Genomic DNA, 57686 nt, shown 5'->3' on the forward strand with positions numbered 1-57686 from the left:
TATTTTAAAGTGATAAAATGAAAGTGCTAAAACTATGTTTATATCTGTGTATATTTGAATTGGTGTTTATTAAAATCGTTTTGAATATTTATAGGTTGTGTGTATTTTTCAGTATGGTAATTCTTCTCGATAATTAAAATTTATTGGTTTCCAAGAAAATATTAAATAAACCTCATTCAAAAATATTAAGATACATAAAGCGGTTTCGTGGGTCCGGTATACATAATCGCCGACAAGAACGCTTCTTTTGTCACAATAGCTCCCAAAGTATTGCCGGTTCTTGTCGGTGATTATTAAGGAGGGTTCATCAAAACTACATCGATCATTCATGCAGAATCACCGAAGCACGTCAAAGGGTTCCCTTCCCCATTAAATGCACCTAATAATTTCTATTTATTTTTCATTACTTCGATTTAATCTGTGTATCATGCTCATTTTCTAATGAATTATTTTTAAAAAGTCAACAAAAGAAATGACAAAAAAGTAGTTGTTGTGTAATGCATTTTTATATAAAATCGCTCCGTTTGAAAGTATGATGGTCTTGCCTGGCTGATGAACCCCATGTAACAGCATAAGTTTGAAAGTGTGAAGCCTTTCCAATAATACTCCTCTGTAATTTAGACAAACGAGACTAATTTTTATGTTTGTTTGTGATATTTGACTGATACAAATATTGACAGATCTTGATAAGGGAAAATCCATCGCTTTAATCCGCTGTATTTGGTGAGATGTGGGTCTATTATTAGAACCCCTCTCTCACATCTGTGATGACAGATAATAGAGTAATCAGTCAGGTTCAAAGTTCAATTATTAAATATGTTTTAATCACCTGTTCTATAGATATAAATCAAGCAGTATGGCCGTCTTACCTGTAATATTTATACTTTTACTGGTTTCTCTTAGGTAAGTTTTAACACGAACACAAACCTCACAACATTATACCCAAGGGGTGGGTTAATTTTAAGTTGACGAGTCTAACTGGTATATTCAGATTTTGTTGTGCTGTGCACGAGAAAGTGTATGCTTACACATGGGTAATACTAAAAGGCGTCACATTTCCACGATGCTGCCTAATTTATGGGTTACCTTTGTATAAAATGATTTTTCTCGAAAACTAATGAACGATAGGTTTATAGCTTATTTAATTTTTTTTAAAATTGGGTATAAACAAATATTGCAATAAACCGAAAAATGTTGATGATAAAACCACCCAGCAAGAACTAATTCATGCCTTTATGTAAGGATTGCGAATAAATCTGAATTTCAGCATACGGAAAACATGTTGTTATTTTCTGAAAACGTCTAATGGGTGCAATATTTCCTAAATTATCTAGATTCCCCCTTAATCAACCTCCATCCCCAAATAGAAATAGCACGTTATCTTTAATAGAATTGAAAAGTTTGGAATAGCCCACATTCGTTTGAAACTGTCTTTGTTTTTATGCAGTCGTCATGTAGTCTTGTGATAACATCTTTTAAGGGGAGATAGTTACCGCTAAGTGTGGAACATCTATCCAGTGACTTCGGAATATAATTAAAGTCTCTAAATTCCATTAAAGGGATTGTTAATACAATATTGTAAAACTTGATTCTGTAAACGGAATATCAGTCCAAAATGGTTCAGTTCTGTTCAGTATTTACCAAGATAATGATGAATTGAAAATTAGTCAACTTCGGAACTGACTTCAGACGATAATTAATTATAGTTAGCGCATGCCAGATCCATTTACTAAATCGCTGAAAACTTTTGATCGGTTCCTTTTAATCCGATTGGACCCAAGCTGGTCTATCATCTATCGTTCATATTTTGATTTGATTTTCAAAATTATGTATATATATCCGACAAATTGCATACTATCATATGAGTTAATTTCATATTTTGATGGATAAGACAATCCACAGACTAAACCATAAATAGCCCTTTGGTGCCAGGGAGTTGATAGTATTCTGGAACGCCCTCATTAAATGTACACTAGATGAATTTAAAATGATCATCCTGACTATCCGGGTGCGTGGCTTATGTTAAAACTATTTGGTTAAAATTATAAGGGATTTATTGGTTTTCTAGTACAATGTAAAACTTCTTACTAGCCCCCACAATCATGTCTTATATCTATGATCCCCAGAAATGGAATGTGATTTAACGTCCTACTGTTCTGCTTCTACTGGGCTAATGAAGACGGGCATACGCCATTCAGTATGTTATAGGGCTAATTTTGCCCGGACAGCGGCGCTACGGCCTACTCTTATTTCGAATACCATCTGTCAACGGTTCTATTACGTGCACGCCAATCAAATGTATACACGGGACCTCGGTGTTTCGTGTCCCATCCGAACGACTATACGTTGTCCCATGCCAGGCCCTCCGTCCTACACCACTGACAAGGGGGAACTACGCCGGAAAATTCCGATGAACTTTCTCGGCCAACGCAGGGATCGAACACGGGAACTACAGGTTAGGGAGCCAACGTCCTACTCACTGACGGTGGAAATTCGAAAAGGGACAGAGACGAAACAGATTTGCCATATGTTACAGTTACTCCAAAGATGATCAAAGTAAAATCTTGAGGAGACGTTAAAGTCTACGATATCATATCAATTAAAGACAATGCAAATAAATTTGAAATATGTTTTATATATTCTTAAAGTAATGGAGAATATCCTACAACTGACGATGAAGTTCAAGAGATGTTCAGGTAAGATTTAACGAAATTCATTTTGTGAAAATTTAAATTTGGTGAATGCCATGAACTAAAGAAATACACAGTTAAAACAAATGTGCGATTCCTAAAATATCGGAAAATATCAAATCGTGCCAACTATCAAAGGGGATACTTTCAGTGGCATCTTTAATAGCGGTTCTTGTCTCGTTTTTATTTTTTCTGTAGATTTTGGATGATAGAACATGATAAAATTTACCCCAATGAACAAGAAGAGAACAAGAGTTATCGAACTTTTAAAGACAATATCCAGTATATTAATCAACTAAATACATTATACCGGTAAGATATCGAACTTTTCTGTAGACGCGTAAATTGTCAACATATGTATTAAAAGAATAAATATACATACCGTCTAAAATTAATAATAATTCTATATAAATTGCAAAGGATTACCAGAAAACACAGTGTCTAAGCGGACTTTCACCGGGCTCTATTTCTATTTGTATACTACTGACATTTAGATGAAATATTATGTTCTTAAATGTCTTGGTTTGGGTAACATTGGGATAGATTATTGCAATTCATATTTCTTTGAAAATGTGTGCTCCTGGTCACAATGATTAAGTGTGTATATTCAATAACAATTTACAACAGTTTATAGTCGTCACCCAATTACATGTCATTTATGTATGGACCTAATATGTCCAAGTTTCAAAACGTTCTTTGAAGATTTGACGAAAATACAGATATTAATATTTTGGGGGGATTAAAATCATTTCTTTATGGTACACCACAAAGAAGCCCCTGTCCAAGTATTACATGGTTCTATGCCGATTTGATTCGGTTATTGAAGGTTGATGAGGACTTAAATAAATATCAGGTTCAAAAGCCCCACAAAACACAGAAATTTAATTTGCTCAGGAAAGTATAGCTTTTGTATATCTCGCTTTCAGAGAAAACAGATCTAACAAGTGTTCACTTATCTTTTTGTTGTTTTAAATATAAATTTAGTGGAAGAACTGGTTTTGGAATAAATCAATTTGCTGACCTATCTCCAAAAGAATTTCAGAAAAAGATTTTGATGCCGAAAAGACAAGCACCCGTATTCGATTCTAAAAAGTAGGTAAATCAGTGCATCTTATAAACGACTATAGAATTATTTTTTTAAAAAAAAGATATTATAAATGTAAATACAAACAATTCATCTTACTCTATATTGGGTTTGCTAGTCATAAATCAGAGAATCTTATACACATGTAATTCACAAATGAATTCATACATTTATTTATTTAGTTTCTTTTCCTTGAAATTAGATATGTTAACATTAAAGCCAGTGCCCCTCTACCTGATTCATATGACTGGAGAGATAAAAATATGGTGACCAGCGTGAAAGATCAAGGTTAGAAAGCTGATAATACTTTTGTTATATTTAGACTTCTTAGCGATTTCAGAAACAAGCAATGTATATAAGCAATGTATTCTCTTCATTGTTATAATGATGTACTTAATTTAGTAAATTATGTATAGTATCTTTATATTATAGGAAGTGTTGGAACCTGCTGGGCTTTTAGGCAAGTCAAATATCATCATTAATTATTTATCTTAGAAAATCCTGTTTTAAAAATAAGCATATTTGTTTTTTTTTTGACGACCCCGTTTGGACTTCCGGATTCTCCCAACCCCTTCCAAACGATCATGAACACACCATTGTAACAACTTTTTATAACCGTGAATCAGTATATTTAATATTTATTATTGACTCATTAATGATAGTGACTATTGTCCATTGTATCATTTCAGTACTGTGGGTAATATTGAAAGTCAGTGGGCTTTACAGGGAAAGAGTTTGTCAAACTTTTCAGTTGAACAAGTTGTTGATTGCGACGGCACCGAAGATGTTAAACTGTAAGTATGTTATATGCACATAGATAATTAATAAGTATTTCCCAAGGATTCAGGCGTGACCTGAATGGTTATTGTATTTTGTCGGATTTTGTAGTTCAAAATTGGTATACAAATATACAAAACAATGTTTATATTTTATTACAGAAATAAGGCAGATTGTGGTGTATTTGGTGGTTGGCCTTTTCTAGCCTATGAATATGTAAAAAGACAGGTAATCTAACATATTAAGCAGCTTCTCGCCAAGAACTACATATATGTTTCTCTCTCAGTGTGGCGATTATTGCTAACACTAATCTTAAGAACTCTTTCACGCATGACCGGCTGCAAAAATTAATATTGACTGTTCTATATCAGCAAAAGATGATTCTAAGAAAATGGGGTTCAAGTTTCAGGACTACAAAACTTTTCTGTATTCAACTGACACCAAAAAGAACTATTATTGGTCCTAGAAAAATGATAAGAATGAGTATCAACGATCTTGGAACCAGACGGTTTTATATCTATAAACAGCTGGAGGCAGATCTGGGTGTTTAATCTCCAAAACATCCGTAACTCAATTTTTCCCAAAATTGGAGACTGTTCTCGTGTAACGCATTAATGAATTTAACATTCGGAGGTTTGTCAACATTCCATAAGATTCATAGAAAAATAATAACAAAATCAATAACAATCATGCTGCTTTCCGGCGAGATAACGGTCGGCGAACAACTATATAGGCGATATGATCTATGTTTTTGAATACACTTATGCATTTCATTACGTCATTGTTTGACAGTTATTGTGGGTGGGACTGTGAATGGCGCCCTAGATTTGGACCCCGCCCCACCCTCTCACCCCCCCCCCCCCCCCCATGTACAGCCTCTGGATCCGCTACTGGTTGTTTATATTATGTTATGTGCATCTTTTTAGGGAGGTTTAGAGAGTTGGAATGATTATGCCTATTGCTCGGGTACAGGTAAATGTTTCACCTGTCCTGCTCAGGGTTACAATAAGACATTGTGTGGTCCACCTGTTGAATATTGTCAGAAAAACGAAAGTTGTGACGCTAAACTAGACAAGTCTAAATTTGTTCCTGGATTAAAAGTTGATGATTGGCAAGCCGTTGATCAGGTAACAATTTTGTTGGTTTGCTCTGCATCGAAACAGAACTGTATAAAATTACGGATGATTTCAATTAACTCAATAAGGGCGAGCGCTACAAAACGTAGCCAGGGAACCATATTATAAAGCCATTTCAAAGCACAATAGATTATTTGAATTAAAATGTGTACGTTTTGCCTAAACAACGATTTACCAGTCAAATCTATAAAAGTTAAAGATACATTATGTAAGATTTAGATAAAGAGCTAGCCATTCCTGCTATAATAGTTCGAAAATAGATAATGTAAAATGAATAATTTGAAAATTTAATTCAAATTAATCTATTGCAAGGAGATATTAGCCTTTGAAGGTTTGACTAGACGTGTGCACTAATTTCAAAATATGGCTGAACTGTTCTAATCTATTTAATATCAGTGAAATCCGATGCCATTGAGAGTTGATTATGGCTTGGATAAGTTAATTAATGTCTAATTAATAATTTAGAATACATTTCAGGTCTAAAGAAAGACCTGCAATAGGCAGATTTTGCTCTTGCATAATGTATGTTTAATAATGTATTTATTTATTTTTGGCTTTTGTTTTATTTTCAAGGATGAAACAACAATAGCTCATGGTTTAATGTTACTAGGGCCACTGTCGGTAGCTCTAGATGCTTCACTTCTACAGTTTTATAAGTTTGGAGTTTTTAGTCCTATTACATGTAATCCTAAACTTCTTGACCATGGTAAAATTTATTTTTTTATCTGATCAAATCTCAGGTCTGGGAATCTGGTGTGTTGCTTGGTCCCTTTGTGTACATAGGTTTTCACCTGTGCTCAAGATGTGCTTATTGTTGATTTTTGTACAGTTAATGTGTGCTAATGCAGCTATAACATGAAGTATGGTGTTGTCTTTTCCAAATTGCTCCAATTTGTCACTGTATTAAGCAGTTGCATCATTCTCATATCAAGTGGGCCAGAAGAAACGAGTATTCCATTTAAATAATCGGGTGGTCCAGAAAAAATGTGTACTCATTTTTTTCTAGGCCACAAGACATACCAATGCACATTTGTTAGGATTTCATAAACACTGACTACATTACTTATATCTTTTCAGCTGTATTAATGGTTGGATTTGGAGTGGAGAAAACCTTATTTGGATCCAAACCTTATTGGATGATCAAAAATTCATGGGGTGAGAAGTGGGGTGAAAAGGGTTACTTTAAGATCAAACGAGGATCTGGAACCTGTGGTATTAACACACAAGTTACAACAGCCATTTTAGCCAAATAATCTTTTTGCATGTAGATATAAGCTTACAACATAAATCATTTTATACTATGTATTTGCATATTTTTGGACAATACTAAATTTTTGCATGGCATAATACATGCTAAAATGTATTGACGGTATAGCCTATGCAGAGAATGCTGAATATTGGGATATTTTTAATTCATCACATCTTTGTACCTACTAAACCACAATTTATTTTAGAGATTCAACTTTCACAATTTTGTAGTTTGCAAAGGATACAATATCCTTCAAATGACAGTAAGCAGCTTTAGTCCAAACATAACAGGCTATATATTAATATTTTAACAAATAATAAAAAAGGCCTGAGATGTATTTTTGATATGATTTATGTAAATTATGTTTATTTTATATATATATGTATGTATATAAATCAACAATCCAGATAATGAGAATGACTTACAATAGTCTGTACAATAGAATGAACTGTGAACAAATCTGACAATTGAATAGATATACTATATCATAGACAACAAATTAAATTTAAAATAAAAAGATTAGCAATAAACTATATATATTTTTTTCTTTTTAAGACTGGTATATTAATTATAAAACTGATATACAGGTACATTACATTACATATACATGGCCCAATTATTTCTTCTGCCAAGTTGTGTCTCCTGTAATACCAACCTATATTCCACAGCCCACCCACATTAAAAAAATTTCTTTATCCATTCTTACAAATAATGTTTCAACAGTAGGGTGCCCCAAACAGTCAGAATCTGCTCTATTAAAAGTTGAACTCACCCCACCGAATGTTCACACTCAAATGACAAGTTCCCAAGTGATTACAGGGTAGACATGCAGCACGAGTATAATCCGGTGTATGTTCTATGAGCCTATAAATAGCTATCGCTTGTGATATTTTCTATACATCTATCAACTATTAAAGCCGTAAAAATCTATTGTTAACAATTTTGAACAGTAAAATTTAGCTTTTTATTTGTTACAGCAGCTTTAGAAAATTATGTTCGCTTTGTTTTTTAATTTGCTTTATCATTAACTATATCGTTAGCAGCGGCATCTTTTGTTGGTTTAGTACAATTAATATCTACAAAGCTGCTTCATTAGGCATGAATAGAATACTAGTAGTATTTTCCTTTTACACGTTTCTCAAAATAATTGTTGAGTTGCCTAACTAGCAAGTTACTAAATTAGATTTCTTGATCTAGCTTTCTGTAATAGAAAATAGTCTTGAATATCCAGGCCTGTCAACCAGCCAGACAACGGTCAGTAGACTAGTTTAGCACAAAGAATTTCACGCAAGCCATTTTTCACCAAAAATGCATGCATGTAATGGCCACTTGTTGTTTACCTTTTCAGTTAAGGCTTGTTATATATATAAATATGTTATAATTGTCACAAATATTTGGAGATATTTATTTCTGGTGGGGCACCCTATCAACAGGCCAATTATAAGCCCACCAATAGCACTCATCTTCTGTGCAAGTTCTAATCTCAACTTCATCAAGGGCCTTATTCATCAAAACTTAAACTGAATTATCTTAAAGTAGCTAAGTCTCTAACTCAATATCATCCATAATCTTCAACATTGAAAACTCGATTTATTTGTCAAATTAAATCAACTTTCATGTTGTGATCTTACCGGAAAAAGATGGGGTTTTGACATCCAATATTTAAGACAAAATAAACATTTTACCATTGGTACACGAATCATGTACCATAATGCACCAAATCAAACGGCATATGTAGACAGGAATAACCAGATGCTAGAAATTTGCACTCGCTTGAGACTGCTGGCTTATTTCGCCGAACATAAATGATTTGAAATTGGAGTAAAAACGGAAACATTGAATGTAAATCAGTTTATATACATTCATATTACAGTATTATATGCGCTGCGACCCACTTTTGCCAATTTCTAGGTCCCAAATGTTAGCGATTTAGCTCCTTTAAGGATACAGTCTTTTCATTGGTTGAGGGTTAAAATCTTTGCACATTTGATGACGATATACTGGGCATATCCTGATAAATGGGGTAAATTTTTTTTTTTGATTTTGCTAGCTGCCAACAATAAACACACTATAAGATTTATAGATTTATATCTATGCCATAAAAAATGACTAAAAGTCAATGATCCCCAGTCTCCACAATGATTAAGACAATCTTAAAATGGAAGATATCTCTGATAATGTGAAGCAATATGTTATGGATTAAATGAATCAGATATGGTGAAAGTGAAAAATGAATATGCTGTGATCAATTAATTCTAATAATAATGACCAAAATATTGTGTATGGTGTTGCTTTGAATATCTACAGATGACTTTTGAATTTTTCATGACATACAAAATATTTTTAGTGCTTTTGCCATAAAACAATTATTGTACGATAACAATAAACCTGACTTAAAAATATAATATACAGGAAATAATTATCTGAATAAATGTTATGTAAAAATATTGTACATGTACCTATTGTTTTTTTACAATATAAATTATGAATTTAAACTTAAAATGTAAATATCTAAGAAAAGCCAGATCAAAAACAAAATCTTATTCTACAGAAGCTCAATTTGAAATACTCAGTGAAAAGTGAAGAGTTTTGATATTTTTAAATGTATGTAACATGATATTTTTTTGCATGGTAATTTAATTTCAGGCTTTTTCACATACCCAGGCAAAAGAATTCATTTAATAGTAGTTTATGATGTCTGGCCTTACAATAATTAGTAAACTACTGACCAAAAACAAACAAATTACAAGTCTAAGAACTTATAAGTACATTATTTAAGACAAAATTCTTAGAATTATGATGTTGAACAAAGAAAGTTTAACATTATGACAATAAGTACTTAAAAGTACTTTTAAAAAAAAAGGATTATCATTAACAAGCTTCCTTGTTTCTTTATCTGAGAGCACTGTATACATAACATATTATCAGTTAAAATAAACTTTTAAATTTGCATACTAAATCTAAAATCCATAATGTTAAACTTTTAACCCAGGAATTAAAAAAAAAAGATCATATAAAATATCCATGAACCAAATTATTGTCGTCGTCAATATAAAAGCACTAAGAAAATCTAGAGAAAGTATAAAATTCACATCAATAACATTCTACAGTAAAATAATAATAAACAACATATTTATACAAACAAATCTATTTAAATCTATCGGAGATATTAAACAAATAATTAATACCATTCTGAAGCTATCAACAAAATTGTGCTACTTTATTCTTCAATTTTCAATTACATCTCAACCGGAAATATGAAAACATTAGCAACTACTTATCCCTTTTCTCAACTCCCAGAAACAACACCAAACAATTATACAATCATTTTAATATCTTTACTAGAATATTTTACTTTGTTCTCAAGGTTTTTGTTTCCATCTTACTTCCCTTATCATAGGGCATTCTCTCACTATTAACCTGCTAACATCTCTTAATCATTTCTGTAATATGATTTACACCAGCTTTTACCATAAGCAGACAGCTTTTTCTCCTTGAAATGTCCTTTTAAAATTTTGACAAACACGACTAGAAGGAACAGAATGTTAACAAAGTTAGGATTTTAAAAATGTATTTTCCATGCAAGAGACAGCCATCATCCAAAGATAATGAGCAATTTCATTCTGAAAACCATATCTGTCAGAAATGAATCCAATATCTCGCCACATTCAGCTCTTATTAATAATATTCAGAATTATGTATAATAATAACAAATGTAATTCTTTTTAGAACTATTCAATATGAACATCTCTATCTACTTCTTGCTGGTTTTTGCATTTTTTTATTTCTAGAAAATCCTTTGGCTTCTTTTACGAGACCTGTAACATCTTCGCTTTCTGGATCATAATCTGAGTCTTCATCTGCTGGATCAAAAGTTTCCTCCTCAGATGATTCCATAGAGTTGTCTAAAAACGAGTCATTATAATTGTATGTGTTGACTTCACCATCATCATCTTCATCATTTTCTAATAAACTCTTCTTACCTGAAATGAGATGAAATGAGGTTTAAATTCCTATTTTTCTGTACCAACCGGGCTAATGAAGACAGGCATATAAAGAGATAGCCAACGAGATAAATGGGGTTTAACATCCACTCGACATAAACTTGGTCATCTCAGGACTAACATATGGTACAATCTTATTTCAGTAATTTGCTAGCGCGTAAGGGACTTTAGGAAACCGAAGAGCCCGGAGAAAACCCATGAGGTTAGACAGGCGACCCTACTCCTTGTCCTTGACTATTCAGCTACCCAACCCCACAGACAGACATCGATGTGTACACGGATAGACTTGGGGGTTTTGCAGCATTTGAACAGCTTATCACTTTTCTTTGCCAGGCCCTCTGTCGTGACTAGAACATCAGCGAAGATTAGGATCAAACATATCACGAAGATATTAAAAGTTTGTCTCTAGTAAAATTATCCCACTAACGGCTTCACCAGTACAATGAAAATATGTGCTTTCCCATTTAGAAGAGTGAAAGATGTCAACTAGAATAAACTTTTATGGAAGGGAGGGGGTTGAGGGGTGGACAATGTCAATGAAGTAACAAAACTTTCCCACGTTGCAGGAGACTCATACTCCTCGCTGTGTTTCGTTTGATTAGAGCTAATCCAACTTAACACTGCTGTAAAGGAAGCAAATTTCTGTTCCAAATTATGACTCATCAATAGTTCGATTAACAACTAATAGCTAACAATCTAACAATATCATTACGCTTTAAACAAAGCTCCAAATTATACCAAATACATAACGTTACGTCATGACTCATGATTTTATTATGTCCAATTAACCAGTGCATAGCAGAATATTGCAGAAAAACTAATTTGGTGACAAACGAGGCTATCAACACGGATACAATGTAAACAATACTGTTTGGAGACGAATAATACTGTCACCGTTTTTAATATCTTAAATCAGACCCCAGATTAAATGAAGGACTGTCATGTTGTTGTACTTGGGATAGATTTGATTGAAGGGGAAGAATAGACACACTCCCTCAAAGGCTCAAGTATCAGAAGCCAATCCAGCAATGGCCAGAGAGCGATTTCTCAGGCCATTCCTTCAGGAATATGAAGGAGACTGTAAGAAAGATTTTTGAAAATATGGATTAAGATTAAGGACTTTAGAAGAATGACACATGATGAATGTTTCCACGGAGATCAATACTAACCAGCTGTGTCTCGTTTAGGTCTTACTGTGGCTGATGGTTTACTAGAGTGAGAATATTCTTCTTTATGCTTTGCGTTTGTTCTACAAAAAATATAAAACTACTAAATAAAATGAAATGGGGTTTAGTGTCCTACTCCGACAGATAAAACAAAAAACTAAACATGAATCATAATACAAGCTAGAATAGATACCTCTAATCTGGATGTGGTGTAGACGTTTGGCGCTATATACTATATAGTTCTATCTAGCATAAGATAATGTCAATCACTCCAACATTATCTTAGCAAAAACTATCACATTTTTCTTAAAAACATTGAATGATAAATGTTATTTATTCAATTTCCTAAACACCCAATTAGGCATATAATGTGGACGTATAAAAATGGATAATCGAGACTATGTTTTTTATCGTACCAACTTTAGTAATGATGATCGAGGTTAGGCCTAAAATTCAAAAGCTAATATCTCAGTTACGAGTAGATCAATTCTGATGTATTTAAACTATACACAAATTTAAACCACTTTCACTCAATTAGAATCAAAATTATCGAGCTCCAAAGTCTTGACCAATCAAATTGCTCATTGCTCTGCTTACCTTGAGCAGAAAATGCTCATTATCGAACTTAGTCAAGGTATTTATATAATGAAACTATATACAAAGTTTCATCACTCTCATTTAAGTTATCGTGTCCCAAAGCATCAACCAATCAAATTGCTTATCTCTGCTTTGCTTAAGCAGAAATTGCTCATCTTCGAACTCCATCAAGGCATTCACCCCATAAACACCTACACCAAGTTTGAACACTCTAGCTCAAATAGTTCTAAGGAGAGTTATTGTGTCCTAAAAAGTGTGACAGGCAGCTAGACAGACAGATAGACAGATAGGCACGCAGGCGGATGGGCAGACAGGCAGACGGGCAGTGGGGCAGAAGGGTGGGCGGACAGGCAGGCAGACAAACAGACTAAATAGAAATAAGAAAGAAAAAATTCAACGATAGATAACCTTTCAGCATGGATCCAAATGCACTGAAATTGCCCATTAAAAGATTTTAACTAAACTTACATGTTGCGCTGATTTATCGATATGGTTATAAATTTTAGGCAAAAAAGCCATAGATTGCCCATAAAAAATCAAAATGACCAATTAAATTATGAATCCATTGATATACTATTTGACCAAGAGAACTCGGATGGTGGTCTTAATAACTAAATGTGGCAATTATTAGTCAACAAATCTTGGCTTTAACTTACCTATAACAATCTTGACCATATGTACATTCAGGTAGTTCATCATCTTCTTCTTCATATGTATCATCACCAGGATGACAAAATTCTTTAAAATGACCTGGATTTTTCCTAAATAATAAAAAAAAAGAATTAAAAAATTAGGAAATTTGGGGACAAACTATATTTCATAAACATAGTGTTTCCAAGCGGCATTCGGAAGTGGGACTTTCAAGAGCAATAACCATGAAAAAACACTGAATGGCAAGTTTGAATTTTAAAAGGGTTACTCCTTATGATTAGTGAAGCAATCACAACAAATTGAAGAGTTTTTCCATGTTTACGGTGAGGGGGACAGTAACTCTGCAAAATAAACTGTGTGCAGCTCTTCAGAACTAGCAAAACAATCCCAGATAGTTTGAAAAAAAAAAATCTCAAAAATTTGTATAGTGTGGACGTGTAGATGCACAGACAAATGAACAGTGAACATAAAAAAAAAATTAATTGTCTTTACTTAATTGCATTTTATGTTAAATAGCCATTAACATAGAGGATGACTTGTCAGATTTTTATTAATTCCAAGTTTTATGGGGGGATCACGGGTGAAGATGATCATTTCTTTATCTATTGATTTATTGACTTGGTTCAATATAAAATATTACTTGAAAAGTTGAATATCGTAGGTAAAGTGTCAAAAGGGTGTATCTAAGAATTTCTAAAGATTAAGAAACAGAACCTTTTGCATTTCAAAATTTCCACAAATCAAGATACAACTGCAAGAAACATAGGAGCCATCTTTGACTCACATTTTACAATGGAAAATCATGTTAATAATATTTGTAAGAATGGCTATTATAATCTGTGCAATATCAGCAGAATACGTAAATATTTATCTGTTGATGCTACTAGAACTTTAATTCAATCTCTTGTGATTTCACTTCTTGATTGTTTGAACTCCCTGTTAACTGGTCTACCGGATAAGCTACTTTCAAAACTACAAAAACTGCAAAATTTTGCAGCACGTCTGGTTACTGGTGTGGATTATCATGAGCACATAACTCCAATTCTTTACACCCTTCATTGGCTTCCTGTATCATTCAGAATTGATTTTAAAATATTGTTAATCACATACAAATGTCTCCATGGTTTCGCACCTCCATACTTATCTGAATTGATACAAATCCGCACGTCGGTGAGAAACACAAGGTCCTCTAGTGACGATTTACTGTTAGTACAACCTCGAGCCAGACTAGCATCCTATGGCGAGAGGGCCTTTTCAATTACCTTATTTTATTCGGAAATCACCTTCCATCATTACATTCAAATCGCACTTGAAAACTCATTTTTTTCAAACACGCTTTTTAGTGATTTTACACATTTGACTGTTTTATGGGTAGTTTTAAAAAAAATTTATATCATTCTTACATTGTCTCTCTCTTCTTACTTTTTTATTTTTAGGAACCGTTTTTTAGGAACTTCTTTTTATTATAAATTGAATTTATAGGAACTTCTTTTTTATTATAAATTGTATTTTACTTTGTTATTGTTAAGCGCATCTGAACACTTCGGTGAAAGATGCGCTATATAAATGTATTAAATAATAATAATAATATAATAACATGATACCCAGAACAGTTCTAATTGGCGTAAAGATACACAGCTTAGACAGAAATGTGCATATTAATTGGGAAAGTTTAAAAATGCAAAAAAGTGTAATTGACTAATTTCCCCGAGATACACCCTACCCTGTCACAGTCTCACTATCCTGCTCTGCTTTTTGTAAAGTGCTGACCCCAGGGTCCATCCCTGGCAGTACTCCTAATAAATCAGTCAGGAAAATAAATCTTTTTTGTAAGTTCTACCACAGAACTCTGTTTATTTTTTTTAGATATTTGTTGAAGTTGCTGGTAATGGTAGTATAATTTTATTAAATATGAACAATTACCTATAGCATTTTTTGCCAAATTCACATCTTTTACGTTTTTTGGCTTTAGTTTTATGCGTGGAAATTTCTTCTTCACTCTCACTTTTAGCTGCTTTTTTGGGGCGTGGGCGAGATTTTGTTTTAGGGGGAGGTGAGTAACTCTCCTCTTCTTCATCACTATCGTCTCTTGATGCCTTGCTGGCACGTCCTCGTGTTTTACTAGGTCTAGGAACATATTCATCTAAATACTCATCAGAATCTACATCAGATCTTGACTTTCGTGGACGACCTCGCGACCTTGGTGTTCTTACGCTTGCTGCCTTTCCTTTACCCTGAAACATATAATGCTTGAGACTTTTAATCAGACTTTAACTTCCATGTATGGAAACAGACTCTTGATTTCATAGCTTCTTACAGGTGCCATGTATAAGGTAGAATATGCTTACAATATGGCGATATGATTTGTCTTTGGTCGTTTTCCTGTATTTTTCGGTAGATTTTATAAACAGAACATTTACAGTCACATACCTTTCCCTTTGGTGTTTTGGTTGTTTTTTTACTGCCCCAATCACTTCCTGAATCATCTTCTTCTGCGATGAAATCACTGTCTTCATCATCTTTCTTTTTAGAAAATCCTAATTCTTCTAAGTCATCTGACAATTCATCCTCTAAAATATAATCATCGACTGAAAACAAAGTTAAACCCCAACACTACTCTACTACTACTACCAATAGATACATGCATAAAATATATTAATTACTAATAGTTACATGCAAAAAATATATATTACAAATTAACTATGGAAAGAGACATGAAATATCTATAGAGAAACACTACCACAACTGACATATACTATTCAAAAAAAGTAGGGGATATTTGATTTTTAAGTGTTATTAAAGTCACCTAATGAAACTGACGAAGAAACAAATGACAAAATGAAATGAAGTTCAGATTAATTGATTTATTCCAAATGATCGTTAGACTAAGTAAGGCACAGACTGACCATTATAAGGGTAAAATGATACCCGGGGTCAAACAGCAAAGTTACCACAGCATCACAACCAAGTCAGTAACGTGTAAATCCTCCTCTGTTTGCCAAACAAGCATTGATCCGACGTGGCATACTCCTAATGAGACGTCTAAGGTCATTTTGGTCCAGATTGTCCCATTCCTGTTGCAACGCAGCAGCAAGTTCTTGGACATTGGCAGGACGTTGTTGACGTTGAAGTAACCTCTGTCCAAGCATGTCCCAGACATGCTCGATGGGGGAGAGGTCAGGACTCAGTGCTGGCCAAGGTAATGTGGTGATGTTCTGTTGTTGGAGGTAACCTGTAACGATCCTGGCCCTGTGACATCTTGCGTTGTCATCCTGGAAGATGAAACGGCGGCCATGACGTCGTACGAACGGCACAACATGGACTGCCAAGATGTTGTCCCGGTAGTACTGGCCTGTAACACGCCCTGCAACAACATGTAAAGCCGTTCTTCCAGCAACAGTGATGCCTCCCCAGACCATAACAGAACCACCCCCAAATCGATCATGTCTGATGACGTTAACGTCTTGGAAGCGCTCGCTTCGACGACGCCACACCCTCCTACGTCTGTCCAAAAAATCAACAGTGAACCTTGACTCATCTGAAAACATCACATTGCTCCAGCGTCGATTATCCCAGTGTTGACGATCCTTACACCAACGACGTCTTGCCTGAATGTGATGATCTCTCAAACAAGGGATCACGCGAGGATGTCGGGCGCGAAGGTGACCCCTATGCAGTCGATTCCGAATCGTCTGGCCACTCACTCTCACACCAGTGTCTGTTTGAAGACGAGCGCTGATCTGATTTGCTGTGATGACACGATTTCTCAAGGCCAAGGTACGGATAAATCGATCCTGGGCTTGAGTTGTCGCCCTTGGTCGACCTGAGCGTGGTCTGTCCTGTACAGATTGTGTATCACGGTATCTGGACCATAGCCTGCTTATGACAGACTGAGAAACATTCATCATCCGCGCCACAACCGCCTGTGTTGTGCCGATCTGTAGCATGCCAAGGGCACGTAACCTTTCATTTTGGGTAAGCCGACGCATATCAAAATTTGTTTTCTGGTCACTAAAACAATTAAACTGATGTTTCCACCCTGGAATTCAATGCCACAATGACTGTAACATTCAAAGTCAGAGTCGTGCAAATCTTGGGTTGGACCCCCATGATGATCCCAAGCATCACCTGCATTCCATGCGGTAGCTATTGGTGCGTTTGGGCGTCACATGTAACTGGAAATGTTTCTTCTGTTAGGTTCTATAGTGACTTTTTTTGTAGTCATTTGCATATTTTAGTATTATGCCCCCAAAATCAAATATCCCCTACTTTTTTTGAATAGTATATAAGTGCATGTGCAAGATAATTCAACTTGTGAAAAAATACATGCATGAAATATATTTAAAAAGATAGGTTGCCAGGCAATGAAACATACACCCACACCAGCTAAGTCGTTAGGGTATTCAACCATGATTGTAACATTTTTTTTTCTTGTATAGGTAATAGAAACATTTACAACACACTAAAATCTGATTATGAGTAACAACCCATTAAGTAATTATCAGAAATCATTAGAATTTGTTTCGATTGTGTATGTCATGAGCTTAAATACTGTGTATAAATTGATATTGACCTCAGCCTCTAGAACAGCCACAAGATTTCTCAAGCGATCAAGGGCCATAACTCTGGTAGTAATTATCGAAAATTGTTTAAAACCAATAGGCTTCTTCGTCTCATGACCTTAAACACTGTGTATAAATTTAAAGTCAATCAGATATTAACTTTAGCCTCTAGAGCGTCCACAATTGCTTGTGAACGCCAGAGAGACCGACTGAGGGGCCCCACGACAATATACAACCACATTTCAATATGTGCGTATAAAAACGGTGGGTTTGTTTTGCCCAATTGCCCAAACCACCAAAGGAATGTATGCTCTGATTTACTAGAACGAAGCATCTAGACTATTAGATGGCCAACCCTGTTTTTTAATTGCAAACAAAAATTATAGTCTCTTTCCATCAGTTGCATGCAACATTCAATCATTATGTAAAAATCTGTTTCAGATCTGATTTCTGCTTCTTCAGTCTAGTCTTAGAAAACAAAAGACAAAAATCTATCAAGTTAGTATATTATGTGGGGAGATAACTGGCATTTTCTTTCGACTGAAGGTTAGTTAAGATCGGTACATATGTAAAATATATTAACTACCAACAGACACGTGCATAGCAACAAGCTTATCTCCTTACCCAACATCCTCAACCAATTATTATAATACACATGTGACATACAGGTTACAGACAGACAAAAAATGTACATTGTTGTTAAGTTCTGTTATGTAAAAGCATAAATTATAAGCATTTATGTATGCAGGATTAGAAAAACATGTGCAGACATATGAGTTTATATCTTAGAGATGTGTTATGTCAGATTTAGATAAAGAGCTGTCAGTTCTTGCTATAATAGTAAAAAATAGATAATAAAAAATAGATATATTGAAAATTTCAGTCAAAATACTTCATTCTGATCAATGTTATGAATGTTTGAATTGTGCAGTCTTGATTTTCATTGCTACCCTTGTTAATATAATAAACAAAGTTTCAGTTATCCATCGTTTAATTAGGTTATTAAATGGTGATCAGTTTTTTAATCCCTTCAAAATCACAACCATCAATGATTATGTAATTTATATAACATTTAAGACCCGCAATAGCTCATACATAATGTATCTTTAAGAAAAGGAAATAAGTAACTTTAACTGTCTACTGCTAAGATGTGAAAGTGCATAATAATTATATGGTCACATGACAAGCTTTGTAAATGATTTAATTTGGTCTTCTAGCAATTCAAAAGAAATTATCATATCTGAAACAAACTTAGATTTATTGAAAATAGTAAGTGAATTGGCAATGAAATTTCGATGTTATGGTGCCCCTCGCTGTCAAAATCTGTTCTATTAAAAGTTGAGCTCACCACAGCAACTGTTCACAAGCTATAATGTCAAGTTGCCAAGTGATTACAGAGCAGACAAGGACCACGTGCGTAACCCAGAGTAGATTCTATTAGGCTATAAATAGCCACTGCATGTGACATTTTCTACACATCTATCAACTATTAAAGCCGTAAAAAATCTATTGTTAACGATTCTGAATAACACTAATATTTAGCTTTTTGGTCGCTACAGCAGCTTTAAAAAACTATGTTCATTTAATTTTTTAATTTGCTTTATCATTAACTATAACGTTAGGAGCGGCATCTTTTGGTTTAGTACAATTAATATCTACAAAGCTCCTTCATTAGGCATGAATAAAATACTATTAGTATTTTCCTTTTGTTTTCAAAATAATTGTTGAGTTGCCTAACGAATGAGTTAAGAAATTAGATTTATTGATCTAGCTTTCTGTAATGTTTCGTAAAAAGTCTTGATTATCCCGGCCTGTCAATCAAACAGAGAACGGTCAGTAGACTGGTTTAGCGAGACTAATTTCAAATCCTTGGCACATAACCTATTTTGCAGTCAAAAATGTCCAGATGTAGTTTACCTTTTCATTCTATTTTTTTTATTGATGTTTAAATGGTTATAACTTATTAAATACAACACGACCGATTAATTAGTTACTATAAATGTGAGAAACTAAGTTAAGAGTTGTTATATATATATATATATAAATATTGTGGTATAATTGTCATAACAGTTGGAGATTTTTATTTATAGTGACACACGCTATCTGTGTGTTAATGTGAGTATAGAGCTCTATTCTTTTGAACCTTAAAATGGATGAAAATGGGTCTAAAAGCACATATTAATGTAACATGAGTGTATATAAAGTGATATACACCCTTTTTTAAAACATTTTATTGTATTTTCTAACTGTCGTTTGTGATTCAGCCATTTTCAATTACTTCCATTTTGTCTTTGATATGCTCGAAACAATTATATACATAGAATACACAACTCATGTAGTGATTTTAAATAGTGGATATTTGGATCCCATATTTTCACGATAAGATAACAACATCAATATTGATTAAAATTGAGCAAACTTGGATTCCTATTCGCGTTTTTAATTTCAAATATTATGGAAAATATTGAGTTAGAGGTTTAGCTCCTTTAAACTAAAATTGTGTAGTCCAGAGAATCGAAAAAAAAATGTGGGAATAAATATATGAATGTGAAGCAAAATATCTGACAGAAATTACCAGGTTTTTCTTAACCATTTCATTTCAATCAGACTGAACATCAAAGTATTACCTACCGTAACTACCACGGGCATATTTGGCAGCTCGTACTGGGCGCTTCACAGGAGTGAATGACTCTGGAGTTGGAGGACGAGCAGTTCGACGTGGAATTGCTTTTGGTTTCCTTCTACTTGGCATATCATCATCTTCTTCATCGTCATCATCATCATCGTCATCGTCAGCATATCTATCTTTTCGTCTAGGTGTCCGTGTTCCTGGTGTTAGTGTGCGGACAGCTTTACCTTTTGATGTCTTCTGGATTGGCTTTTCATCTTCTTCTTCACTAACAGAATCTTCAATAGGTTTTTTTCTTGGTGCTGGTCGTCCTCCTGTAAATAAATAAAATAGGGAAATGTACGGTCATTCTTAGATATATATGGCACAAATTTTGAGAAAATATCCAGTCAAAGACCTGGTTGTTGCAAGTACTTCCAGAGGAAGATTTTCACATTAAATTTTAAAATTACTTTTCCAAGATAATGCAGGTCATAGTTCTAACCAAGGGTGGTAAATCATTTTATAAACAGTGATACAAAACAATAATAAATGCTGTCTACTTTTTGTAAACCAAAATGAGTCCGTAGTTTGGTTATAACCTTTGAGCATTTCACCTCAAAAATAATTTTTCTAGATACTAATCGCCGTTCATTTTCTCCATTTCTCACCAAAAAGGGGAAAAATTGGCTTAAAAAAATGGGAGAGGTAAATCACTTCTTGAACATTGTCACATAGAAAACATAAAAAACCTACTCTTTTTCTTAACTGGCATAATCTCCTCATCATCCTCTTCAGTAATAGACTCTTCCTGTTTAATGGAGGCAATAACTGCTGCTGTTCTTGGCTCTGAAACATATAACAAAATCTGGAATATATAACAATATGAGTTTGGATCGCTTGATGATTTTGCCATGGTATTCAGCAAGATCACAGCATACTCAAGTTAATGAAGCTAACAACTGACCATCACCTGCAAGAAAAGAGGAGGATTCTGGTATATTATTATTATTATTATTATTTATAGTGCGCCCTTTCATATAACATGTTCAGGGGCACTTTACAAAGTGACAATGTAATCATACATGAACAACAAGATTATGTGTCAACAGAGATTAAGTGGAGATGAACACCTTTTAACCCTTTCATTGCGTCTACCCGGTACTACCGGGTATAATAAAATGTCGTTAAAATGCGCGTACCCGGTATTACCGGGTACTCAGTATGGCCCTCGCTAAAATTAGCACCGTAGATGCAAGTGCCATCTATTGTATTTTCTATGCACTAGAACATATTTCCACGTGTTTCAAAGCGGCAAACCGTAAAATGGCAGAGTGCATAGTTACAACGCAGACGATGCAATCTCGGCGAAGTCATGAATGGCATCTTCGCTGACCAAGACAGTGTGGACAATTTCGAGGCGGGTACTGATACACATAATTCGTTTCCAGTTAGTTGATAATAATAGTAGTCAGGACAGTGATTGGTAGTATGAAGTGCGTGATTTCTTGCGCGATCTTCCGCCTATGGCTATGTCTCCCGTGCATGATGAACAAGCCCAGTGTGAACATAATAGCCCTACATGTATGTAGTATGTCTTTAGTAGATTCTGAGGATAATTCTGATGTTGATAATAATGCTGGCCTGCTGGATCATATAAAACGAAGGAAATTCCTGAGTCCCGAACATGTAGATCTATTGACTGACTATAGTGATAATGATATGGGACTTGAGGATGAAAGTGAAAGTAAAAACAAGGTATTGCAATCCGCACGTGGTCATGGCAGCGGGAGACGTGTTGTGCGTGTTCGTGGTGGCATTGCTCATGGCTGCTATTATATATCTTTATCAAAATCGTGTGGAAAAAACAATATCCCATAAGTATTTCATGGAGAAAAATTCGTTTTCGGGTTAGCTTTAGTGAGAAATGAAAAATCCAAAATGGCCGCCATGACGTCACGTGACTACATGATTATGCAAATTTCCAAAATTCTATTTTTTTCTTCTCTTAGCCCAACATTATGCCCATCCAAACACACAAAAATAATTTTCATAAAAGCTTCCATAAGTACTGTTTGGCATTTAGTTCCAAACTCACTTTTTTCCTCAAAAAAGGGTCTAGCACAGGCAGTGGATTTACGTCTAGCATTGAAAGGGTTAAAGTTCCTGAAAGTCATATAATGCTCATCTAATATCTGATAAAAATAGGTATTGTGAAATGAATTATTGATAAAAAAAAAAAGAGTAATAAATTACTTCTCCAGGCTACTAAAATTGCTCTTTAAAATCTATCTCCTAAAATAATTATTATCAAATTTTAAATATTTTTATATTTTAGGAAACAATTCACAATTAGCAATCGATCGTAGGGATTAGCATTTTAATATTTGACCTAGATTTTTGTTAAAGTGACGTCAGAAAAGAACAAAACTTTGAAATCAGGTAAATTTGTGATGCCACATGATTAAATGGGTCATTTTCTGTTTCTTTTGAAAGTTCCATCAAAATCTGTTTGTAAACAACGGTTTTGTGCAACTTTATAAAAAAATCTTAATAAATGTGACATAGCAAGGCACAACACCTTTAATATTAGACATGACAATAATAGGTCAAAACAAATAATATCTGTTACTGTAACAAAAAACATCAAACATAATCAAGGTATTGATGGAATGAAACAATACACCAAGTTTCATCACTCTCTGATTGTAAGGTGCCAGGCATATAAAAATTAACTAACCTCTTTTATTATTAGCTGTAACTTTTGGTGCAGGTTTCTTTTTTCCAGGGGTGGGGGCCGAGTTAGCCGTTTGAACCAACCAATCAGGTAGTTTACGTTTTCTATCAACAGGTAATGCCATCTCTTTCTGACCAGGTGGGGTAACTGTGGATGGTCCTGCTGGTGACTTTAAACACAAGAACAAACATAGCATTGCCAATCAACGAATTTTCAAGGGTGGCTTACAAGATCTCAGGGATAATAACTATGAAAAAAGTCCATAGGCAAGTCTCAATTTCCATTGAGTTTCTCTTTATGATAAATTTTTAAAAAATCTGACTGAATTACGATATAATTAACCACACAAAAGACCTGCAGGACTTTTACAAAAATTGTGGATGGATGAAGAGACAGATACACTGGGGAAGGGGGGGGGGGGCTAAAATTAAATTGGTCATAAGGTAAACACTTCTGGTCAATTGAAATGTTGAGTATTACATAATATATTTCAGTATGTAAATTATATTCCATAGTAAAACTCACAGTTTCTCTAGATGAGGTGGTTGTTTTTGTTTGTTGTGGTTCTTCCTTCTTCATTTCTCTTTTAGTATCATCTTTTTTATTATTGGCTTGAATTTTTGGCTTTTCATCTGTTTTAGGTTTTTCCTCGATCATCGGTGTCTCTTCAATTGTAAGTTTTTCATCTCCGCTACTTTTATCCCAATCTTCGTCAACATCTTCATTTACTGTCAAAACAAAATAAATTGAGGATCTACTGTAAACGTTATTTACAAATAAACTAGAATTTAATAAAATTGGCCCAAGAGTACCCCCAAACGTCACCAGTACCAAGTTACTATTGATAAGGATAGCATAATTTCCAAGTTGGCTTCTAGTATCCCAGCACAAACATACTACATCCTGTTGTAATCTGTTTATATTTATATTATCTAGAATAAACAGGGATTTTTTGAACAAAGAATGAATTGGCTAAATATTTTAACAAAAATTATGCAAGAGCTAAATCTGCCTATTACATGTTTTCTTTAGGCCTGATATGTTACCTAAATTATTAATTAGACATTAATTAACTTATCCAGACCATAATCAACTCTCGATGCCATCGCTAGTCTGCAATATTTAGCGGATTGGAATACATTTTGTGAAGGATAATTAAACGTAGAAATGAATATTTGACACTTTCTTTTTTATCGTACCGACTTTAGTAAGGATGATCAGGCTAGCCTAAAATTCAAAAGCTAATATCTTGGTTCAGAGTGGAGCAATTTGACTGAAGTTTTCAGCATATTCTATTTACATTATCTATTTTTTAAATATTAAAGCGAGAACTGTCAACTCTTTATCTAATCTTACTTAATGCCTTTTTAATCTAGTGGAAAACGAGAATCGTGTTCACAAAAGTTGTCCATGACAAATTCCAAAATGTTTTACTGGTGATATATGTTTTTACCGTTTTACGGTTTCCAATTAAATCATTCAAACAGCATGCTGTTCAATTGGTGAAAACTAATGCATGTCTTACCTATTTTTTTAACTGGTGTAGAGGTTGTTCCATTAGTTTGACTAGTTAATTCATCCTTCTTAACATCACTATAATAAGTAAATTAATAATTTCTTTAATTAATAGCAACAAACAACTAACACATGCTGCATTCAATAAAAGTAGTCCTGAACAGAATTGAATCATTTTCAGACTGATATCCCTTTTATAGATTCAACTTTAATTCGGATGATTAATGTTTCCCTATATATATCAAATTTTGTTATAAATTTACTCACCCATTAACTGGTTTTATTCTGTATAAAACTTGAAAGAAAAGTTGATCTGGTAAAAGACTGAACACATCACCTTCTTCTAAACAATAAACTTCGTCTTTATGTAAAATTTTCTGTATGCCATCTCCACCAGCTTTTTTATAAAAACATGGATTCACATGAATCTGTAAAATACAAAAACATAAAATATAACGAATTAGAACATTCACCCAACTAACACAATTACCTCAATCTTTAATCATAATAATGGTATTGGATCCATGGTCAATAACTGTCTTTAAATAACTAATGTTCTACTAAACACAACTTCTTACCGATGTTAAATATAATTTTCCTTCTTTTACTTCTAAATTAGCATGATTTCTAGATACTCTTCTATCTTTTATCTGAAACAACAGAAGAACAACATCAATAGTTTTTGTGTATGTGCTTGAATCTGGTAATAAACAATAAAGTTTAATAAAGTTTGAAATATACCTTTGACGTCAGAGGCATTGTGTAGCTCCTGCAATATCAATTATGTAAATAATTAAAGCTCAATGTATTTACCTCTAAAAATGGTCCTCTTCCAACTACAGTAATACCAGTGTCAGGAACATCAGTTACATTCCCACCATCCATACATTTTAACTGAACTACTGACATAATGGCAACCTCTTTAGTTCAGATTCATTTAGTACTGATTTCAAGTATTACAGGGAGACAACCCAATCAGTGGCACACTGTGTAGGATTGTAGACAGCTATAATATATAAGAATTTTAATGTTACTCTAAAAAATGTTACTGATTTCAAGTATTACAGGGAGACAACTCAATCAGTGGCACACTATGTAGGACTGTAGACAGCTATAATATATAAGAATTTTAATGTTACTCTAAAAAAAAGAACCTATATTGACTGGATGATTGAAATTTAATCAGTTCCCCATATTTTCCAATTATTTAAAGTGAGAAAACTGGAGGCATCGTGTTACATGTACCTGGGTTTTCAAAATAAAATAATTAATACCTGTACAATAAGTTTCAGACTACAAGTACAATTCTAAAAAAACCCCACATTTACACCAGATGGTGATTGAAACTTCAGTAAATATCTAAACCCTTCCTATTATACTTGTAATTCACTTAGCTTTTGGTACACATCTATACACAAAGACTGTCTTTTTCCCTATTTCACAGTACCACTCGTTTGCTTTTGAAGTGACTGTATGTGCAGCCCAAGACACAAGACCCATACAGTGTGCTATATGGGAAATTTTGCCTGGACCGCGGCACTAACAGCCTACTCTTATATCAAATTCCAACAGCCAAGGGTTGTTTTTTTATATGCACGCTAATGTGTACATGGAACCTTTGTTTTAGTCCTATTCCAACGACTATATACGCCATCCCTTGCCAGGCCCTCTGTCCTAATGCACCACTAACAAGGGGGAACCATGCTGGAAAATCCAGATAAACCTTTTCAACCTACAACAGCTTCAAACATGGGACCTCCAGGTTAGCGAGCCAACATCTTACCCACTGAGTCACCACAGCTTCCCTACTGCAAAGAGATAGCCAGTTGTTAACTTACCACCACCAATATCAAAGGTCTTTGACTAATGAAAACAAAACAAGAACAATCCAATGATTAGGGCTTAATAGATGATTCTTTACAATTTCTCCCACCCGTGCTTAGTAACTTCTGCTAACAAAAAAAAGACTAAATTTATTAAAAAAAAAGTAAACAAAATGACCTATTTTTTTTACATCTGCCTTTCACATTAAATCTGCAGTTTGCAAATAATCCCTGGGGTCAGAAAGTTACAGATGGTGGAGATTTTTCAAAAAATATGTTGCATTAAGATTGCAGTCTTATCTTTTCTGCATAATCATGAAAAAATATCACTTTCAATAAATTTGTTGTTAAAATTACAACTCCACCATTTTAGCTCCTCCTTACAATGAGATGTATGCAAGGGGCATAACTCTGCGCATCGCGGAAGAAATAATACTTTCTCGAAGTGTCTTTAAAAATAGATATATTTAATAAATTAGATGACAACACTTCTGTTAAGATATCTGTTAAATGTTTAAGAATTCTGTGTATAAAACATTCATAATGTTTCTATTTTTAGTTCCTGATTCAACGATGTAAAACTCCTTTTAGATTCATCCTTTTCGAAGTCCAAAACCAATCCGTATTTAGCGACAGCAATCAGCTGTGCCCATGCGTATTATTAGCTTGTCAAAACATGGCTGCGTTCTGAAAACAGACGATTTTATTTTAAAATTGGATTGAATAGAAACAAAACAAAAATGTCTAAATCTATAACAGTAAGGGTTCAGTCTGCAGAACATGGGACACGAAGATTTGAAACAAAGACTTCTGAAACTGTTGCCGATTTTCTGAATAAAATCCAGCACGATTTTGAGTTGGGCGATTTGGGATGGAATCTCTACCAACAACGAAATAAAACAGGCGTCATCAGAACTTCAAGATCTAAAAAAATGGATAGTTACAAAGTAAAACATGGTGATATGCTTTATTTGATGATTGATGACAAAAATAGTAAAAGTCGAGACGACCTCTCACAGAAAATGGAAACCGAAAATGGAAGTGTGATGTCAGAATTGAAAATAGGAAATGCTTCGTCATCTAACGATGTTTTGGATGAGGTGGATATAATATTGGAAAAAACGGATGGAAAAATTTACAGAAAAAGAAATGAACAGCTGTGTCGTCATGGTCCCCAGGGAAAGTGCCTTCACTGTGTGCCGTTAGAGCCCTATGATGAAGAATTTCTTAAGAGTTGTGATCCACCAATCAAATTTCTGTCCTTTCATTCATACATTCGTAAACTAACAGGCGGCATTGATAAAGGAAAGTTTGTAAACCTAGAGAACATCAGTTGTAAGATAAAATCTGGATGTAAAGAACACCCTCCATGGCCAGGCGGAATATGCACAAAATGTCAACCAAATGCTGTCACTTTAAAACGTCAGACATATCGCCATGTTGATAACATAATGTTTGAAAATGCCTCCATTGCCGATCGCTTTTTAAATTTTTGGAGAAGTACAGGAAACCAGCACTGTGGCATACTTTATGGAAGATATGAACCGTTCAAAGATACCCCACTTGGGATTAAGGCGACTATTACTGCCATCTATGAACCACCACAAAAATCGTCTAGGAACAAAATTGAATTATTGGAAGATAACAATGATACTGTCAATGCTGTAGCTGAGAAATTAGGATTAAAAGCAATTGGTTGGATTTTTACAGATTTAGTAGCCGAATGCTTGCAACAAGGCACAGTGAAAAATTTTCGCGGAAAAGTAGACTCTCATTTTTTAAGTGCGGAAGAATGCATAATGGCTGGTCATTTTCAAAATCGCTACCCTAATCCTTGTCCTACCAATCTGTCATCTGATGGACATTTTGGTTCTAAATTTGTGACTGTAATTGTTACCGGTGATAGTAATAATCAGATCCATTTTGAAGGTTATCAAGTATCTAATCAGTGCATGGCTTTAGTACGAGATGATTGCTTGATCCCTACAAAAGATGTCCCAGAACTTGGATATGTTAAAGAATCCAGCAACGAGCAGTACGTCCCAGATGTTTTCTTCAAGGATAAGGATAATTATGGTAATGAAGTGACACAATTGGCCAGGCCTCTCCCTGTAGAATATCTTCTAGTCGAAATTCCTGCAGCTTTCCCTGTTGAACCTCAATTTACATTTCGCGTTACTGAAGACATCAAACCATTTGTGATTGAGAACCGAGAGGAGGTTGGAGATGTTCAGGATTTCAACGCTTTAGTTCAGCATTTACGACAGTTTGCACCAGATAAATTCTTAGATGCAATGTCAGATTTCCACCTGCTGATTTACCTCGCTAAGACAGAAATGTTGCCACTGCGCGAAAAAATGGGGATGCTGCTGGAAGCTGTAAAAAACAAGGATGAAGATATGGCACATCATTTTATGAAAACAGAAGAATGGGCGACGGTGGAACAAATGATGTCAGCACATAGTCCTTCAGTCCCATCCTTACAACAGCAATCTTACAATGGATCTGGTGCTATGGCAGCTCAACCACAAGGTGGCACCTCAGAACCATGGACATGTGCACATTGTACATTCATCAACCAAGCGGGATTTTCTACATGTGACATGTGCTCATTGCCTAGACAATAATCATAAAATGAATAAATGAAAATAAATCTCTTTTGTAAATTTTTCCAGATGTACGAAAGTTAAAAGGGACTGGTTTTTCAAGACTTTTGAATAAGAGGACAATTTTGTAGACTCAAAACAATCTGCTGTCAGTAAACTCCAATTACTTTTGAATTGAGAGTTGTTGGTCAGTTATAAATTTGAAGTAGATAATGTTTTATGTCACATAGTTTCATGCCATATTCCTCAATATTGTTTATCTCTTTTTCCAGTTATGTAGTATTTTGTTGGTAATATTTACCAGTCTTAATTGGCAGTGAAATTGACCAGCTGGAAAAACCTGTCAAGTAATAGAAATTTCCAAGAATTTGATCTAAAAACATAATAAATACAGATAAATTTAAAGTTTTCTTTTATTCTGAAAACACTTAAGAATTGATTTCTAAATTAAGATAATGCTAAAACTGGTAGCCTCTCAAATTTCCAAGATAGAAACCTGGATAAAACACTTATTTGTCCAGATTTTGCAACCTTAATCCTTATGCAAAACACCATACAATCTGACTGGTTATTACTCATGCCAATTTGAAAGTTGCCAAAAAATAGATGATAGAAGTATTTTGAAAATACAGAATGGTATGGATTAGTCCTTGTAGTAAACTGTCAGGAGTGGTTCATCACATTGAACAGTTGTTCTAATGAAAATATAACAAAAAATATATAGAGGATATTTGTTGTTTTAGAGTGAATAACATATTTTATTTCATCGAGAAGCAAGAAAACGTATATTTTCACGAATGCTACGCATTCGTGAAAATATAAACGTTTTCTTGCTTAGAGATGAAATAAAATATGTTATTCACGACAAAACGACAAATGTTCTATTTATTTTATGATTTTTCAATCATTTTAGCTAAAAACAACATGGACTACTTTGTCCGCTTCTAGCCAGTGGAATAACACTTTTATTTCACTGATAAAACACGGTATTCCACTACTGATCATAAAATAAATTATCATATCCTAAGGTGACCTGTAACAGATATCATTTCTTCTATGTGAATTAGAGAAATGGGAAGAATTTGATTAAACAATTGAACGAATTGTTATTAATATTATTTATAAAATTTTTGATTAAAATTAATGCTTCTGTTGACGACTTTGCTAAGTTTTATCACTGAAACAAATGGTTTGTATGTATTTATTTTTCAATGAATGTATAAAATGATATTATGTGTACATGTACAGCTAATTCATTTTTAAGCAATACACAGTGTGAGAAAATGCTTTATTAAAAGATTGCTTATTATTATTATTATTCAGTTCTACCACTGATAACTGTTGAAATCAATTTTTTAGGACTTTTCTGCCAGACAACCTTATTTCAACAAACAATTTGTCAGAGATACCAATAATCTGACATACAAAGAATTCAGCAGTCAATTATTAATTTAGTTGTACACTATCATAACATTTCTGTGATGTTTTAGCACCAGAATGGAGAGAAAACTGGAAATTTATTTAAATGTCCATTTAACACAATCTAGGTTATCCACACTAACATCCTTATTTCAATAATTCGCTTGTGCATAGGGGTCTTTTTAGCTATATGAGGTTAGTCAAGTAACCCTACTCCTTGTAATGTGTAAGACTGTGGTCAAACCAAGCTACATGTACTTGACTCAATGTCAGAAATGAAATGGGGTTTCACATCCAACTGTTCTGCTCCGACTGGGCTAATGAAGACAGACATACACCATGCAGTGTACTATGAGGGAAATTTTGCCTGGACAGCGGCGCTACAGCCTACTCTTATATCAAATTCCAACTGCCAAGGGATCTTTTATGTGCACACTAATGTGTACACAGGGACCTCGTTTTATTGTCCCATCCAAATGACTAGATAGCTGTCCTTGTCGGGCCTTCCATCGTGAACCACTGACTGACAAGGGGAAACCAGACTGGAAAATCCCAATTAACTTTCTCAGCCAACCCACGACCTCCAAACTAGCGAGCCAGTGTTTACCCACCGTGGCTCCCTACTCAATGTCAGACTTTATGATCTAACGTATATCAGCCAGAGTACATGTATTATATGTTGCATGGGTTTAAATCATTTGCAAGTATCATATAAACCAAAATATCTCCTGTCCTAATTTTTTTTACACTGGCTCCCTATTCCTGCTCACATTAACGTTAAGATCCTGTGCCTCACATACCAGTAACCATGAAATCTGGCACCCTGCTATATATGGAACTACTAAATCGATCCTTGAGATTTTTTAACAAGAACACTTGTCGTTCCACAATTGAGATTGAAACATTATGGAGACGGAAATTGTAGAATAATTTACCTCCGAAGATCTGAGATTTTAGGCTCGCATAATTTGTGAATGCTACAAGATTTAGGCTTTTTACACACTGTGTACATCTATTTTCTCATTGTGCTTGCGGCATGCTTTTCGGTGAGTTTGGTTTTGGATCTCTACAAATTTATCTAAATTCAGATAGTTCAAGAGTATAGATATCTCACAAAGTGATTGCTCAACTCTTAATTGGCCCCCACTTGTTTGGTCTTTGAATAGTTGCTGTGACTTAATGATTCTGAAATGTGGAAACTGTCTTTAAATGTCTACATAATAAATCATAATAAATGCCCCCTATTTTGACACTCTTAAAGGGTGTTTTCTCTGTTCTTTGAAACATTAACATGTAATGTAATATGAATCTAACTAAACTGAGTTGCATTCTATTTTTATACATCCACATTCATAATGTGGACGTATATTGCCATCGTCCCTGTCTGTGTGTCGCCTACAGGTCACAATTCTTAAGTGATCATCTTGAAACTTTACATACTTATTCCTTATATCCTAAGGATAATTCCAATTGTTTTTGGTGCATACCCGACCCCAGCCCATTTCTTGTATTGGTTTGTTTGTCGTCTACAGGCTGCATTTCTTAACATATCATCTTGGAGCTTTCCATACTTATTGTTTGTACCCTAAGGAACATCCCTAGGGAGATGAATTAATATAAGCCTTTGGCTTGTTTTTGAATCCTTACCTTTTGACAGTGTATGTATACAATATCTATTGTTTAAATCAACATCCCTATCATTTGGGGTGTATGCCCAATCCCCAGGGGCAGAGCAACGCCCATTTTCTTTCTGTGTGTCACCTACAGGCCACAATTCTTAATCGATCGTCTTGAAAATTTTCCTTGTTGTTTGTGGTGAATGCCCAACTCCTGGGGGCAGAGACCCGCCTATTTTCTTTTTGTGTGTCATTTCCAGCCCGCAATTCTTAGTGGATTGTCTTGAAAACTTTTTTATTCGCCCACATTTTCATGTGGACGTATTATGCCGTCGCCCCCGTCCGTCCGTCTGTCCGTCCACAATTTGTTTGTGGACACTCTAGAGGTCACAATTCTTATCCGATTTTGACGAAACTTGAAATATAGGTTTATCTCCAAAAGATCTCGGCTGCTTTCGATATTGGCATGTATCGGATTGAAACTTCATGGATTATGGCCCCTGTTTGTACGAAAAATCACGTTTTTAGCTTGTGGACCCTATAGAGGTCACAATTTTTATCCAATTTTGTTGAAACTTGAAGTGTAAGTTTATAACCCAAAGATCTCGGTTCCTTTTGATATTCGCGCATATCGGACCATAACTTCCTGAATTATGGCCCCTGATTGTACGAAAAATCGCGTTTTTAGCTTGTGGACCCTATAGAAGTCATAATTTTTATCCGATTTAAAAACCTGTATTATTATATCACTGTTACACCCTAAGAACGACTGAGTTCGAATTTAGTGAAAATCGGCCCAAAATTGACAGACAAAATGGTAAGAATATGGTAAATCAAGGTTGTGGACCCTATAGAGATCACAATTTTTATCCGATTTTGTTGAAACTTGAAATGTAAGTTTATAACCCAAAGATTTCGGTTCCTTTCGATATTCGCGCATATCAGACCATAACTTCCTGAATTATGGCCCCTGATTGTACGAAAAATGGCATTTTTAGCTTGTGGACCCTATAGAAATCATAATTTTTATCCGATTTAAAAAACTGTATTATTATATCACTGTTACAGACAATGACAGACAAAATGGCCACCATTCGTTCTCAAATAACGTAAAATTAAAGTATATCAAGGTTGTGGACCCTATAGACGTCACAATTTTTATCCGATTTTGTTGAAACTTAAAATGTAAGTATATAACACAAAGATCTTAGTTCCTTTCAATATTCTCGCATATTGAATTGTAATTTCCTGAATTATGGCCCTTGATAGTAGGAAAAATCACTTTCTTGTTAGCTTGTTCTCTATCCATCTCTCGAAAATGTGGGCGTATCCTGCCTGGCAGCCGCTGGTTATACTTATTCTTTATACCCTAAGGCTTACCTCTATTATTTTTGGTGCATGCCCCACCCCCTGGGACAGAGCCATGCCCAATGTTTGTGTGTCTTGTGTTTCGCCTACAAGCCGCAATTCTTAACAGATCCTTTTGAAACTTTGTATACCTATTCCTTATACCCTAAGGATGACCCCTATTGTTTTTTGGTGATTGCCCAACCCCCAGGGGCAGAGCCACACCCATTTTTTCTTTGTGTCTCTGTGTGTTGCCTACATGCCACGATCCTTAATAGATCATCTTTGAACTTGGGATATGTATTCCTTATAGCCTAAGGACCACAACTGCATGTCCCGAACCCCAGTGGCAGAGGCACGCCCAACTTTTGTGTTTATCGTTTACAGGCCGCAATTCTGAATGGATCAACTTGGTACTTGGCATACATGTATGTATTCCTTATAGCCTAAGGGTGTCAACCATTGATTTTGGTGTATGCCCTGACCCCCAGGGGCAGAGTCATGCCCAATTTTTGCCTTTAGCGCCCGAAGGCCATAATTCTGAATGGATTATCTTGGAACTTGGTATACTTATTCCTTATACCCTAAGGGCGACAACTATTGATGTTGGTGCACGACCCCCTCCTCCACTCCACCCCACCTCCTGCCCTTTCGTCGGGGCACACCCACTTTTTGTTGACATTTTGTCTGCAAATGATATACAGGTTGCAATTATTAACAGATTTGGATCCAATTCGGAATGATCTGTACCTATATTGGTCCATGCCTAACCCCCAGGAGCAGAGCCACGCCCAATTTTTGTATTTAGCTGGAATTCTAAATGGATCATATTGGAACTTGGCATATTTATTCGTTATACTGTAAGGATAGCAACTATTTATTTTGGTGATTGCCCAACCCTCAGGGGCAGAGCCACACCCATTTTTTCTTTGTGTCTCTGTGTGTTGCCTACATGCCACGATTCTTAATAGATCGTCTTTGAACTTGGGATATGTAATCCCTATAGCCTAAGGACCACAACTGCATGTCCTGAACCCCAGTGGCAGAGGCACGCCCAACTTTTGTGTTTATCATTACAGGCTGCAATTCTGAATGGATCAACTTGGTACTTGGCATACATGTATGTATTCCTTATAGCCTAAGGGCGTCAACCATTGATATTGGTGTATGCCCTGACCCCCAGGGGCAGAGTCATGCCCAATTTTTGCCTTTAGCGCCCGAAGGCCAAAATTCTGAATGGATTATCTTGGAACTTGGTATACTTATTCCTTATACCCTAAGGACGGCAACTATTGATGTTGGTGCACGACCCCCTCCTCCACTCCACCCCACCTCCTGCCCTTTCGTTGGTGCCACACCCTCTTTTTGTTGATATTTTGTCTGCAAATTATATACAGGTTGCAATCATTAACAGATTTGGATCCAATTCGGAATGATCCGTACCTATATTGGTTCATGTCGAACCCCCAGGAGCAGAGCCGCGCCCAATTTTTGTATTTAGCTGGAATTCTAAATGGATCATATTGGAACTTGGCATATCTATTCCTTATACTGTAAGGATAGCAACTATTTATTTTGGTGCATGTCCCGACCCCCAGGGGAGTGGTACCACACTCACTTTTTTGTTAGTTTTTATCGGTAAATACTTTACAGGTTGCAATAATTAACAGATTTTTTACAAATTCAGCTTATCGATCATTTCAATACAAGGGTGGTACCTATTTATATTGTTCCATATCCAACCCCCAGGGGCAGAACCCCGTCCAATTTTTGTATTTATCGTCTACAGGCTGCAATTCTGAATGGATCATCTTGGAACTTTGCATATTTATTCCTTATACTGTAAAGACAGCAACTATTTATTTTGGTGCATGCCCCGACCCCCCAAGGCAGTGTCACATCAACTTTTTTGTTAATATTTTGTCTGTAAATTTGGCAAAACAAACACAACACCTAGCCTTCTTTGCCTCTTATCATATTACAGCCATTTCATATTAATTCATTCTCTTCATTTTAAAAAGTACCATATCAATCAAAACAGGAATGTGGACGTATATTGCAGCGTTAACGATGCTCTTTTTAAATTTTTATTGTCCCAGCCATTTTGAGACCTGCTCTGGAGTTGCACCCCCCCCCCCCACCTCCAAATTTCCAAAAACATTGTTTATTTTTTCGAGACAAAACTGATGTGTGGGTGTATTTGCATGGCTATGTTTTAATTTTGTGTGGCATTTCAAAGGAGGCATCTTGAAAGTTTAAGAAAACATTAAGACAAGTATGAGTTTGTACAAATCTTTATTTTTTCTTCTTTGTACATGTGGTAGCCATGTCCCTTTCATTTTTTCTTTTGCCGACGACATCCGTCTTTGTTTTGTCTTCCATCACAATGTCATGGTACCATGACTGAATTGTTTCTGTTGACTTTTGAACTGTATCTTCAAGAACAATACCCTTTCCTTCAAGACTATGTGCAGCCCCTTTAATCCACAGAAAATCTTTCTTTTCAAGATTTGATACAGTTTTAATCAAAAGTTCTTGTTCGCACATTTCATCCTCTAATCCGCCGATGAATAAAATGGGCAATTTTAATTCCTTCAAAGGTACATCTCTTAGTTTATCTTTTTGTTTTGGTTGGTAAAGAGGATACGAAATGCAGACTACTCCTTTTACAAATGTGTGGAATTCAGTATCAGTAATTTGATTAGCAACATCTACTGCAGATCTTGATCCCATTGAGCGACCTGTGAAGAAAACAAAATTTCAAAAATTTTCTAGATACAAATTGTCCAAATCAGATGAAAAAAAAGAATTTGGGTTTAAAGAAAATCAAGCCTTACCTGCAAGAATACAGTGCTGTAAACCATAGTCTGATTCATGTAGATATTTCTGGAGGAAAACAAATATAATATGAATAAACCTACATTAATTATTAATAATATAAAAGTCGAGCCACAGCATGCCAGAATAAAGATTAATAATAGCGGCCACAGGATTTCCCAGATTAAACTAAATTAAAATTTTCAGTTTGCTAATACTGTAAATAATTTTTTTTTAATCTATAATATAATGTAGCAAAATAAACCAAGTTATGTATCTCATATAAGCCTTCGGATTTCATCAATTTTGTTTTGTTTGTTGGCTGCTGATGATATTTTGAACTCACAGATTTTAGTTCCTTCCAACTTATAAAGTTAAATCCCCTTTTGATGGTCCCCATTAAGACAAAGATATTTCCCCATATATATAACAGCAATAATAATTCATACCAAGACTCCTAAATAAACTTTGTTTCTGTATGTTAAATTTAGTCCTTTACAAGTAAATCTTAATACCAGGAAACCATGCTTTGCCAGATGATCACTAAATAATATCAATTGTTTAGTGTTCATATCTCCACCAGCACCATGTGTTAAAATAAAACCGCAATTAGGTTTTACAGTGTTACATACAGTAACTATTGCTGGGTATGATCTTTTATTAATGTCTATCTCCACTTCCCTGTAGAAGAGATTAAGAAATAAATTTAACATTACTGATTATTGTCATTATATACTCACTATGATAATATCTACCAGGAACTACGAGCATTAGACAGGATGACAGGGCCCGGTTAAGCTGAAAATGTAACAGTTAGGGCCCTTGCATCATGATCAACAGTGAAAAGGGGCATATGGCTATTCTGGTCATTGTTCATCACGGGGTAGATAGATTTATTTGGCACAAATAACATACACATCTTTATTTATGGTACCTAATTAGTTTTTGAAACTAATTTGGGGCCCCTTTAATCTGGGCCTGCAGGATAATTTGTCAGTGGAAATGAAATGAAATGGGGTTTAACATCCTACTGTTCTGCTCATAACCTGGGCTAATGAAGATGGGCATATGAGGGAAATTATGCCCGGGCAGCGGCGCTACGGCCTATTCTCGAATTCCAACTGCCAAGGGATCTTTTACGTGCATGCCAATGTGTACACGGGACCTCGGTTTTTCGTTCTTGTCATGCCCTCCATCCTGCATCACTGACATTTGTCAGTGGAAATCAATTCTAATATTAAAGGCAGAAGTTAGTGCTGGTTCTATAAAGGTATTTTTAAACTGAAAATCCTACTCATTCTTGGTATCCATTGATGTCGGCCGCCGATATATTTTCCCGCGCTTTTCTATTTCTTCAATTTCTGAGCTAAAGAAACATCGACGAAGGGAGATGATCGATTACAGAGAAAAAAGTGGTTATAATGTGATGAAACTGTTTGATATGACAATTAGGAGGAATGTTTCATTCGAAATAACCTATTATTCCGTATGTTCGATGACGTTTGTTCTCCAATAGTATCTAGCTTTTTTTTTTCTTATTTTCAATAGGCCTCTGTCAATGACAATGTGACTATATAAGTACCGTAGTTATAACACGCATGTAGCCATAGTTCATTGTTATTCCAATTTTTAAAAACATATCGTGCGAGTAGGCCTACATCATCATCTGATCAAATCAATCAGATCATTTGTTATCGGCGCCCTTTGTTATCAGCGGCACAAGGTATTATTTTTATTCTGTGTCAGCGGTCGAGATAAATAGCGGTCAGTCTTGGTTCAACTTTGAACTCCATGACCTTAGACCTTTCTCTTATATTGGCCACTACGCTAAGAAAATAGGACCGCTGCTTATCCAGTTTTTGCAGGACTATTGCTAAGGGACTGAAAGAAATTAAGCAAACTTAAATAATTATATAAATATGTACAACGGTTTACTAACATTTACTAAATTCCATAATCAAGAACATAAGCAAGAAATTCAGTTGATGGCGTAGGCGTAGTGATTCGTTAGAGAATATTGTAAATAAAGACTTGGTCACGTGCAGAAATTACCAGATCATAATCAGGGAAACCAAACTAAACGTCAAACGTGATCATGTGTCTTAGAATTATTGTCTGCTTAAGTCTTCTGGCTGTGACTGCCTATAGTTTTAATGACAACAATTTTGTAGAATTCTTCGAACAGAAACCAAATGATGAGGGTAAACATTGGGCTCTTCTGGTTGCAGGGTCATCTGGTTTTTACAACTACAGACATCAGGTACGGTATTTACGCGAATTTCAACCATTGGATCTATATTAGTTCTTTTATTTAATATTCGATAAATTAGATCCAGTGATCCACGGTTACTTACAACCCGTGCACATTCATATTTTTATGATTCTAATCTATCCAAATGGTGGAAATAAGTTGTAAATGTTTTTAAATCTCAAGATACATGTAGCATTACATGTAGCATTTCTTAAAATTTGGGGCACTCCTCCCCCTATGGCCACTTTGACTTAGTACTATTAGTAGTGACTATGGGAGCAGCTTCGTTTCATCCGAAAACTGTTTCGCAACTTTCACCCAAATTTACATGGGTTGTTTCATCCCTCTGAAATAGAACTGTTTCATACCACAAATTAATTGAAAGATCATGTATAAAATTTTAATATTTTCTTATCAAAAACATATTTATCCATATCATATAATAATAGTAGGTGAGAGAGGCGCACAGTATGCCTGATAATGACTCACATGATTGACACCACAACTTGATTGATGGGCAGGGCTCTATAAAAGTTGAGTGTGCCTGCGCACACACTTGAAAATGTGCCTGCAGGGTCATACTGAAACACAGGGATGTAGCCATGATTTGGTGAGTGGTGTATAAATATATCTGGCGAGCGAAGCGAGTCCCAAAATTTTTTGGGAGGGGGGCGTGGTCTTTTATGAAAATTAAACCCTTCTTGGTGTATTTTCAGAGCATCTGCTGCCTTTTGTATTTGGTTCAGTGCAAATCAAATTTCCATTTATATATTCAAATTTTACCAAATTCACTTAATTTTCATCAATGATACAGGGATCTAAAAACTTTTTGACACCACCCGACCAAGCATAAAATTGTCCCACCCCACTCTGTTTCTCTGGATAGTTGAGGACCTTTCGGTATTTGTTGTTTTGTTGGATTTTTTTTTCAAATATTACTTTATTACTTTGAGATTAAAAATTAAAACGATTCTTAAAACGGTGTTAAAACAGGTAGATATTGATAATTAAAACACGTTGTATTATTTGACTTGTTTGTAAAGTTGTTGTACGTGTCTCACGAATATTATTATTATTACGGTGGAATGAGAATCAGGTCAGGCAGAAACTGAGAAAGCTCTCATCGTCCTCCTAGTCCTACTCTCGGGCCGTAGCAAATCCACGGTCAACACAGGTAAGAAATAAAATAAGAAACATCATGAAAATTTGCAGGCACGTGTTGGACAATTACCGTAAATTGGTCTGGGTGACCTATTTACGGCAAATAAACAAATATAAAGACCGTAGAATAATTGTAAAATGAATATACCTGGGCCTACACATCTTCTAAGTATAAATAATCAAAATACCAATACATCTTTCTTTAAACTAATTTGGGATGATAGGGTCTACTACGGCACACAAAAATAAATTATGCCGTGACAGACATGGTTTGCGTACATCGGCTTTTACCATGGCTTTGCCGTTTAATTGCCGTGGTAAATTTTGAGCGCCGAGTTTGTGTACAGAGAAGGACGAAGGGGTTTAAATACGACTGGGCGACTTTCTTCGATTTTTTCTTTGTGCTGGGCGGCAAAAAATAGTGCCGGGCGCAGGCGCCGCCGGGGTGGCTACATCTTTAAAAATGTGCCTGCAAATTTTTTTTTTAAAGCAATTGTGCCTGCGCACACCTTGCACATGTGGGCGGAAATATCAATGCCTGTTGATGGGGCGCCCAAAACGGCTTGATCTGTGGGGTGCCTTATCCCGGAGGGGCACCCATAATGACATGATTAGTGGGGCACCTTATAATGACAATATATGATTGTCGGGCCACACATAATGCATTATGCGGAGTAAGATTGGTTTGGCCCCCAAAACGGCATGATTGATGGGGTGCCTCATCCCTTAGGATCGCCTATAGTGCGGTGGGTGGCCTATAATGCTGAGATTGGTGGGTTGCCCACAACGAGATCATGGGCGCTCATAATATAATTGTTAGGACGCCCATAATGCAGAGTGAGATTGTTAAGCGCACACGAATGAATTGGGTGTCCAAAACGGCGTGATAATTTTCAAAATTCAAACAAACTTTTCGGCTTTCTCATAAATTATTATAGGTACGTTAAAGTCGTATTCCTTACTTCAACCTTTTATAATGTTCATATCAAAATATAATACACCAATGTCGCAAATTCAGTCTCAACATTGAAATCTTCCGTCATTTTCAGGTGCAAACCCTGTTTTCCAACATTTTTCTGGCAGGAGAGCACCCTGGACTCTTCTCCGAAGGGATACGTGTCCACGGTACTGTTCATTGTTGACCTTCAAGTGTAGGTACATCGGCGTCCCCAGAAGCCTTGGAACCCCCCCCCCCCAACAATTTTGGGCTAGCTACAGGCCTGTAGTGGGTTGTAATCATAAATATTGTAGATTGGTCAATTTTTAGGAATCTCCCATTGATTAATTAGTGCATGTTCCTATCCCTTCCTATATAACGGTAGCTGCAATATGAAAATACTACTCATCCCCCACCTCTCGTGTATATTTTGGAATACTTAACAACTTTTTTTCACCATGATTCTTCGTTGTTTGCCAAAAGAATTATTTCTTGCCACAGCTGGCTGATACACATTTATAGTAATTCAACACTATTTTCAAGTAGAATTTTGCGATTAAAAACATACACAAAATACGTTTGAACTGATCAGCCATTACGAGACTTGAACATGCACAGACTGCATGTTTATTTAATTGCTAAATTCTACTTGAAACTATTGTTGGATTATTATAAATCTGTGTCAGATATGGTGAGGAAAACTTTCTTTTGAGAAAAATAAAGAATCACAGTGAAAAATAGAAGGTAAGGGTTCCAAAATAGCCTGAGAACAGGGGTGATGAATAGTGGAATTTTACCATATTTTGATGGCATTATTGTGTTTGAAAAATTGGGATTTTGGAAACACAGTGGTAGCAGACATATAATGTATTTCTTGTCATGTGATATTGATTCTTAAAGATAAGATCACATGATTTGAAGTATTGTTCAAAAGTGGGTTAAACCTGTGATCGTACATATATAAATTTTTTCAGGTCATCTGACACATTGAATAGAATGTACAGTGCAGTCTATCATGTGATAGTTCTAAAAAAACCCAAACTGTTTACTTTTATTACCTTGTACATGTAAATGGCCTAAGATGAAAACACTCCAAGCATGACCAGGTCTTTGCTAAGAATGTTTTAAATTTTATAGCATAAAGAAGTATAAAAATAGAATGAAATTAAAATAAGCTTACCAGTAGCCCTACTTATTAATATTTTGTATTATTTATTGCTTAATCCTAATAATAGATAAAAAAAGAGGGAATAACTGTCTTTATTTACCAGATAAGCACCCACATTTCATCTATTTTCTTTTTCAATTCTCTTTTATTATATTCCAAATTTTCTTTTTTACCATACTCATGATAAACTCATACCTGGTTTTTATACGCCCACATGGAAATGTGGTCATATATTAAAGTGGCCTTTGTCTGTGAACACTCTATAGACCACATTTATCATCCGATCTTTTTAAAGTGTATATGTTGTTAACATTAGTGAGATGAAAGAGCCTATTGAATTTGCTCTTCTTCATTAGCCCAGTTGGAGTAGAACAGTAGGATGTTAAACACCATTTCATTTCTATTGAATTTGAGCAATTTCTATTTTTTACTTCTAGAGTTATGGCCCTTGTTTCACTTTGTAGTCAACGCTTAGATTGGTGAAACAAAGAAGCCTATCTATTGAATTTCAACAAATTCTGTTAATTAGTTTTTGTGTTATGGACGTTGTTTGACTGTGTAGAACCATGTGACTGCTCAATCACAAAACTCGTTATCCGATCTGTATGAAATTGATATGGATTATTTAATCAGCAGATCGAAGAATCCTATTGAATTTCAACAAATTCTGTTAATTGGTTTTTGCGTTATGGACGTTGTTTCACTGTGTAGAACCATGTGACCGCTCAATCACAAAACTCGTTATCCGATCTTTATGAAATTGATATGGATTATTTAATCAACAGGTCAAAGAATCCTATTGAATTTCAACAAATTCTGTTAATCAATTTAAGAGTTATGACCTTTGTTTCACTTTGTAGAGCCTAGTGAACCGTTAACCACAAGATATCATGGACAATCTGTATTAAGTGTCTTGTAAATGCTCTCATTACCTACAAAACAATAAACTGTGGTAACACTTGTTGGCTGCTAGGACTATTTTGCTGCTGTGGGTGTATGTTTTATTGTTTGGCAACCTATCTTTACTAATGAAATAATGCCAACAATATTGATGTTTGAAAAGCATATAAACTAATATTTGACATGATTTAGCTCAGTAGAATTTTTGTGACAAATATTCTGTAAAAATCTAATTTGATGTGTTTTGTTAATATCCAAAAATGTAGACAAATGTGACAATTATTTATTTTAGTTCCATTAAATAGTCAGAATATTTGTAAATCTGATCTGAGAAGTTTTATCATTTGCTTGTTTATGATGCAACAGTCAGTGAAAATTCATTTGCTGGGCGTATTCATCACAGATTATTTGATTATGTTAAGGAGAAACCCTAGTCATTGTCTTATGATGATAATAATGATTTGATAACTAATTGTAAATAGTGGTGCTATCACCTCCTTGAGCTGATAAACTGACATTATCTCACTCTGTATGTAAGAGAAGTATAAATTTCGGCATATGTAAATATCTTTATCAGTGGAGTAATTATAGGCTTGATACATGCTATTACTAGTATTACATTCTATAGCTTCATTAGTATTATATTACCATTGATAAGTTCTAAGTCCACATATCACATTTCTGCCAAGAAAGCTTTAAAAGAAAAAAAAAAACAACATTATAAACTATGTCCCAGGATTTAATATTAAAAATGGAAGTGCATTTGAAATATATGATTATGAAATTTTATAAACCCCACAGGATTTTTTGTTATAATTATTATTGTAGAAAAAACTTAGGAAGTCAGTCCTGTAGCACATTCATAAGATTTATGTCCCAGTCTTTAAAAGTAAAAATGGGAGTGCATTCAAGAATTTTATAAACACTCAAAAGGTTTAATAAATTAGAATGTAAGCAGAGGGATAACTCTGTGATTTATAATTTAAGGAGTTCCCCTTTGGGATACAATGAACAGTCCAACCAAGTTTTTATACGCCCACATAGAAATGTGGTTGTATATTGTTGTCGCCTCTGTCCATCGTCCACATTTTTTTGTGAACACTCTACAGGCTACATTTATCATCTAATTGTTTTGAAATTGATGTATGTTGTTTACTTTAGTGAGATGAAGAAGCCTGTTTAATTTCAATAATATCCGTTTATTACTTCTGGAATTGTGGCCCTTGTTTCACTTTATTGCACCTTCATTATAATCAGATCTGTATGAAATTTATGTACATCCTTTAAATTAGTGAAATGAAGAAGCCCTTTGAATTTCATCAATTTCCGTTAATTACTACTAGAATTATGGACCTTGTTTCACTTTGTCGAACCCTGTGAACACTCTAACAGCAAAATTTATCATGTATGATATTTATATGCATTATTTAGATTAGTGAAATATAGAAGTCTATTGAATTTCAGTAATTTCTGTTAATTAGGTCAAGAGTTATGGCCATTGTTTCGCTTTGTTGAACCCTGTGAATGCTCTAACGACAAAAGTTATCACCCGTTCTCTATGAAATTTATATGAATTATTTAAATTAGTGAAGCCTTTTCAAGGTTCGCAAAATCCTTGAAACTCATTGAAAATCCAGGAAAAATGAAAATGTGATTTCCAGTACTGGGAAATCCTGGAAAAACAAGATTACTCCTTGAAACTCATTCTGGATTCGCTATATATTTTAAAATATAAAACTGAACGTAGTCAGCACATGTTTCTTCAAAAGTTGAAGAGTTCATGGACGTAAATGTTCTTCAAGCGTAAAAAATCTGGTAAATAGCTCCTGGAAAACTCTTGGAATTTTAAGTGTTCTGAGTTGTGCACACCCTGCTATTGAATTTCAGCAATTTCCATTGATTACGTCTAGAGTTCTGACCCTTGTTTCATTTTATTGAACCTTGTGAACACTCGAATGACGTATGAAATTCTTACGCATTATATAAATTAGTAAAACAAAGAAGCCTATTGAATCTCAGAAATTTCCAATAATTACTTCGAGAGTTATTGCCTTATTTTAACTTTCAGCAATTTCCAAGAATTACTTCTCATGCTATGGGCCTTGTTTTACTTTGTTAAACAATGTGAATGCTCGAACGACAAGTCATCATCCAATATCTATGAAATTTATATGCATTATTTAGATTAGTAAAACAAATAATGCTGTTGAATTTCTACAATTTTTGTAAATTACTTCCAGAGTTAAGGCTCTTTTTTCAGTTTGTAACACCTTGTGAACCCTCAAAGGATGAAAATTATAATCTGACCTGTATGAAATTGTCTTGTAAATGCCCCCCATTGCCTATAAAAGATTAAATTGCAACAACCCTTGTTGACAACGTATCTGTTAAACTTCCATTGGGAATTTTTTCTCCTGTATTACTGTAGAGTGTTCATAAGACATTATGGATTGGCAATGGACACAGGTGACAACATTATTGATTAAATGTATATCATGTGTTATGGGTTGGTTTACTTTCAGGCTGATGTGTGCCACGCCTACCAAATTGTAAAGAAACATGGAATACCTGATGAAAGAATTATAGTTATGATGGTTGATGATATTGCTAACAATAAAGAGTAAGTGAAATATGCTATCATAATAAATTTATTTAATTAAAGATACATTGTTCCAAAAGTATTTATTGGGTGGTTATTTATGATAAAAGTATGACAAATTTGGTATATGAAAAGTATAGACCCAATCTTCCTAGAAAAATACTGGATTACCCAAAAAACACCCATGGGGCAAGCACAAAAATGTCAGGGTATCACTGGCGGAAAAAGTAGTTTACAGAAAATAATTAAGTATTTACTTAGGCCTCAATATGGATAATAACTGGACAGTAAATAACGAAAAATACATTCTGAAAGATGGCCCCTCCCTCAATGAATTGAGCTGACAGACATGGTGTCTTAACAACAGTTTATTTATAGTTTGTGGTATCTCCGGACAAATACAAAGCTTTGAGAGGGGGAGAGAAATGGGGTTTAGCGTCCACTCGACACAAACTAGGTTATTTCGGTACTAACATATGGTTCAATTTTATTTCATTAATTCGCTTGCGGGTAGGGATCTTTAGCAGTGGGAGGAAACCGGAGGACGCAGAGAAAACCCATGAGGTTAGACAGACGACCCTACTCATTGTCACGTACAAGCGGGGAATTGAAACAAAGCCAGTTGACTCAATGACAGACCTTATGTTACAGTGCGCACACGCTAACCATTTGGCCATCCAACCCCCTGTTTTAAGAGGGATTTGAAGCAAATTTTTGATAGATTAACTAGTCCAAATTTTAATATACATGTATCATCAAATAACACAGTTTGTACACAGGAAAGTATCTTTAAGGATAATGTCTTAAAATGATAGAATCTTGTTAAGAAATAACAATTTTGATTTCTGAGTGCGGATTTGTTTTATGGAGTGAGAATCTGTCTTTCATTCCAATATTTACGACCATAGATAAAGCCAATGTTGGAATATAATCAATCTTGCTTATGCCAGAATCTGATTAAAACACAGATCCTATTTTGATTTGTTTTTCATACAAGTAGTTCAAAATTTCGTTTTTACTTTACTACATCAGGATCTGAAAGAGTTGTTATTTAACTTGCGTTCTGGATGATGTGAGGGATTAGACAATGAAACGGTCTGTTATGGCGAGTTTTTGGCGTGAGGTACACAGAACTGTGATTAACCCACTAGAAACATCAAAGCTGATTGGTGGTTAATCAAATGTCTGATATTATAGGGTCAAAAGCCTCTCGTATGACCTCTGACGCGACCTTACGCTAAAACCGATCAGATCTTCATGTAATAGAGCCCATCGAAAGTATAGATCTGTTTTTTAATCAGATTGCTTATGCCAGGGCTTTCTAAGTCAAATGGGATTCAGACATGGATGCTATTTCGAAATTTTGCTGGTCGGACATTGTTGGTTGGGTTTAATAGAGGCCAGAATTAGGTCAACAGAAGTCATTTGTCAGCTTCGGGAAATAGCATTGATAAGCTTCCATTACTTTTAACTACAAAATTTGTTATGTTATGAAGCATATTGTGTTCATACAAAACATAAGTGCATGGAGAGAATGAACTATCCCAAACTTTGCCCAGTAGTCAGAATTGTAAGTATGATATACCAAGAGTGTACTAAAAACGTAAATATTTGCAAAGATCTCTTCAGAAACAGAAAACATTATCAACATGTTATTATTTCAGGAACAAAGATAAAGGTGTTATTATTAATCAACCTAATGGACCAAATGTTTATCCAGGAGTACTGAAAGATTATACCGGAGAGGTAAGATTCATTATATAGATAGTTTTTATATATAAATTGGTGAGATAATAAGCTTCACTTACTGTATTCATTGTCTTTTAATCATAAGAATAACATCTTAGAAACTTGTCTATCTATGGTTGCTCTTTGACTTTTGAGTCAACTGAATAACTTGAGAGGAAGAGCTTTGCAAGATCTGTTTCTATGAGTTGATCACTTTTGGTTTTCAGATTTTAGCTTTAGTTATAGAATTATAATTCAGTATTGATAAGAAATGAATTTGTTTTTGATTGTTCATGCTTTGTTAATTTTTTTTAGAATGTAAATCCAAAAATGTTTTTAGAAGTTTTACAAGGAAACGCTGAGGCTGTTCGGGCCATGAATGGAAGTGGTAAAGTTATTCAAAGGTAAAAAAAAGTATTTTTCAGATAAAAATAAGTTTTTGGGGGTTCCTGTTTAAAAGGACAGATTATTAGAGATTTGATGCCATTGCCTTGAACATGTGTCAAGAAAATTTGGTTGGTGTATGCACAATTACTTTCAGACTTAGTTATAATCTAATAATTACTTTCAGAGTTATGGCCCTTGATTGGGATGAAAGATGTCCATTGATTTTCAACAGTTATTTTCAGAGTTATATGTAATTCTTTTAAGAACTCACTTTAGAAAATCTTCTATACAATAAATACTTCAAGGATTGTTACCTTATTTATAATCTGAAAATTACTTTCCGAGTTATGGCTCTTGATGATTGGGATAAAAAATGTCCATTGATTTTCACCAAATTACAATTACTTTCAGAGTTACGTACAGTTCTTAATCACTTTTAAAAATCTTGTATACAATAATTACTTCAAGGATTGTTGCCTTACATAACTTTTTAGTGTTTTGTACATGCTCAAGTTATCTATGGATATTTGGATGATTTATATATGTGTGCATGTCTCATTGTCCGGCAACCTATTTGTTTGGTTTTTTAGAGATTAAATCTCATTTAAAGAGTATGCTTTTGCATGGTGTGCATAATATGCTCATAAACATCGTTAAAAGATACACAAATTTTTGTAGTGATGATCTAATTTACAAGAATAATAAATCTCAGGTTGTATCTAAAGGTCGTATGAATAATTAAAATAAATTTAATTTATTTTCTGTCTGGGTTAAATATTTTTTATATGACCAGAAATAAATCTTTTAACCAACTTGTATTCCATATAAATGTGTCATTTGTGGTCTAAGGGGAGATAACAGGTAACAGAAGAGTTATATCCCTTGATATATTTCTTTCTGTAACACAGTTTGCCATTTATAACTATTTATCAAAGTCTGCTCAAGATTCATAGTTATTTGCAAATTATAACTTTGTAATTAAAACCTTAGTACATGTACAGGTGTATGTTATTTTAGTATTAAAAGTCACAGTTTTGTTTCATACAGAAAAGCTGTCCACGAGACAGGGACATTTTAAATTTCCTTCATACTTAAATATTGTTGAATTATAAAGTCTCAAGTCTCTGATATTGAATCATATGATAAATAGAAATATGGGTGCACTTGGTTATAAAAAATAATAATAGGTCAGATACCACGGGACAAGTAGCATGAAAACATGACTTGTCTGAATTTAACTTTGTTGTTGAGTACAGGCGGATTTATTGAGTAATATTATCAGGAGAAACATTCAAGTGATAGAGCATTGATTAAATAAAGATTACATATGATAAATAATGGATTGTTAATTTCTAACTTAGCAAAACAAAGATCATATCTAATATTTATACATGGAATGCCTGAAAAATATAATGCTATGGTATTTCCATTTATAATGACAAAATCTGTTTCAGAAACAGATTTTTGTTGATTTTTATTTATATAAAAATATATACATTTTTTTTATTCCAGTGGACCTAATGATCATGTTTTTGTCAACTTTGTTGATCATGGTGCACCTGGTATCCTCGGATTCCCTAGAACTTTTGTAAGTTTATAAATATATTATTATAGAAACTATAACACATACGTATGGAAGAAAATTGCTGATTTATTTAGGCAATGTTTTGAGGAGTCTATATACATATAATTGCCCTACACATTTGTTACTGTACTTGCTTGAAAACGTCTTCGAAACATTGCCTAAATAAATCAGTAATTGTTGTTCCATAATTATATGTTATAGTTTATTGCTCTATCCAGTTACTAAATGCCTCTAAAAGATTAATATTATTACATGTATCTAAAGATTTCTTTGTTTTCCTTGAAATGTTGACACTAGCTAGCCTTGCTGGACTGAATGCTGTTTTCTGATGGGTTAACAAAAACTTTAATAAACAATGAATTCCTACGTAATAATTTAAAACAAGATAAATAATAGCCATAAATAGGTTTGATAAAAAAAAGGTATGAGTGACAATTGAGACTAGATACATACACTGTAGCTGTGTCTATTTAGATTAAAAGTGGGAAACATTAGAGCTATTAGATTAGCCAATAGATTTAACAAGATGTACTGCTTAGACACAAAACATATTATGCATTGGTACAGCAGTATTGAGTGTAGAATTATCAAACACTGGAAATGGTAAGACTCATAAGGCTCTGTTAATCCCTTATTTACAGTTAAGATGGATTTCTACTTTATAATAGTAATATTATTTTTGGTCTAGTGTGTCACAATTGTTAGGTTTAATTCTCAATTCTTTTTAAAAATTTGATTTTCAGTTACATGCCTCAGAACTGAGCCCTGTTATAAAGAAGATGGCGAGAGACCAGAAATTTGCTAAGGTTAGAAGGTTTTTACTAATTTAATAATTGAAAACAATATGTTTGTTGTCATCCCTGTTAGAACGCGCCCCATGCTAAAGTCATTATCTGATTGATTTGAAATTATTATGAAGCCCTATAATAAATGTTAGCATCAGGAAGAACTAGAATCCAATCAAATTTTAGTTTTTCAGGGTCTTTTAATTTGCCTCCATTACATAAAAAGAATAAATATGTGACAACCCTTGTCGACTTCTCGTCAACTGTCATGGTTTCGATTCCCCGGTTGTATGTGACAAGGAGTAGGGACACCTGTCCAACCTCTTTGTTGTCTCCAGGTCCTACAGTTGCCTCCCACTGCTAAAGACCTATGTGCAAGCAAATTATTGAAATAAAATTGAACCATATATTAGTCCCGAAATGACCTAGTTTGTGTCAAGTTGACATTAAACCCCATCTCTCTCTCTCTCTCTCTCTCTCTCTCTCTCTCTGTTTTATCATAAACATTGCCAAAGCTTTCAATTGTCTCTCGTGGACTGTTCAGATGACTTCACATCATTTTTCCTACCATTTGCAATTGACATGAGTATTTCTTGTGTGCAGTTGTGGAATGGATCCAGAGGGGAAAGGGCCCCATCAGCCCTGACTGGAAAAAATAATTTTACATATTTTATTCAAAATGGCCTTTATCCGAGTAGCAAAGTGATTATGTCACCACGATGGAGGCCCAAGGATACCAGTTGGTCCAGGGGCCCAGAGCTACAAAGTCCGCCTATGCTAGTGTAATAGTGACATATCTAAATATCCAACAAATGTTGACTCAAGAATGGATTTTTTGTCATTTAATAAATGTTTTGTTTCCAGTTGGTGTTCTATATTGAAGCTTGTGAATCTGGATCAATATTTGCTGGTGATCTTTTACCTAAAAATATTAATGGTAGGCAACATCATTTTTTAATGTCAATTTGTGGAGATCAGAGCTCATCCATTCACTGTCATGCATGTGTACTACATAATAAGGGTTATATTAAAATTTGTAGATTGTCAACAAGAGCTTCCCTTGAACAGAAATGAAATGAAATGGTGTTTAACGTTTAACATTCAACTTTGCTGGACCATATAGGTTAATGTAATGAACTGAAATGGGGTTTAACGTCCTACTGTTCAGCTCCTATACTGGGCTAATGAAGACGGCCATACAGTGTGCTATGAGTCCTATTCAATTTTAGCAATTTCCGTTTATTATATCTGCAGTTATGGCCCTTGTTTCACTTTGTTGAACCTTGTGAATTCTCTAACGCCAAAAGTTATCATCCGATATGCATTATTTAAATTAGTAAAACGAAAAAGCCTGTCAAATTTTAACAATTTCTGTAAATTACTTCCAAAGTGAAGGACCTTGTTTCAGTTTGTAGAACCTTGTGAACCCTCAAATGACGAAAATTATAATCTGATCTGTATGAAATTGTCTTGTAAATGCTCCCAATTACCTACAAAAGAATAAATATGCTACAACTCTTGTCGACTGCTCGGGCGATTTAGCTGCGGTGGGCGTATGTTATGTTGCCTGGTAACCTATCTTCCTTGCTGGCACGGGGAACTGTACCGACCAGCTCTGAGGCCAGGGCTCCTCAACTTCCCTTAAAATGAAATGGAATTTAACATCTTACTGTTCCGCTCCGACTTGGCTAATGAAGATGGGTATGCACCATACAGTGTGCTATGAGGGAAATTTTTCTTGGACACCGGCGCTATGGCTTATATCAAATTCCAACTGCCAATAGTACTGGGGCCGGGGCTCCTTAACATCCAACTTTCCGCGAAATGAAATAAAATTTAACGTCTTACTGTTCTGCTCAAACTGGGTTAATGAAGATGGGTATATGCCATACAATGTACTATCGAATTCCAACTGCTAAGGGTACATTGACATGCACACATTGGTGTGCATGGAACCCATGGTTTTCATACCATCTGAAGGACTTTATGTTGTCCCTTGTCAGACTCTCTATCCTGCACCACTGACAAGGGGAAACCACATCGGAAAATCCAGAACATTCTCCGTCAACACCGGGATCGAACAAGGGACCACCAGGTTGTTGAGCCAACGTATTACTGAACCAACATGGCTCCTCAACCTCCCTTGGAGTTTCTCCACTTGTTTCTGAAAAATACTTGACTGATATTTATTAGAATAATGATAACTGATTTGTAATTGTGTTTTGTTTTCAGTTTTTGCGACAACTGCAGCTAATGGCAAGGAATCCTCATATGCTTGTTACTTTGATTCCAGATTAGAAACTTATCTTGGTGATGTTTACTCTGTTATGTGGATGCAAGATTCTGATAAGGTTAATATATAAAAGAAAACATAGCACTGAATAGGCTACTAATCACAAAGTTTATGCTTTATTTTCTTTGAATTTCAAGTAAATAGAAAATTGAAACTTGTATTTTATGAATGCTTAACATGCAAACTTTTGTAGGTTAATTTAAACTTTGAGGTATTTGGTTAAAGGTTGGTACACTGCTGTATATAGCAGTGTTACAGATCACTTTCAAGTTTCTTGAAATTCCACTTTACTGAATTATGTCCCTTTGTTGATTTAACATCAAAACTTTTTTTAAAACTTTGAGATGTTTGATTGAAATTGAGTGAAAATTAAGTTTTACAGAATTTATTTCATCTATATGCATTTGGGTTATATATTTACATGCATTGTTATATTTGTAGGCAGGCTGTTTATTTAAATTATCTTAGTACATTGAAATGTGTTAGATAGTAAAATCTCTAAAAATTAGCTTATTAAATAGTATTACTTATCATATGGTTTCTGAAATATATTGTGTGATAACAAGATATATCTCCCTTGGTATTTTCAGGAAGATTTATCAACCGAAACATTAACTCACCAGTTTGAAATCACCAAAAAAGAAACAAACACTAGCCATGTTCAAGAATTTGGTGATGTGGTAAGTTTTAACATTAGAAAATTTTTTGCACATCCATTTATTATGGTCGGGTATTGTTGTCACCTTTATCTGTCAATCTTGCTTCCCACCCTTTTGATATTTCCCTGTTTATATTCAAATTTATAAAATCTTGTGAAAGTGATACAGGACTGGCTGTGAGATTGCTGCTCAGTGACATAAAAATCCTATTGAATTTAAAAATTCTTTGGATCATATATTTCAAATGCATTTTGCAGAATTTTCTTGTCTTCCATATTTTGACTTTTAAAGCTTGGGAAAACTATACAGAAAAAAACATAGGATTGTTCTAGTGTAGAATGTAAACAAAAATATTGGAATAAATAAGTGCTGAGACACATTTGTTTAATGCCAGTATTATGATAGCAAATATATAAAATGAAATGTTTACTGGGGCTACTTTAATAGATCAATTCCAGTGGTCTGATACCTCAGTTCTATATTTATATTTATGTTTTGTATGTAAAATGATTTTACTTATTTTTGTGTAGACTATTGGTCAAATGACAGTCGCCGAATTCCAGGGTAAACAAATAGCTGCTCCTGTTGATACTGAAAATATACCAAACCCAAATGTGAGTTAATGTAGATTTTAATAACCGCCAAATTTACTTTTTTCTTCTTATTCGTAAAACAGCTTAGTTTTCAATGAAGATCTCAATGTGTTATAAATATACCAATAAATATCAAACATATTAGACCTGTGAAGATCACGGGGAGATAATTTTGGTACATGGACACATTTAATTCCCCCCTTGATCTTCAAACAATCTTCAATGAAGATGTCAATGTGCTATAAATATACCAATAAATACCAAGCAAATTAGACCTGCGAAGATCAAGGGGAGATAATTTTGGTATATGGACACATTTAATCCCCCACCCTTTGATCTTCAAAACAATGTAATTGTAAAGTAATCCCATCAGATCTTTCCAATTATTTCTACTTAATAAACTGATATAACGTATTATTACTTCAAAATATATGGTCTCAAATACCCACATATCTCAGTGAATGTTATATATATACTAAAGAAAATAATTGAATTTGACCACATGAATTATCGCACATCCATCTCTTCATCACTTGAACTATTCAATCTCTCAAAATTAGTAGTGCACTAGCACTGTGGAATAGTAGTAATATTTTTGCTAAATATATACTTATATTGTAAAAGTGATTTAGACAACGCAGTTCCATGATAAAACCATATAAACTTTATTTAACTGTATAGGGCGAGGGGCACCAGACACCGACTGCAAAACTAAAAAGATCATGGCCCAGGATTCTATGCAGATGCTAATTAATATTCATGGCATTTAATATTCATAATCTCACATACTCTGTATATAATTCAGTATCTCTGCATTTCAGTTAGATGCTGTGAAGTCTGAAGATGTCAAATTAGCCATCTTAGAGCATCGTCTACTTGCTGCTAAAACTGATGAGGAGAGGATGTTTATTGAAGATGAATTAGACCTTCTTGTCATGGTTTGTGATTCATCTAGTTTTTTTAGCGTTAAAAAGTTTATTTTTTGATTAAATAGAACTAGTCACAAGCTATTGGATAAGAGATTTCTAACTGCCACAATTATTTAATAGACCAAATTGCTGAATTTAAGTTGTGCCGTTGTATAATTTGGTTGATATGTGCTTTTGATTTGAATATAATCTCAATTTAACATTTTGGGAAAAAACTTTGAGATTTCCCTCTTAATTCCAATTTAAAATGCCAATATGAAATAACAAGTTCATAGAATATTTTAAAATTTGTCTTTTTCTTCAGGAGAGAACCAAGACAGTTAACACAATCAAACATATGATCTCATTCGCTGTCAATGATCAGTTATCGGATACACGTAAAATGATGACCTTGAGACGACCATTGACCCAACATGATTGTTATAGAACTGTTATTAATCATCTACTTCGAGTATGTCCTGCTTTGAATCTACCAGAGGTAAATTAATGGTTAACATATTTTTCAGTTATTCTTTATGGGCACCCGGTGGTAGCCCTTCATGGTATCAGATACTTTGTTTAGGCAGACCCTTATTTAATAATTTCTAACAGTTCTAACTATAGTAACCCCCAAATCATCTAAATCTGATGTTTCTGTGATTATTTCTGATCTTATGTTCAGTGGCAGGCATATTATTGCAGCTGCTCCATATGAATGTTGCATTGAAACTGCGGTGGTAAGGGTGTGGGGAGGAGAATATGCAACTGTTAAAATTTGTGATTGTTCAGTTAGATGAAATAACCTGTTTTATCATAAACATTGCCAAGACTTTCAATTGTAATAAAAACATAAAATTTGCCTTAGAAAATTGGATTTTAATTAACACTTGATTTTTTTATAGGTTCACATTTAGTATGAAAAATATACATTCTCATTACCTCATTATTTTCAAATTCACAAGAATTAGATCATTCTAGTACATAATTATTATTTTATATTTCAGAATGATTATGCTATGAGACATTTTTACACTTTTGTTAATCTGTGTGAGGAACCAGTAGCTACTGATGTCATCATTAGTGCCATGGATAAAGTTGCCGTGGATACACAATTTTGTTAAATTTGATGAAGATTCCAAAATTAACTGGATTAATGGTTGACGGTATAACCCATAAAATATAATATTTAACATGTGCACATGTATAGATCTAGTTATTAACTTAGGCACCAAGACATCTGTTTCTGAAAACAAAGGTTGTAAGAGGGTGTCTGTCTGACATATTCAGGAAGATTATCTAGAAAAGACTATTGTCTGTTGTTATAGTAACACCCACATCATTGTGGGGACCAGTTATTTTCGCAGCTAGATACTGTTTTACTGTTAGAACTTTTTCAGTAGCCCCAGATGTCTTCGTGATCTTGACTAATAATATAATCACTCAACACCAACCGGTCTTCCATTTTAGTTAATTGTGGAATCTTTTCTATGAATGTTTGTAAAATGATTAATGCTGTGATAGTTTATGATTTTTATATAACAATAATATATTCATTTTTATTTGTGTATCTTTGAGGTTTTTTTTTTTTAGTGATTGCCCCTATTGTGTTAATCTTGCTCAGTTTAATTAAAATCTAATGAATATTTTTTGTGTATACTGGTAGTTATTTGCTAAAACCTATTGTTTTGAGGTTTAAAGTTATGTAATGCATATCAATAGGATACTGTCTGCTGGTATCGTATATCTTGAATTTCTTAAGATTACAATGTTCTAATTTGGCAAAGTAAAATATAGGTCCAAGGTATTCCAAAGGTTTTTTTTTTTCACCTGATTATTCTGATGCATTGCTGAGTGGGATTTACAAATTATTACATAATATTTGAAACTTTTGCCCTTGTTACCGTATATATTCAAATATATACTTGCTTGAATATGGTCCATGTTTTTAACGAATATCATTATGTCATGTATTATGCATTGATATTCCATCATATAAAGGAGCTCCACATTGTACATCAATTTCTTATATGTATAGATATAATTATTTGTATATGTAGGTATTTCCTATATTATTAAGTATTAGCTCCACATTATCTATTTATTTGCTAATAAGTGCTACTATTTCTTTTTTTTTAATATGAATATTTTAGAAATACTGCTGCAAAGATATATTAATATTTCTAATTATTACCAGTAGATGTATTTGAATTGTATTTTAAATGTTTGTTGTTTTATACTTTTTCATTCCATATTTGCTGATGTAGATGCATTTCCTTTTTTGTTATTGGAATTGATTAAATTTATGTCAAACTTTTATTAAGTGTATTTTGTGCCATATATGATAATACCGGTATATAAATCAATTGTGCCTTAATAAACGTATCAGAATTTTACTTTTTCGTGCAGTTATCCATTTTCAATGTTCAAATATGCATTGTACTTTATATTATGGAACCTAAATAAAGTGTTTGTTTGTAGTGATCTAAGCAGGGGCAGATCCAAGAATTTTTGCCGGAGGATGTGTGCCAGACTCTTGTTAAGGAAATTTAACAGTTGAAAATGCATGATGCTATCATCGTCTCTAAATTATGTAGGCATACATACACATTGAGCTTTTTAAAGTGAGCAATCCAACACCCTGTTTGATGTCAGTAATGAATTAATAGGATCACATTGTGATTCGATTTTATTGATGCAAAGCATTAATTGTGATATCACACGTTTATATCATTATTTTGTGCTTTGGATGCCAATCCCATCCCACCATCTGATGATAAAGGATAAAGCACACAACCCTTACACTTTTCTCATAAAGTGTTGTTTTACAATTTTTTTTTATGTGGCGGAGTATCATTGGTTTTGGACCCCCAATCTGGATCTGCCCCTGCTAAGTATTTAGAATCCTGTATGAAATATATTCATGAAAAAGAAAAATTTAATTTGCATAATGTTTAAATGAATTTTCATATCAAATAAAAGTTGATTTTTTTTAATTAATAATTATTTGTTACAATCTTTACATTTGATTGACGGGTACCTTATGGACTTGATATTTTCTTTCATCAGTTGTGATTTCTAATAAAAGCCTTCCTAAAGTTAACTATCCCAATTGTGCATTTCCTGAACATTTATAGGTCTGCAGAGGATGCCGAATTTTACCAAATTTTAAATTCATCTTATCTTTGTAAATACTAACTGCAGTTCAAGATTATTTTAACTGAAATTAATTTAATTTTATAAAATCAACTTTCACAGTATTGTGTAGTTTGCAAAGGATTCAAAATCTCTCAAATAAGGATCAGTTGCTGAGACTTGCTAAAGATTTTAG

General features: G+C 34.3%; 5 protein-coding genes across 8 annotated transcripts; 3 read left to right on the forward strand and 2 right to left on the reverse strand.

The window, feature by feature from the left end:
* Positions 1 to 485: 485 nt before the first annotated feature.
* On the forward strand, positions 486 to 7331 carry LOC126820920 (cathepsin L). The gene is made up of 11 exons (XM_050549101.2): positions 486 to 903; positions 2649 to 2696; positions 2889 to 3002; positions 3675 to 3782; positions 3977 to 4062; positions 4207 to 4234; positions 4464 to 4568; positions 4713 to 4779; positions 5478 to 5678; positions 6261 to 6393; positions 6765 to 7331. Exons 1-11 carry the CDS (start codon positions 857 to 859, stop codon positions 6938 to 6940), a joined length of 1113 nt encoding a protein of 370 aa, XP_050405058.1. The 5' UTR covers positions 486 to 856; the 3' UTR covers positions 6941 to 7331.
* On the reverse strand, positions 7272 to 26972 carry LOC126820919 (aprataxin and PNK-like factor). 3 transcript variants are annotated; one of them, XM_050549100.2, is made up of 14 exons: positions 26778 to 26972; positions 25590 to 25782; positions 25355 to 25426; positions 25044 to 25204; positions 24787 to 24854; positions 23787 to 23989; positions 23265 to 23430; positions 21281 to 21373; positions 20548 to 20859; positions 15785 to 15924; positions 15278 to 15588; positions 13360 to 13464; positions 12110 to 12189; positions 7272 to 10919 (listed from the first exon to the last, which is right to left on the reverse strand). In XM_050549100.2, the coding sequence occupies exons 2-14, from the start codon at positions 25683 to 25685 to the stop codon at positions 10687 to 10689; spliced, it is 2040 nt and encodes a 679-aa protein (XP_050405057.1). In that variant the 5' UTR covers positions 25686 to 25782; positions 26778 to 26972; the 3' UTR covers positions 7272 to 10686. The 3 variants fall into 3 exon arrangements, with proteins under 3 accessions (XP_050405057.1, XP_050405055.1, XP_050405056.1); XM_050549098.2 differs by having other exon boundaries at positions 15785 to 15942; XM_050549099.2 differs by lacking the exon at positions 26778 to 26972 and adding an exon at positions 26615 to 26756 and having other exon boundaries at positions 15785 to 15942.
* A 283-nt stretch (positions 26973 to 27255) lies between these two features.
* Positions 27256 to 30489, forward strand: LOC126822723 (nuclear protein localization protein 4 homolog). Its single transcript, XM_050551742.2, has one exon. The coding sequence runs from the start codon at positions 27340 to 27342 to the stop codon at positions 29224 to 29226; it is 1887 nt and encodes a 628-aa protein (XP_050407699.1). The 5' UTR covers positions 27256 to 27339; the 3' UTR covers positions 29227 to 30489.
* Positions 30490 to 35869: 5380 nt separating this feature from the next.
* On the reverse strand, positions 35870 to 38214 carry LOC126822722 (testis-expressed protein 30). Of its 2 annotated transcripts, none has more exons than XM_050551741.2 (4): positions 38063 to 38214; positions 36854 to 37085; positions 36425 to 36473; positions 35870 to 36328 (listed from the first exon to the last, which is right to left on the reverse strand). In XM_050551741.2, exons 1-4 carry the CDS (start codon positions 38068 to 38070, stop codon positions 35883 to 35885), a joined length of 735 nt encoding a protein of 244 aa, XP_050407698.1. In that variant the 5' UTR covers positions 38071 to 38214; the 3' UTR covers positions 35870 to 35882. The 2 variants fall into 2 exon arrangements, with proteins under 2 accessions (XP_050407698.1, XP_050407697.1); XM_050551740.2 differs by lacking the exon at positions 38063 to 38214 and adding an exon at positions 37699 to 37858.
* Positions 38215 to 38422: 208 nt separating this feature from the next.
* Positions 38423 to 57347, forward strand: LOC126822721 (legumain). Its single transcript, XM_050551739.2, has 13 exons — positions 38423 to 38664; positions 45344 to 45441; positions 47085 to 47166; positions 47464 to 47552; positions 49048 to 49123; positions 49864 to 49926; positions 50770 to 50842; positions 52138 to 52256; positions 52789 to 52878; positions 53388 to 53471; positions 54272 to 54388; positions 54684 to 54857; positions 55363 to 57347. Exons 1-13 carry the CDS (start codon positions 38500 to 38502, stop codon positions 55477 to 55479), a joined length of 1347 nt encoding a protein of 448 aa, XP_050407696.1. The 5' UTR covers positions 38423 to 38499; the 3' UTR covers positions 55480 to 57347.
* Positions 57348 to 57686: the final 339 nt, after the last annotated feature.

This window comes from Patella vulgata, chromosome 5 (genome assembly GCF_932274485.2).
Source record: "Patella vulgata chromosome 5, xgPatVulg1.2, whole genome shotgun sequence".
NCBI lineage: Eukaryota > Metazoa > Mollusca > Gastropoda > Patellidae > Patella > Patella vulgata.

Bases quoted from the DNA above. Each gene is read 5' to 3' on its own strand.
- LOC126820920 (XM_050549101.2), top strand. From the start codon at position 857: ATGGCCGTCTTACCTGTAATATTTATACTTTTACTGGTTTCTCTTAG. The intron at 2,697-2,888 runs GTAAGATTTAAC...TTTTTTCTGTAG, and splicing joins GAAGTTCAAGAGATGTTCAG to ATTTTGGATGATAGAACATG. The intron at 6,394-6,764 runs GTAAAATTTATT...ATATCTTTTCAG, and splicing joins TCCTAAACTTCTTGACCATG to CTGTATTAATGGTTGGATTT.
- LOC126820919 (XM_050549098.2), bottom strand. From the start codon at position 25,685: ATGTCAGTAGTTCAGTTAAAATGTATGGATGGTGGGAATGTAACTGAT. The intron at 21,374-23,264 runs GTTAGTTAATTT...TATATGTTTCAG, and splicing joins TACAGCTAATAATAAAAGAG to AGCCAAGAACAGCAGCAGTT. The intron at 10,920-12,109 runs GTTAGTATTGAT...ATCTCATTTCAG, and splicing joins ACCTAAACGAGACACAGCTG to GTAAGAAGAGTTTATTAGAA.
- LOC126822723 (XM_050551742.2), top strand. From the start codon at position 27,340: ATGTCTAAATCTATAACAGTAAGGGTTCAGTCTGCAGAACATGGGACA.
- LOC126822722 (XM_050551740.2), bottom strand. The intron at 36,474-36,853 runs GTATGAATTATT...GTTTTCCTCCAG, and splicing joins AAGTTTATTTAGGAGTCTTG to AAATATCTACATGAATCAGA. The intron at 36,329-36,424 runs GTAAGGCTTGAT...TTTTCTTCACAG, and splicing joins ACAGCACTGTATTCTTGCAG to GTCGCTCAATGGGATCAAGA.
- LOC126822721 (XM_050551739.2), top strand. From the start codon at position 38,500: ATGTGTCTTAGAATTATTGTCTGCTTAAGTCTTCTGGCTGTGACTGCC. The intron at 45,442-47,084 runs GTAAGTGAAATA...TTATTATTTCAG, and splicing joins GATATTGCTAACAATAAAGA to GAACAAAGATAAAGGTGTTA. The intron at 50,843-52,137 runs GTAGGCAACATC...TTTTGTTTTCAG, and splicing joins TTTACCTAAAAATATTAATG to TTTTTGCGACAACTGCAGCT.